General features: G+C 32.9%; 7 protein-coding genes across 8 annotated transcripts; 2 read left to right on the plus strand and 5 right to left on the minus strand.

Moving 5' to 3' along the window:
- Window positions 1-5,121: 5,121 nt before the first annotated feature.
- LOC131633460 (uncharacterized) lies at window positions 5,122-9,586 on the minus strand. Its single transcript, XM_058904176.1, has 3 exons — window positions 9,254-9,586; window positions 7,324-9,136; window positions 5,122-5,779 (listed from the first exon to the last, which is right to left on the minus strand). Exons 2-3 carry the CDS (start codon window positions 8,929-8,931, stop codon window positions 5,438-5,440), a joined length of 1,950 nt encoding a protein of 649 aa, XP_058760159.1. The 5' UTR covers window positions 8,932-9,136; window positions 9,254-9,586; the 3' UTR covers window positions 5,122-5,437.
- A 2,432-nt stretch (window positions 9,587-12,018) lies between these two features.
- On the plus strand, window positions 12,019-13,622 carry LOC131633450 (uncharacterized). The gene is made up of 4 exons (XM_058904165.1): window positions 12,019-12,047; window positions 12,459-12,959; window positions 13,049-13,424; window positions 13,479-13,622. Exons 1-4 carry the CDS (start codon window positions 12,019-12,021, stop codon window positions 13,620-13,622), a joined length of 1,050 nt encoding a protein of 349 aa, XP_058760148.1.
- Window positions 13,623-15,645: 2,023 nt separating this feature from the next.
- On the minus strand, window positions 15,646-17,405 carry LOC131633437 (peroxynitrite isomerase Rv2717c-like). The gene is made up of 4 exons (XM_058904153.1): window positions 17,202-17,405; window positions 16,912-17,052; window positions 16,082-16,150; window positions 15,646-15,937 (listed from the first exon to the last, which is right to left on the minus strand). The coding sequence occupies exons 1-4, from the start codon at window positions 17,376-17,378 to the stop codon at window positions 15,818-15,820; spliced, it is 507 nt and encodes a 168-aa protein (XP_058760136.1). The 5' UTR covers window positions 17,379-17,405; the 3' UTR covers window positions 15,646-15,817.
- Window positions 17,406-20,049: 2,644 nt separating this feature from the next.
- Window positions 20,050-28,261, minus strand: LOC131633461 (uncharacterized). The gene is made up of 13 exons (XM_058904177.1): window positions 27,863-28,261; window positions 27,545-27,694; window positions 27,222-27,392; window positions 26,943-27,086; window positions 26,356-26,461; window positions 26,089-26,237; window positions 25,801-25,926; window positions 24,792-24,935; window positions 24,179-24,266; window positions 23,109-23,482; window positions 21,561-21,881; window positions 20,431-20,661; window positions 20,050-20,275 (listed from the first exon to the last, which is right to left on the minus strand). Exons 1-13 carry the CDS (start codon window positions 28,067-28,069, stop codon window positions 20,141-20,143), a joined length of 2,346 nt encoding a protein of 781 aa, XP_058760160.1. The 5' UTR covers window positions 28,070-28,261; the 3' UTR covers window positions 20,050-20,140.
- A 631-nt stretch (window positions 28,262-28,892) lies between these two features.
- Window positions 28,893-29,492, plus strand: LOC131633451 (uncharacterized). The gene has a single exon (XM_058904166.1). The coding sequence runs from the start codon at window positions 28,893-28,895 to the stop codon at window positions 29,490-29,492; it is 600 nt and encodes a 199-aa protein (XP_058760149.1).
- Window positions 29,493-30,530: 1,038 nt separating this feature from the next.
- LOC131633441 (lachrymatory-factor synthase-like) lies at window positions 30,531-31,372 on the minus strand. Its single transcript, XM_058904156.1, has one exon. It carries the CDS (start codon window positions 31,259-31,261, stop codon window positions 30,755-30,757), a length of 507 nt encoding a protein of 168 aa, XP_058760139.1. The 5' UTR covers window positions 31,262-31,372; the 3' UTR covers window positions 30,531-30,754.
- Window positions 31,373-46,353: 14,981 nt separating this feature from the next.
- On the minus strand, window positions 46,354-48,928 carry LOC131633429 (GATA transcription factor 1-like). Of its 2 annotated transcripts, none has more exons than XM_058904142.1 (3): window positions 48,769-48,928; window positions 47,583-47,746; window positions 46,354-47,071 (listed from the first exon to the last, which is right to left on the minus strand). In XM_058904142.1, exons 2-3 carry the CDS (start codon window positions 47,742-47,744, stop codon window positions 46,517-46,519), a joined length of 717 nt encoding a protein of 238 aa, XP_058760125.1. In that variant the 5' UTR covers window positions 47,745-47,746; window positions 48,769-48,928; the 3' UTR covers window positions 46,354-46,516. The 2 variants fall into 2 exon arrangements, with proteins under 2 accessions (XP_058760125.1, XP_058760126.1); XM_058904143.1 differs by lacking the exon at window positions 48,769-48,928 and adding an exon at window positions 48,057-48,355.
- Between the last annotated feature and the right edge of the window lie 9,778 nt (window positions 48,929-58,706).

The raw sequence follows: 58,706 nt of genomic DNA on the forward strand, positions 1-58,706 counted from the left end.
ATAGAGATAGTTGGAGGCAAAAGGCTTAAAAATAGGAAAATGATTATTTTAGACAAACATATGTGTGACATTGGTTTGTCTACATTAGAGATTGAAGGGATTTTTAAGAGCCCTTTATTAGTTACTTTGTTATATTTGTAAAACTGAACTTTTAGGATTCAATAGAGAAACTATTTTGACTGTTTTTTGTTAAAACTTTTTTCTAAGAATAAAAATATGTGTTATAAAAAAATGAACTACTTTAAAAATTATTTAAAAAATACAGTAAAACTATATGTAAAATTAGGGTGGGTACAGTAGTTAACAACTTTTAAAAATGGTATGTAAAAGGGGTTAGCCTAAATTTAAAAGATGCACTTTAGCGTAAATCAATTTCATATTTCATACTGATAAGTTATTATTAGATAAAAAACTTCACACATGTAGTGCCATTTGAAGATCTTGGACGTTTTATTTACAATTTAACAATGACAAAATAAATAGAAATCCATCAATTTTAGTTGATTTAGTGGTGATTGACACTCGACTTGATTTGATAGAGAGGATTAAGGTTTGATTTCCATAACTACGGATAGAAGAGAATTGGAATTACTTAATGCCAGAAACGACACTCAAACTAGATTAGCCGCGTGTTTGGTTATGCGGTGAAAAAAATTGATTCTGAGTGAATTGATTATGTAAAATTGATTCTGGATAAAAGTGAGTTTAAAGTAAAGTGATTTATGTTTGGAGAAATTTTTGCAAAAGTGAGTTGAACAATAAATTCCAGTGTAAAAATCACGTTTGATCAAAAGCTACAAATCCTAGCTTCATGTAAAATCAATTCTGGAAAGCATAATCAATTCTGCTCAAGATCAACCAAACACGTCAAAATCAATTCTAGACGTCCATAATCAATTCTAAATGTCTCAAACATAAAACCAAATATAGAGTAGGTGGTCCAGTTTAACGAAATTTGAAAAATACTTTATAAAATACATGAGGAATTGTAAGTAAGTTTTCTCTTTTTTTTATTACATCAATCTTAATTTGATCTACCTTAATTTTTCTAGAAGAAATTATGTGTTCTAAGATAGTCTATCTCTTTACCATAAAATGACATTTTCCCCATCTTAAATTAGATTTGTCTCAATGCATCTTTTCAATACAACATCCAAATTTTCAAATAAAAATTAAAAGTCTTACCGAAAATAGAAAAATTACTCATAAATACCTCTGTTGAGTTTTCAATCATATTAGAAAGAAAAAAAAAACGTGCACCTTTGTAATTAGGGGTGGAAATAAAATTCATTAAGGGAAAATCCATCCAATCCATCCAATAATTTATCCATCCAATTCATCCATCAACCAAATAACTATTTAACGGATTGGATTCAATCCATCCATTTAACTATATGGATGGATTCAATCCATCCATCTCATTTAATAAATCCAATGGATTTTTTTTAGTTTCACTTAAAATTTTCATCTAACAATTGCATTTTTCATCAATAACTGCTGTTAATTTCTTCTCATTGTTCAAGTAAGTTACTAACTTTTAATGATAATAATAATAATTTTATTTTTTATTTCCACTATCGTGAAATTACTCTTTCTCTCTCACGTAAACAATCATGTTCATCACCAATTAAATATCACCATCAGTTTTTTCACTCACTTTTGTATATATTATGTATATACTTTTGTATATACTTTGAAAAGCACCAATTCATTTGAATTGGAAATCATATTTCAAAATAAAATTGAAAAAATCTATAATTCAACACAGTAGTTAAGTATTGAAGGAGAAATAAGAATGCAAGGGTGTCATAATTTAACAACGAAGAAATATATCATTCCAATTATTAAAGGAAATTGTAAATTCATACAAAGATAAAAAAATTAGAAACAACATTAGAAAAAAAGAGAAAAATAAAACAGAATAACACTAACAAATAATTATCAAAATTTATCTATCAAATATTATAAATTATGAATAAATATAACATAAATATATTATATCTATATATTGTAAAAATATTATTATAGAGAAATTAAAAAAAAAAAAGTTTTTGTAAAGTTTTAAAATCTAAATTATTAGAAAATTAATTAAAATATTTAAATAAATGTTTTGGATGGATGGATATCCATCCACTATAAAGATGTTAATGGATGGATTGGATTGGATTTTAACCTTAATAGATGGATTGGATTGGATTTTTTAGATGAAGATTTAATGGATTGTTAATGGACTAATGGATTGATTGGATCCATCCATTAGCAATCCAATCCATATCCATCCAATCCATCCATTTTGCCACCCCTATTTGTAATATGACATGATCATTACAAAGTCCAAACGACATCGTTATGTATGCAAAGACTCTAGGGCATTGAAATTCGGTCGGTCAATGGAGATTTTGTATGGAGACAAAGTGTTCATCACCATATATTTTACTTTTACGATCTTCGTATTTCCCCCTTTTCCAAAGGTAGTTTGAGTGGTGGCACGCCCTAGGACCTGCACTTGCTCTTTTGAGAAATCAAGCAATGAGTCTCTAAAATGTTGGAGAAGCTCGCGGTTCATCTTCAATCCTTTGAAAGCGCCCTAGTAGAGAAAGTCGGTCGAACTGCTTGGATCCACCAATACTCGTTTGACGTTTCAGTCATGAATTTGGAGGTTGATTACCATGGGATCATCCTTGGGGGACAGTTCCTTCTGCGTCTATACTGGAGAAAATTATTTCTAGCTTTGGAATGATTTTTCTAAAGGTGGTGCTCTAGCGATCTGCATCACCTGTCTGTTGAACTATTTCCTAGAGAAGTTGGATTCTCCGCCTCTTACGAAGCCTCTAGCAATTGTGTTCAAAGTGTGACGCGGTTTATCGAGCTCGTGTTCTTCCTTAATACTCCGACTTCTTTGGGGAAGGGGAGATCTTCAGTTGGCTTCTCTTTGTGGTGAGGTCCTCCTTTTTTAGTTCCAAAAATTTCCCCACATGTACCTACATAGAAAACCTACTTGAATCAACTTTCCATTCTCTCATTTTAGATGATTACAGACATCAATATGATGACCTTATATTATGTGATACTTGCACCATTTATTTAGGTCATTTCCCATGGAATCTCCATTATGAGCATGAGACACGGGAATTATTTTGGTGTGATAGACATTTTGTAGGATCCGTTACTTCCTAGTATTTTGGGGATTGAAGCGTTCAAGGGGCTTTCGGGAGGGCTTGAAAGTAACTTTCGCACGATACCAATATCACATTCTGATTTTTCCGGTGCTCGGTTGGCTCCAATAATTCACCACTTCACTTCTGCGTGTCTCTGGTTCTTTTCTTTATGTTACTTTCTTCCCCTTTGATGTAGCATTCCACCCTAGCCATGATATCTTTCATTGAGGATGCCGAATTTTATGCTAGAGACTCGTCGAAGTGTCCCACCTTTAGGCCGCTATTAAAAGCCTCCAACAACATCTCCTGGTTCGGATGAGCGACCTTGATGGTTTTTCGTTAAAACGCGCCAAATAATCTCTTAAGGACGTTGTATATCCTTAGCGAACATTAAAAATGGTGGAGACCTTCCTATGTTTTCTAGTCAATAACTGATGGATCATCTTTTTCGTTAGGTCTCGGTAACTAGTTATGGAGAACCTTTGGAGGTTCGTGTACCATCGAAGGGTTGCTTTCTTCATTGTTCTAGTCATCAGTTTGCATTTGAGAGAGTCATTCACTCAGATAATGGCCATTTGCATATTGATAGATAGGCTGTGCTCATGAAAATCACTTTTGCCACCGTACATTGCCATAGGAAGGCGTTTTGAAGTTTTGTAAGACATGTGCATCCCAAATTTCTCTCGCTAAAGGTTGAGGATCCATTAAGTCTTCCTAATATTTGACTACAGTTGCAGTTGTTGTTGTAGATCTCTTATGTTATCTTGTAGTGTCTCGTTCTAACGATGTAGTTCCTCCGTAGCAGCGAGTATCTCCACAATGGTAGTTCCGTCAATGTCAGTGGTGACTAGGGTCACCTTTAACATCAAGGGACGATAATGGGTTGACGTTTGAATATGGTTGTGTGGCCCAGGATAATTTTACCGAACCGTGCGACAGGCGTCAAATGTACTCGTTAAGTACAATAATTTGATAACTCTATCGATGCTAAATCAATCAGAATCATAATGTTTATCTGAGTGTGAATGGTACAAAAAGTGTGTGTTTTTCCTTCGTATCCTTTTTATAGTGGTCTTAGTTTGCTCCGCCTCCATAAAGCTCATTGATTGATCTTTAAGACTTGTGTTTCCTTACTCGCATGACAGCAGTTAATGAGGATCAAATCTCCTACTTCTTTATCTGAGTCGAACTAGTTAATGAGGATCAAGTCTCCTACTTTTTTATCTTAGTCGAACTATTTATGACTATTTACACTTCATAAATGCACTACATTTATGACTAATTACACTTATTAAATGCTCTACATTAATGGCTATTTATACTTCTTAAATGCGCTCTCCATTTATAACTATTTACACTTATTAAATGCTTTGTAGTGTGTAAAAGATATTAATTGAAAAAGAGATATGTTAAACTTAGACCGGTGTGATCAATGCGGACCATTAAAATTAACCCGGCTTGGTCCTACCTTGCGGATGGTTCAAAACAGAAGTGAGCTATGTTAAGTACGAATTCAGACCCGACCCAAATCATCGGAATGTCCAGAATTAAGATTGAAGCGTTAGCTAAAGAACATTATTAAACACCACAGGTCAAGAGTGAGGCGCTAAAAGCACGGACTTTTGGCTATGTATTATTTCTAAGATCTCCGTTAGAACTCGCATGTACATTAGTTAAAAACTAAAACCTTACAGCATTCAACTCCACTTTAAGATGAATAAAGTATTGAGACATAATCACAGTAATGTTAGGACAGTTGTCTTTACGGAAACATCAAATTCCACTAGAAACACCTGTTTTCTAACAACATTATCAAGAAAGTTGAAGTTAATGCTTTCTCTACTGAATGATTTTTCTAGTAACAAAGCTTCTCACATTTACCAAAAATGACAATTTAGAGTTCCAACTTCAAATGATTAGAAGGATAGAAATAAAAAGTAATAATAATAATTCAATCAAAAAATAATAATAAAACAAGTTATGATAAATTCTATTGTAAAAAAAAAAGTAAGATAAATCCCAAACCTAGAAACCAGTATCTTGAATATATTTACAACATCAATAAAATCAAGGGGAATCGTTATAATTATTGTAATAATCAAATGCACATGAATTCAAACTCTAATCATGATGATGAAAGTTGCTCAATGTGATTGCAACATTACTTGAGTTATATTGGTTTGCACATATATATAGTGAAACACAGTCAACAAATCCATGGTGTAAACTTGAAAACTCCAGCAATGTTTCATTCCTTGCATATATGCTGCAGCACAATATCATTGTTTATGACTTTTCCCTTTCTTTGATTTGTTCTTCTCTTGCATCTTTTTCTTCTTTTCTTCAGCAGTCACCCAAGTATAATCCGGAGGAATTGCAAATGGGTCTGGAGTATTTTCTATCCTACTACTGCTGGAACCTGCCGCAGATGAACTAGGGCGGTATGGAGCCTTTATCCACTGAAACCAAGACGATGCCGGCAAATTTGTTGCTGTAGGGCTCTCTTCGCCGGACACAGATGGACTTGACGGCGGCGTTGCAAACTCATCTAATGGCTGTAGTTCTTCAAATTTTGTAAAGGTGACTAATACTCTAATGGTGGGAACCACGGGAATTGCAACCTGAATGAGCAAACAGGAGCAATGAGTTTAAAATCGTTTATAAAGAAAGATATGGGAAAACATAACAGAGATAACACGTTACAAAAGAGGGTAACTCTGATGTTTTTAATCTACTTAAACGCAGCAAAAATACAACAAATAAACATAATAGAGTTTAAGAACAAACGGATTGCAGCCCCATTCTAAAGAAGCTTGACAAACATACATCACTTATATCGATTGCAAAAAATGCATACAGAGAAAAGTACAAATTAAATTATTAATCGGTTCACAGTACATCAACCCATCTAGAAACTAAATGAGAATTCTTATTGCCAAGAACCAAATAAGAATCAGGAGTCTAGAGAAATTTCTTGAATTGAAAACTTTCTTGCACCTAACTCGAAAGTCACTAAAGGGTGGCTGAAAACAAAATTCAATCACAAAGGCAAGATAAACATAATTATACATTTTCTGATAAAAACTCATACCTATACTTTTGTTCAGACAAACTCAACCCCGGTTAGGTTAGGAACATGAATCGTGACCGTGACAAACTTCCTTACTTCTTAGAAATGGTTCTAATGGACAATGAGGTTAAATTTCAATTGTTTTCTTTATTTATTTGTGGCTGTAATTACATAAAATGTATTGATAAATTATTTCAATTAGTAACAGAGCAAGAAACTATTGAACCAAGGAAAAGAAAGGTGATACTCTAGCAATATTTCAGCATTACAGCCAGGAGCAACAAATCAAAAAGATATTGCTTCTAAAACAAAGTGACACTGAAACTTTTGCAGTCCGATTCAAGATACAACAAATTTATTTGTTGCTAATGTAGTAAGCTCTTAACTTTTCGATCTATGCAAAACTTTTGGTTTTGTCAAAAGGAGATAGTTTGCGTATATTCTAAAATTAGTTCCAAAACAATACCAACATACAGCTAAGATACATGAACATTCACATTCACTGACATGGCAATTCAATTGTAAAACATTACTAAGTCTCAGAAAACAAATGTTTTTATGTTTCCAACACTCCCCTTTTGATAAGTTGAAAGAAAGGATTATATATAATCACAAGTAATAGAAAATGAGACAGGAATAATGCAAAAATAAATACAAATATCACGATTATAAGATTTATCTTTTGAATCATTTAGGATCACTTGACTATTAAATTGAAGCTAGTTAAATATTGGTATATACTGAATATTGATTATTCGTAGACTTGAATTTGAGATTGAATTGAACGTAAATATTCTATCGTCAACTCAGATCTATCCCAAGCATGATGCACCTACTCTTATATTCCGTTCCCCACAGTACTCATATCTTCTCCCTTACTCCTTTTACCCCTACATGTTCCACATCCTTAGGCCACCACATGGCATGCATGCTACAGCGTAAGTACAGTAAACAAGCAAGAATGTAGTGTATACTGTTAAGCGATATAAAAGAAAACAAAATAGGTACGGTACGAGTTTAATAACTAGAAATATTTTCAGAATATTCATATTTTAGCAACAGGTATTAAATTGAAGATGATGAGCAAGCACTGACCTTAACAGGAAAAGTTCCCATTGGAAGTTTTGTTGTAAGGAGTTCTCTTAATCGCCGAATGGCTTTAACTTTGTTTGCAACAATGTCTAGCAATGGCAAGAGTTCTTCAATTTTTAATGGAAAGTTTGGGGAAAGCCAAAGAATAGGCCTCAAACCTTTCTTATATTCATTTTCACGACTTCCATCCTTGTGACGATTTCTGCTATCAGAATTAACAGAAGAAGCTTTGGCCTCTTTTTTCCTCCGCTGCTCATCACCCCTCAAAACTACCTCAACAGAATGTCTTCCTGGCTTAATCTGACTTGTCGAAGGAGAATCTCCCAACAAATCGCTAACCTTTTCTTCTACGCAAAGAGAATTTCTTGGTGGTGCAAACTTTTTCGATGCTATTTCATGTTTAGAATCCTTTTTTCTCCATCCACCAAACCATCCTTTCTTTTCCTGCTTATTTACTCCACTAGTGCTACCGCTCGCGTCTTCAATAGGAATATCCCTAAAGCTTTGCCGATGTGAAATGACCACCTCATCACTATCATTGTTCTGTTCTGATGAATCCAACTTAAGAGCATCCTCCAACTGTCTTCTTTCGTCTTCAGTCAAAATATCATTAAGTTCTTCGCTCTCAGTTTCATTTCCATTGCAAGTCGAGAATAACTCGTCGTCTGTCATAGCTCCAGGAACTCCTCTAGATTTTATACTTACAACAACATTGTGCATATCATACACCTTAGCTTTCCAAGGTCCTACCATTTCTGTTTTCTCCTGCCGCCTCCAGGTCAACTGAGGCAAAAGAACTGCCTGAGTAACATCAATCCCGGGCCTAAATATATTTGTTTTAGACATTGCAGCCACTTCTTGCTGAACCTCTTCGTCGTTTGCCGCAAAGGCCGCATCATCTAGAGCATTCAGCACCTCTTTTTCCTTGTGTGAGATCATGCAGAGTGATCCAGGCTGGACTTTCCCATCCTCCGAACCATCACCAAGAAAAAGAACACTTTGATCTGATCTCTGAATTCTAAACCCGTCAAAACCAGCCAAAGTCATGTCAGCCCTAAGATTCGCACCCCTTTTCCAAATCTTGTAAGTATCCGAAGGTGCAATCCTCGAAATGAAAGGAATCACAGAACTTTCGAAATTGAATGTAATCTCCATATAAAAGTCTCTCATCCTTCGCATGGTCGCTACCAAACGAGGCAACCTCCTACACCATTTCGCCCAAGCCAGAGGCTGATAATGCTTAATTATAATCTTCGCAATACGCTCTTCCCGACAGCAAATAGCTTCTTGAAGAGCACTCCACCCTTGTTCATTCTGCAAACTCCAATCCGCACCAACAACCATAAGCATTTCCGCCGCCACTTCATCTCCCAATTTCACAGCCAAGTGAAGAGGGGTATCACGATTCGGCACATCACGCCTATCAATCACAGCCGATATCGCATCCGCCTTCTCCTCCTCTAAATTCGAAACAGCCTCCGAACGAATCTCCGCCACATTACACAGCTTAGGTAAACCCCCAAGTATCCTCTTAAGTTCACCATAATCCTTCAAAATTACAGCCTTATGAACAGGACTATGACCAAACTTTGCAACATCAATCCCTGCCATAACCCAATAGCACAAGGGATAGATGGATGCAATGGAATAGAAAACACCAACCCACACTAACAACCACAATCACAAATACACACTAGTACCATCAAAAATCAAAACTTTTCCCAATTGGGGCACCACAAACATGCACAAACAATCCAATCAGCACTGAAAAGTGAAAACCCTTGGACAACACAACACAACAGAATGGTCCCTATCCCTATATCCATTAGAAATAGAAAAACCCCAATTAGAATCAGAATGAAAAAAGCAAGAAAAGCATGTTTGTGGGGTCAAAGATGAAGCATTGAAAAAGATTGTATAGTAAGTTACTAACCTTGTTCCTTTGTTGGAATGATTAAAGAGAAATCGAAATAAAACCCCACCACTAACGTTAGAAGTAGGAAACAAAAAGGGATCCTTGTGATCCAATCCAGATCAGACAAGCATGGAGAGAACATGCAAATCAAAAAATTCTATAATAAAATAATCATGAGTTTATATAAAATTAACAAAATCAGAAAACACAGGACACAAGAAAGAAAGTGTAAAGAGTTTGGGAGAATAGTGAAGAAAGGAATAGAGAGAGAGAGAGATCTAAGAAAAGAGAAAAAGGGTACAAAGAAAGGAAAAGAGAGAGAAAGTTGTTTATGTTGTAAAAGGTATATCTAAAAAAGGATATAAAGAATTCAAAGGGGTAATAGGGAGTTAAAATGAAATTGAGATGAAAAGAAAAGAATATCATGGTGGAGTGAGTCAAGGTCTACAAAATCATGTCGTGTGTGTCTATAAGACCTTGTGGAAGGATTTTCTAAGTCAAATTTAATATTCTAAGCCTTCAAATTTGAAAAAGAATATTGTCTTTTTTATTTGAATTAAATTTATTTTTTAGTTATTACTATTATTTCTTGACAAAATTATTTTTTTAGTTTCGATCTTTGAAAGGAGTTTCAGGATCCTTCACACATGGCTTTCTATTGTTAAATCAACTGAGGCTCTAAGTTCTGCTTAGAGGGGTCATTCTATTTAGTATAATAAATGGCTCCTAAATAATAGAATATGTGACACAATTTTTTCGATAGATGATCAAGATACACATTTACATGTCATGAATGTATGTGATCGTATTTGATTAGATTGGATCATTAGGGCCTGTAACTATGGTCTTATGTGAACTAGGGGAGTACCTGCAAGGTACTCCGATGCTAAAGTAAGAATAAAAGTAAGGAAAGCAAGTATATAGATTAGGTATAAGCGTGAATGATGTTGAATATCTGACCCTCTAGTGAAAGAGGGTATTTATAGTCAGCGCTAGGCCAAAGTTTCCTATTTGTGCTAGATTTGTTGGAGGCCCAAGTAATAGGAAACTGTCAGGATCCTACGTGGTAGGCTGAGTCAGCAAGTGACTCACTTCCTGGATGACCAGACCGTAGGGTTCGGAGGGAGTTGACCGAATTCAACGCTAGTGGGTTTGACCATGTGCTCCGTAGGGTTCGGAGGGAGTTGACCGAATTCAACGCTAGTGGGTTTGACCATGTGCTTTTCGTGGAGCACATGGGGCTAAAGCTCCAACGACCAGCAAGGAGTGTGATTGCAACTGGGCCTGGAGTTCGACTTGGGCATGCTTTTGAATTTTGACAACATTTTCACTCATATTCCTCAAGAAATAAAAATGAAGATGATTAGTGTTTTTACTAATGAGTAATGACTACTCATATTATACTTTTATTTGGAAACCTTATGTATCGTATACTTATTCTACCAAATTAGCTTTTTTTTGTTAACTTTGGTGTCCAATCCGCCTCAAATTCAGACATTGGCTTGGTCGTGGATTTGGAACCTTAAGTAATCCAAAAATATTTGTCATTTTGTTTGGATCATCATGCATGGAAAGTTACCTATCAACTGTACGCGGGTCATTCACCACACTTCAACAGATGCCTCTTGTTATAGATGTGAAGCATCACACTCTTAGAGATTGCCCCGAGATCATGCAAATTTTGAATAGTTTTAATTTTCCATCTCACGTTCATTTTTACAAGGATGATATGTATAATGGATGAAAATTAATGTGGTTGTCAATCACGGCCCTTTGTTTCTCATTTGTTTTGGATGATCTAAAAATCTTGCATCGAAAAATCATTTGAAGACAACAGTCACTCCATTGCTTCATTTTATTATACTCCTTTCTATTGCACTTTGTTCATGTTATGATTTTCAAATATAGTATAAGTATTCTTGAATAACTTAATAAATCTTTTGAATAGATTAAATTTGAACATTATGTGCGCAACTATTGAACATTATCGAGCCGAGGAGGACCACAACGGGTGACACAGCTTTTTCCAAGATATTTTAACACTATTGTGTGTCCAAGACTGAATTCAAACCTAGAACATGTGGTAAAGTTGAAAAATATCTTTTATCATCTCTTCCAAGAGTACTTAAATTTGAATGTTAATATTATTATAATTTTTAAATTTGAAAAAATATATATTTTTATTTAAATTAAATATATTTTTTAGTTATCGTTATCTTAAATCTGATTCTTAATTAATGTAAAGATTTTTTTTCAGTTCTTCAATTATTTAAAAAAAGACATTTTTTTTAATATTTACATTTTTACTGTAATATTTCAATAAGAATTAAAGTATATAGTTTTAAAAAAAAAGTATATTTAAAATAACTAACAAGAAAACTCACATATATTAAATACGAAAAATTAAACATTATGAGTTTGAATATTGATTCATTAAAATAGTATTTGTGGGGCATGTAAGTTTATAATTTATAGCAATTAAAAATAAATACAAAAGGTTATATATATATATATATATATATATATATATATATATATATATATATATATATATATATATATATATAGTGCAAGCTAAAAATTTTAATCCTTTTAATTTTGTTTGCTTACAAAAATAATTATGAGCAATAAAATTCACCAAAAGATACTATAAATAATTTTAGATCAATAAGTTTTTATATGTAGTAACATGTTTTACCTAATTAAGGGGAGAAATGTGATGATAAGAAAGGAAAGGGATTTGTAACTTTTGGCGATGAACTTTTATGTGGGAATAAAAAGTGATGTTGGATAAGAAGAAGGCAGAGGAAAAGTGAGCAGAGAAGGAAGGGTCCATTTGATAGAAATGATGAAATGGAAAAGGGTAAGATATGCATGTGATCCACAAAAGTTGTTGCCTTCTTTACTATTTTCCTACGGTAAATAACTATGTAGGATTCAATAAATATAAGTGGAAATGTTTTTTTGTTCTACTCTTTAATAAATATATAAATCTGTATTCAACATTTTTTTTCATGAGAAAAAAAAAACATTACATTCTATTAAAGAACATCTCTATAACATCTTTGATAACAACTTTAATTGTTCATGCACCATCACAAAAAATTTCATCTGATTAGTTTCTAGCTTCACAATAATGTTACCGTTACACAAGAGTCTTTTTTTTAAGAATGTAGTGGATAGATATGTTTCAATTTTTAACTTGATATTTTCTTGGTTGTAGGTGGTGTATTGGTGACGGTAGGAACATTAAGGTTATGAACGAACCTTGGATTCGGGGAGATAGAGAGGGCTGTTTGAGGGCTCCCCAAAATCAAGGTGTGTATAATATAACTGTTAATGATCTCTTGATTCCTAATGTTAAACAATGGAATATGCGAGTTTTATGTGATCTGTTTGATAATACAGTTGTTAAAGACATTATGCAAGTTCCGTTGGCTGAGGAAGTGGTGGAAGACCGGCTGGTTTGGAAAGATGAGGCTAATGGTAATTATAGTGTACGGTCGGGTTATAGGATATGGAGGAAACATCATGATAGGGTGGACTCGGTAAAGGAAGGTATGAATTGGAATAGTTTGTGGAGAATTTTAGCTCCGGCTAGAGTTATACATCTCATATGGAGAATTTGCAGTGATTGTCTTCCGTCGAAGGTACGCCTTGTTAATCATCATGTGCAATGTTCTCCTGTTTGTCTACTTTGTGGTAATAACTATGAGGACGATTGGCATGTTCTCCTGATGTTATATTTCCCCGTGTTCAATCTTGTCGAGATACAAAGTCACTTATCCTTGATATATGTGCTAATGAGGACAGGAAAATTGCTGGGAGAGTTGCAGTTATGTTGGAAGGTTTATGGAAGAATAGAAACGACTTTGTTTGGCATAATGAAAAGGAAGAAGCTTCTAAGCTTGGTTGGCTAGCCTTTCATAAGTGGCAAGAGTGGTTCACAACTCAAAATCCTAGAGACATACAAGGTGTTAGCGGTAACTTGGTCAATTGGTCCCCTCCTCCTTTTGGATGGTTAAAATGCAATGTTGATGCCGCCTTCAATCAGCGGTTAGGGACTACAAATCGCGGTTGGTGTATTCGAAACGATCAAGGTAATTTTGTAGCTGCTGGTACTGCTTGGGACGAGTGCACTTTCTCCGTCTTAGAGGCGGAGGCCTTAGCTCTTAAAGAGGCTATCCAGGTCGTTAGTACTTTATACCATGTTCTTGTTATTTTTTAGAGTGATTCTCAACAGGTGGTAAATGCCATTGGCTCTAATTTAGGGTGTAATTCGGAGTTCTCGTTAATTATAAAGTCTGTTAAGCTGTTGTTGTTAGATATTCCAAACTTTGAGGTTAAGTTTTCAAAGCGTCAAGCGAATATGGTTGCCCATACCTAAGCAAAGGCGGCCAATTCTTGGACTCGACGTTGTATGTTTGATGATATCCCTCCTTGTATTACGCTACATTTGATTAATGAAAGTTGTTAAGTTTGTTTTTGTCAAAAAAAAAAACTTCGAATTAACTCTCTAAAAAATTAACACAATGACAAAATTTTGATGTTTCCTTATCCACCAACTAAGCACATGGATGGAGTAAAAAAATGAAATTTTTATTAATTAATCGAATTTTGTAGATACATCTTGTCTAGGCCAAGTTGGATTAATTTTCATCTTGTCAGTAGTTTGATTGGTCATTTGCTTATCATTATTGCGTTCATTTATATACGCATACTCAATTGTGTAATTCTCATTTGTAAAACCCTTTTAAACTTCCGCTCCCACACATTTTCTAAACCTTTAACTTTTTAAAACCTTTTTTGAAAATGATTATAGGAGAAGATCTATTCAAAACACACAAACCACCCATCCCCTCTAAACTATTTAACTCTCATATTTAATCCAACATTTATCTTTTTGGTGCACTGTTTTTGGGGTAATGAGTTTTGTAATTGGAGTTTTACCCCTATTGTTAGGAGTAGTGGCTTACTTTTGTCTATCTAATATAGATTGAAGGAGTCTTCTATTTTCTCTTTCTTCGGTGCAAGTTTCTTAAGATTTTTACTAGTTGAAGTGTTACTAAGTCTACTTTCTATGTGGTTTATGTCGGATTTTCTTAGAGTTTATATTGGTTGGAGTGTCACTTAGTGTGTTTGTTATACGATTCATGTTTATTCTAATTGTAGCCTAACTGAGATGAAGGTTTTGTGGGTTGATCTGGTTTAGAGTAGATTTACCCTAAAGGTGAGGTGTGACGAGTTATGGGAGACTTTATTTTAGTGTGTCCAATAGCCAAAAAGGTTGGTGTTATAGGACCTCTAGATGTGGTGAGGGATGTTGAAAGTGTTAATTCCTAAACTTTATTGCTCGGATGAAGTTGTTGGATTTTCCACTATAATGGAGGAAGTTTACATGGTTCTAACCTAATAAGAGAGTGACTAGTAGGTTGGACATATTTCTTGTTTCTAAAGGTTGGTGTGGCTAATGAGGTGTGTTCCATAACCAGAACCAGGATTGTTGGTGTAGGTTCTTGATGCAGTGGTATGAGCTATTGTAGTGCAGTTGTACTAGGTGAGCCGGTAATTTTAGTACTCCAATGTCCAAATCTATTTGTGAATGATGGGGATATTGTGAATTATGAAGTAGAAATTGTGAGAAAGTTTGAAAAATGTTGGAACAGGAGTATGCTCACAAACTTTGTTTTGTTAACTACTCTGAAATGATAAAAGGAAAGGAGAGGGAGTCTTGCCGCGAATACTTAAACAAAAGCATATGAATTTCAATCTGCGTAGAAAATTCAGACATTGAAATCCTGTTTTTTTTTAATGTATTTTTGCGTGGTTTCGATATTGGACATATGTGTGGTGTGTTGAGGCACGTCCAAATTTTAATATCTGAAATATATTAATCCAAATTCTAAAATAAATTTTTTTTGGCTTAATTGCAACTTTAGTCCCCCTATTTTTTTTTTATCTTGATCCTCTATTTTAAAAACAACTATTTTAGTCCCCATTTTAAATTTTCTGTATAATTTTCGTCCATTTTAAAATCGAAAGAAAGACAAAATAGGGGGATCAAAGTTATAATTAAGCCAAAAAAAATTTAACATTTGTTGTAGAAATATTTTGAATATTTTTGCCGGAGTGTGAGCAAGACACGAGATGTAATCAACAATCTCCAAATAGAAATAGATTTGTTGATACAATATTCAAGGTGTTCACCAGTTAGGACAACATTGTGACAGGCTAGATTGCAATGGTCATATGTATATGATTTGGTGTCACCATAATCACAAGTGCTTGGACACAAGCTTCTATCAGCATTTGAAGTAATTCGTCAAGCCACAGACACACTTGATGACTAGATCAGAGTTAGAAGTAAAGTATTTGATGTAACCAAAGTAAGTTTTAAAAGAGAAACAGACTACAAGAGTCAAGATCAATATTGGTTACAATGTAATGATAGTAAGCAATATATAAATACATTTCACTTGATCATAATATGAAATTTTTACTCATAGTATATTCAAACTAGGAAATTTTACTCAGAAGATTCAGCCTAAGAAATTTCAATTCAAGCCATGTACACCATTTGCTTTAGAGTTTCTTCAGTGTTGCTTTCAAGTGTGGCTGAAGGGTAACTGTATTGGTAGCCATCTCAACCTCATAACAAAGATTCCCTTCAACTAGTCGAAAACATCTTTGAATCCCTGTAACCTGTATCGAATGCATACAGCATTTTAAGTCTAAACAACAACAACAAAAAACTGAATAAATTATTGATTGATTCATTTCAACTACTGCTTTCTTCTTTTAGCATTGGTATTGTTGCATTTGTGAAAGACTATCATGTTAAATCACCTTGGAAGCATTCCCCACAAGCTCACTCTGAAGCTGTATCACTTTCTCCTCAATGTTATATGTCCCTTTCTGGAATTTGATAGCAAACAATACCAGAGGCGTGCGTGTCAGGAGCAAAAATTGACAGCTAGAGGAAATTACAAAATAAAAACAGAAAGTAAAAAACATTCATTTGGACCTATAAACAATCAAGTAAGCAGGAATTTTATGTCGAAACTCAAAACTAATCTGTAAGTAATCCATTAAATAACTTATACATCAATCATGATGAGTAAATACTCATATTGGTCACTGCAATTGTAGGAACTAATCAACCTAGTCCCTCACATAATCAATATTTTAAAATGATTCTTGAAATTGCAAAACATTAATTACGTTCGTCCCTCTATCTGGATCTGTTATCAAATTCATCCCTAACATTATTTAGCTAACGTCAAATTTATCCCTCAGATTATCATATCCTAATATCATTAAAGTCTTTATGGGTCTTCCTTTTTTTCGAATTGTTTGCCTTCTCACCATCTGGTCTACTCTCCTAACTACAAAATCTACCGGTCGTCTCTCTACATGTTCAAATCACCTGAGTCTATTTTCCACCATCTTCTCTATTATAGACGCTCCCCTAACACTCTTTCTAATATTTTCAATTTTATCCCGTAAAATCTTACCACACATCCACTTCAACATGTTCATCTATGCTACACTTACTTTTTCTCTTCTACCACCGCAGCATAGCATACAGAATATAGATACAAAAACAAATATGAATCAAAATAGTCAAAAGCAGTGTATCCTTGAAGCAAAACAAAACAAAAATTGAAAACAAGTACCTGAACTTCAACAAGGCCATTGCTTTGAGCAATGACAACTTCAATGGTTCCATTAGGTTTAGGACGCCAGTATCCACTCTCAGAATGCATAGGCTCTCCAGAACTGAGTTTCCATGTCTTCTGACTGTACCCTATCACAGGCTACACCCATTTCACACAATCAATACATTACAAACAGGCACAAACACAGAAAAAAAAAATTTAAGGATCAAAAGCTACCCATTAATAAAAAACAAGACTTTAAGAGACCCAAATGAGATTTACAAAGAAAGAAAGAGAGAAAGGAAAACCTTGTTAGGTGGATGATAGAAGTGAAGTTCTTCACCGTAAGAGAAGGAATTGATGGTGGGGTAGCCTCCTTCTCCTTGTCCTCTCCATGTTCCGAGAAGATAAGAGAGTGGTGCCACTGATGGGTGATATACCGGCGACGAAGATTCCGATGCCGGAGAGTCAATGTTTGTGTCCATTTTTTTTTATCTTTGTAAAAATGTGTAGTATGTGTTTCAGAGTAACGTCACAAAATAAATAAAGGGTTTAAGACTACATTATTCAACACCCTACTTTTTCACTTTTTATCTTCCGCATCATCTTCTCTCTCTTCCACCTAATAATTCAACACTTATTCAATTTTTTTTCACTACAATGGTTTTGTTTAATAAAATTCAACACCCTACCCCACATCATATTCTTATTTTCTTTTAAAGTTTTGTTTTTATGATTATATATTAATATCTATTATCAATTAAAAGTGAATTTTTTTTTATGAGTCCAAATCAAATGAACCAAGTCTCTATTTATAGAGGAAAAAAATAATGAATTTTGATAAAAATAAAAATAAATAAAAAATTTATTTACTATGAAATAATTAATTTTAAATTATTAAAAGAAAATAAAATCTAAATAATCACAACAACCGATAAAATTGTGTAAAGTGTTGCATGTGGCCCCACTTTTTTCTCATTCAACATGTTGAATCTTTTCAACACCAATTAATTCACATCACATTAAACACCTCATTCAACAAACCATTGTAGACATTCAACTATTGAATAATTTTTTCAACACCCCCATTGTAAATGGTCTAAGAGCATCTCCAATGGTGGTATCTTTCTTTGAGTTCTCCAAGCTGGACATCAATATAATAATTAAATATTGAAATAATTTGCCATGTCATAGTAGAGTTGCATTGCAATGCAACTAGTAAAAATTTGTGGTACCCAATCAAATTAATTTATGAGGTAAAGTTGTGGGACCCATTAGAGTTACACCAATAAAATAAAAATTAAAAAAATTATTTTGAGATGATATGGCTGTTGGGACCCAGAAAAAACTCAAAAATGAGTTGCACCATTGAAGATGGTCTAATGAATATGCACTGACAGTAAAACAGTTTTATACTGTCATCCAATAGGAAATAAGCAATTTGTCATGTCATTAAAAAATTTTAAAGATAAAAGTGTGAATGGAATTGGATATATGGTTGTGATTGATTGACAATGTAAAACTTACACTGTCGGTGCATCACCTTTTTTCTCATAAATAAATAAATAAATATGTAACATTTATTTCAAAAAAAATTTTCTTTTTGTATCAAAAATATTTGGTAATATAAATGTGCATAGAAAACAACAAAGTGTTCTTTGAGTTTGCCGTTGTTTCTTGTTGCATGAATATCATTTTTTTTTATTTATGAAAAAAATTAAATTTCTTCCTTGATGCTATTTTTAACTTAACAATATACAAATAGATGTTAAAACTATTTTTTTTAGATGGAGACTTGAAAGAAGAAATTTGTATAGATCAACTTGAAAGATTTGAAATTTATGGATAAAATAACAAAGGTTATAAGTTAGATAAGTGTCTCTAAAACAAAGATATGAAAAAGTTTGATAATTTTGCAATATTGAATGGGTTGTAAATGAAAATTAGAAATGTGTTTATTACAAATATGAAAATAGCATTTTCATCGTCATACATATTTGGATCAAACATTCAGTATGTGAATGTTGCGAAATAAATGTCGTGCAATAATTAATCTTACTGTGTGGAGAAGATCTAAAAAATATATGATTTACTTTGACTGAAAACCTGCTTGGACTCTAAAATGACAGCACGAGTGACTGCTAGTTAAAAAACAAATTGACTAAGATGATTGCTAGTTGAGATTTCTGTATGGAAAAACATGTGTCAATTGTATTAATCAATTGCGATAATACAATGACTAATGAAAAAATGAGAACCAAGTATAATTGTAAGAGACGTCAAATAAGAAGAAAAAAAACACAATATTATTGGAGGTGTATTTCTAAAGAAGATATAAGAGTGGATCATGTACACACTAATAAAAACTTAATAGATCCTTTGACGAAAGAACTAGCTAGAGACAAAGTTCATAATACATCCGATAAGATGGGACTATTTCCTATAGATAAGTGATTTCTTCGCGATGGTAACCCGACCTAAAAGACTAAAGATCCCAAGAATTAGGTTTAATGGTTAATAATAAGTTGTGAGCAATATGAGACGATCATGTTAACATAAAAAAGAGAAGCATGAATCCAGAAGCGATTAGAAGATAAGATAATAGAAACTCTTAATGAGATCTATAACCTATACGTGTGGAATAGAAATAATAGCATACGGTTGATATACGGTGTCAAAAAGTAGGAGAGACGGAGATAATAGCATACAGTTGATATACGGTGTCAAATACAGTGTCGAAATTTTGGTGTTCAAAATAACACAATTCAATTTTTTTTATTAGGGTCAAGGTTTCTAGTTCTTTGGGAAAAAGAATTCAATTTGAGATGCTAGTTGTGTTTGTGTCTTTTCCACACAAGTATACAATTTTGTTAACATGTTCTTACATGTGCAAAAACTGGTACCTAGAAAATGAAAATAGTGTAACCACTTGATATACTGAAAATAAGAAGACAAATCCTACACTAGATCACTGACCGAGTAACATCCAATGTTGGATGCTTTTACCTTCCTTATGTACAACAATCAATATTAAAATAAAAAAGAATTTTGTTTGAATAACATAAGGAATAATAGCTAGCATGATTGACTTGGTTTGTAAAATGAGATTCTTCCAAAAGGCACGGTTCAGAGTTTTTCCAGCAACAATGAACAAGGGTAAATTGGTTATATTTATATTATATATACTGGTATTGTGGTTTTGTCCATTCTTTCAAGTATACACAATTGTAGGTAGATAGAATTTCTTTTACAAAAATGCATCACGTATTAATCGTGCGAATACCCGAGAAGATAATCTGCTAAAAACATCAGGAAGCACTTTAGTAGAGATACCCGGCAATACTGGCAGAAGTTCTTGGATAATCTGAGGAACATTGAGTGCCTAAGGCGACCCGCAAACAAATAGATAAATAAGTATGCTGAAGATTATTAAGCTAAAGTAAATTAATAAATAAGCATGCACTTATTTGTTGCAAAAAAAATACTTAACCAAACCAAAAGTGTACACATTAATTTTTGCAGTAAAATTTTCATTACCTGACTAGTTGTGCTTGACAGAGAACTTCCTGCAGTCAAGAACTCCAGGACTCTCTGGACATTGTTTAGTATAATCTTATCCTCTTCAGTTATGGTGGGTAGAAGAGCTGCGGGCTTAAAGCGTCCAATTGTAGGTACCATATTGAAAATAGGGATTGCATTCTGAACTCCTAGTAAGGACATTATTTTTACCAGTTGTTCCCTAGTTACTGCATCAATGCCCTTAACAATCTGTTTTCCACCAGTAATAATGAGTCAAATGTTTATAACTTTCCATACATCAATATATGCCTAGCAATGAGTAACTACCATTCATTCATAATAAACTTTTAACACAACAAATCTATGGCAACAGTGCTAGCTCATTACAACGGGAAGTAATGCGCATTGACAATATAAGACTACTCCAAAAGACTATATATGTTCAATAGTGCTATCAACAACAGTTTAAGTAGACTACTGCCTCATGCCAAAAAATAACTTTTGCACAATAGGTAGAACGGCAGCAGCCATACAAAAGCCTTTTCAGATAATTTCACCAAAATAAAAGAAAAACTAATAAAAGCACACATGATAAAAGCAACATAATCCAAAAATAAGTAATCCCAGAAATAACAGGGTACCGCAAGTTTTGGCAAAAGTAATGCCTCCATGTACAATTTTACTACAAGATACATTCAAGTACAACATAAGTAATCCCAGGAGTAACAGGCTACGTAGGCAAAATTTTCTTAAATCAAATTCATGTATAAACAGCAATGCTTGTTATGAGATTTAACTAAGCTAGTATAAAATTTACAGACATTTTTAAAATATTTACACAATCAATGCATTTGCATAATCAATTTACGCATCACTTTTTCTGTGGTTAATGTATACAAACATGCTCATAGGCGAAACTTAAAAACTTCAACAGTCATGCTTTTATAGCAGCTCATGGATCCGTTAATCAAACAATAAAATGAAAAAAATCGAGGAGGGAAATTTGTGTTCTTTCATATGGAAAGAGTATAATATCTAAGTTACTTGGCGTGTAGATAGACATTCAAATTAAATAAGGTAGGGAGTTACATTTAACAATAATGACAATGAACATAATATAAAATCTTCGTAGGGTTTCTAGAAAGTACCTCGTCCAATAGAAATTCTCGGAAAAAATTTCCCTTATCAGACAGCAAAAATGCTAGGGCTGCCCTTGTTTCCACTGGCTGCTGTTGAGGTATCACAGACTGGATTCCTGGCAAGAGATATTCTGACCTGTTAGTAGCGATCCCAAGCTCCGCCATATCCCCTTTCAGATCCTCTCCACCTCCACTTTTGGCAGCCGTAATAAAATTCTCGAAGGCTTGCATGACATCGATAAATCTTTCAGCATCAAAAACTCCAGATTTCCCATATATAGTGTAACGTAGAGCACTCCTTAGCCGAGGGGATTCATCCGTCAGAAGCCTCTATCAATTAATGTGATTTGCATCAATTTAGTTATACTCAGAAGAAGAATCTAAACAGACTACATAGGTCAATTACCAGTGTGGTAATGCAAAATCACACCAGTTCAGTGTTCGAAGTTATTAATCGGACCATCAAAATGCATCATTGTGATAGTGTAAATAATTTATAACTTGTCACGGATGATGGTGAAAATTTTCCCATGAAGAATTTGGTCGACTCCACAAAAATAAAAGTACAAGACTAATTGTATCCAAATTCATAAGTTATAATTTCTCCCGTACATGCTGTCTAAAATAGTTATTTCTACCTCATATTGCTCCTCTAAACCTCGAAGGCTTCCAATTTCATCAATGTCCCCATTTTATTTTCAGATACTACAACAACAACCAAGTCTTATCCCACTAAGTGGGGCCAGTGGGGCTGGCATGGATCAAATTTTGTCATAAAGTTCTATCCAGGATAATGTTTCTATCCAACTCGTTAATCTCGAGATCTTTCTTAATAACTTCTCTTATATTTTTTTCATGTCTTCTTCTACCTCTATTTGTTTGACTCCCCTCTAACTGTTCTACTCTCCTTACCACATAACCTATAGGTCTCCTTACCACAAGTCTATTTTCCACCATCTTTAATACTATAGGTGCAACTGCAACCCCAACACTCTGTCTAATATTGTCATTTCTAATCTTATCCCGTCTAGACTTACAACACATCCAATGCAACATCCTCATCTATACTACAATTACTTTATTCTCGTGTTGATTCTTAACCGCCAAAATTTTGTCTCATATATCATTGCAGATCTTACCGCACTCGATAAAATTTTCCTTTCAACTTGAGCGGTACCTTTGTGTCACATAAATCCCCTAGACCCTCCTCCATTTCAATTACTCAGCTTGAATTGTTTACATCATCTTTTATTTCTCCATCGTTTTTGGTTACGGACCCAAGATATTTACCGATACTAACCAAAAAATTTCATTCCAATACAAATGTCTTTGGCTTCATTTTTGATGTGTGACATGGTAAACTAACTATGACAGCCCAACAAAATCTTGCTGTGTATTCCTTTCATGCAACTCGTGCTAATCAAATTCAAAACCAATTTTCCTTCAAGTACAACTTGGAGAAATCAATATGGACTTGTGCCCAAAAGTTAAAAATATAAGCCAACATCTTGACAATGACAGATGGCAAAAAATAAATTATGCAAGAGACTTTTATACCTGCGCAATATATGGATAGGCTTCGTCAACAATGGCAAAATCGGGATTTCCAACTAGAGCTATCCCTTCAAGAACCCCGATAGCTCTGATTATAAGAGCAAAGTATGGGGGTATCCTAAAAGGGTAATCAAAGGTAATTTGAGCTAAATCTGACGCTAGATCTTGAAAATTTATGTTTTTTGCCCCTCCACCTTCTAAAGCCTGGTCAAAGACTTTGGCAAGCACTGGCAAGATAGGCTCTAAATTGACTCCATCTGGAATGAAACCGAGTTTAACAAAGTCTTTCACTATAGCTGTATAATCTCGGTGGATGAGATGAGCAATTGCTTCAATCATTCCATACTTTTGATCGTCAGTCAATTTTGTAACAAGCCCTGGGTGGAAACAAAGATAGATTTCCATCATATATTACAATGATTAGGATAGTGGAGTAAAAGCACCTAAACATCAGTAACATCTCGTAAAAAGCAATAAAGTTGATAGAGACAAAAGCAACATTTTGAAGAACAATATTTAGCCATAATTGCAAGAAAAATTAAGCACTTTTTATCTTAAAGTTTAAAGAATCATTATGCAAAAGCTAAGAAAAAACATTCCAACTGTGATATGGCCTTCTATTCATATACAGGGAGAAAAAGAATAAAGTTAAAAGAAAACTGAAAATTCCCTTTACAATAAAATAAATTGTTATAGGCTAACCACAACTTGGATTAATGCTCACCATTATCTATTGAAAGCAATTTTTTTATATTGTACAGTATGTAGATAAACAATTAAAATGGTTTCAAAAAATCATAATTCATCTTTTCTAAAATAGGCCACTGTAATTATATATTGATATACGAAGAAAATAATCATATTTGTTCTAAAATAGTTCATTTTCCAACAGACATTATCAAGTTCAGGACAGTAAACCAAACACTAGAGAGCAAAGAATTTCATAATGTCATAATGAGGAAAGTAAAGCAACAAAAATGAAAAATGTATGTCCCTAATGATCACATTTGAAGCAAACAGGGAAATTTTCACTTACAAATATAAATTACAATGTTCGACTACTTAGTACCTACCAAAGTCAAGTATCGCTAGTTTTCCATCAGGAGTACGGATCATATTCCCTGGGTGTGGATCAGCATGAAAAAATCCAGTATCAAGCAGCTGAAATAAAATGAAAATAATTTTAAAATGGTCACTGAACTAAAAAAATTGTAATCGAGTCTCTGAATTTCTCAAAACGATTTATTAGATCTTTGAACTATATTTTTTAATCAATCCCTGGATTTTAAAATAATTTGTAAATAGGTCTGAGTTTATGGACCCAAATACAATTTATTTAACAGTTTAGGGACCTAAAAATGCTCTCCTTCCTATTATTACCAGTCTAATTGATGTCACTCATATACACTAGCAATTATCTCACTCCCTCTTAAGATGTGTATTTAATGAACTAAGTGTGATCTCCTTGACTTTGTATAACCTTAACTGAATCTACCAAACCATGATTTAGCTGATTGTTACAGTCCATATAATACTCAATGAAAGCATTTTGTATTTTTCAATGAAAGCATGTAATGAAAATAGATAAAAGCCCTTAACTGTATAAAACAAAATAACAGTATTTGAAGAAAAAAAACTAGCTTAAAGCTCACTGGTCCTAGTGAAAGCATTAAAATAATGAATCACCTGTTTTAGGTAGCAGATGACTCCAACATTAACCAATTCTCCGACGTTGCTTTCTTTGCTCTGTGAAAGCTTCTCTCCGTCAATCCATTCTGTCGTAAGAACCCTCCTTGATGTATACTTGCTGTAAGTCCTTGGTATTACAACCTGAAATTGATTTGTGATAAGATGCAAGCAAATTCCTCTCATAAGCATTTTTATAATTCCTATAATGGTACAGCTCTCAAAGATAATTAGCATTAAACAACAATTTAACGAGTGTTATACAGACAGATTTTAAATGAATGATTTTCTTCAACTATTATCATACATTATTTGCATATATATATAGGGACGAAAAGGTGTACCATATATACAATCATTTATAGCTAAACATCAATTAGTCGCAACTAATTTATAACTCCAATGAACGAAATTCTAGCCTAATATTCTCATAGACAGTCTCATCATATCACCAGTAAGGCACATGCAATTAGGTCCTTAGGGATTAGTACATATGAAGTTCTCATAAATAGCAATATGAATATGATCCAATTATGTAAAAACTTAACCCTGTTTCTTTTATTTTAGTTATTATTACATCAAATAAAAACATGTCAATTAAAGCGTGTGCCACGCGATCAGTGGGTATTTGTTAGTATCCAGTAACCCAACCTTCAATTTGGAAGGTTTAAAACATGGGCCAAGAAAGCAAATGGATCATCCATGTTAGTCGGGCTTTGTCAGTTGAGAGCAGGTCATGTAAGCTGTTAGAGCAATTAATTGATTAGGATGTTATAACTTATAAATACATAGAAAGAAGCTTATTCATATGTTGAGGAAAGAGACCAAGCTCTTGAATCCTAGATAGAGTATGTTATCATTCTTTCTCTCCCTAGGTACTCAGGAGGAACAGATTGTTCCAGCTCGATTCTGTCAAGAATTTCTGCTTGATGTAAATACTAAATACAGACATAAAACAGAGTGGGTTTGTTTCTTCCATTCATAAGAAATAAGAAATTTTTGCACTCACCTGTGGCAGATCTTTCTTCATCATTTCGGCGAAACGGTTTCCATTTTCACCTTCATTCACATAGTCTAACTCCTCAAAAAATCGAGCAGCCCACTCGTCAACCAACCCAACCACATCAATGGAGATCTAAAAAATTAGGTAAAAAGCAGTTGGGTTGAGAGGAGAATAAGTATGATGAGCAATTGACTTAGAATTATTAAATCACCAATATTACTACTACGAAGCCCGAATAATTAATCAAATATACATACATGACTAAAAGTCTATGCTCACAAGAATTTAACTTGCCTGAGGAAACTTTCGAAGAGCCAAACCAAGGTTCCTGATGATGAATAAATCAATGGTAACAGTCTCTAGAACAAAAGGTCTTTGTACTTTAACAGCAACCAAATCCCCATTTTCCTTGAGGCGGCCCTTATATACCTGTCCGAGAGATGCTGCATAGTTTTAACCAAAATACAAATACTTGTTGATTAGTTAACTCAAAAACCAGCAATGAGAGACTATAGATTTCTTTTCTAGTAGGAATGTAATATATATGGTATGGAGAGCTACCAGCAGCAATGGGAGAGGGTGATAATTCAGAATAGAAATTTTGCCATGGCTGACCAAGCTCCTCTTCAATTAGAGCCATAGCCACATCATCTGCAAATGAAGGAACCTTCACATTTTATGGAATCCCCCCACACCCCCAGCAAAAACAAAGGAACCTCAGCAAAAGAATGAGCTTACATTATCAGAAATGAAAATGTAATTGTTCAATTGCTAATAATTTTTCGGTGTTTACCAAAACATCATACTACAATTCTGTAAGTAGGGATCAATAGTTCTATCTAGCTAAATGAGCTTAAGAAAGAGAAGTCGCTGCAGAAAGTTGTTTCGAAAATTAGAACATAAAATATTAAATACACAGCCAGTCAACTATGTTTTACTTTTCTGATATGAAGGAAAAATATTTTGCTTCTATCTCAAATTGACTTCAAAAATAAACCAAACTTGTCCACTCAATATCAAGTTATTAACTTTTTCCTCTGCCTCACTATTTTTCTTATGTGTGACAAATATAGATTCATTTAAAAGGAAACAATGGAGTATACAGAAGAGAGCATGCAATGAATGGGTAAAAGAGCAGCAAATCTTACTTTATCACAGAGCTTCTGTAGCTCCGTCATTGCTGCAGGTGACAGTATATCAGGTCGAATGCTCAATGCTTGCCCGAGTTTGATGTATGCTGGACCCAAAGATGTCACAATTTCACGTATTTCAATAGCCCTAGCAACTTCATTCTGGTTATGCAAAGAGCACAAATGAATAACCATAATGCAATAGGTAGAAAAATATTTCTGAAGTCTTGAAACTTATAAAATTGTGTTTACAAATGCAGGCAAGCTGCTCGGTCTATCTGGACAAAGAAGAATTACCTCTTTAACCTTTTTGTTAATCACATCCCAGGCAACACGTGAAAGAAAACCTCCAGCAACAGATAATAACTGTACAATTCGAGTTGCAACGGAACGAGGACGTTTTCCCCAATATGCAGTAATGCTAGCTGGTTCATACACCAATGGTAAAAACTCACTACTCTCATCTACCTACACAGGTGAAAATTACTGAACAAAATTATAATCCTAACCAGTATCTTTTCATTTGAAATCACCAACCATAACAAATAACATATATTCGACACAAAAAAAGTAGCTCACTAGCTCGATTGTAATGAGTAATGAATGTTCTTCATGAATACCTCCACAAGACGTAGCTGAACATCATCTTCCGCAAAGAGGGAATCTGAAAGATTCTGACCTCGGAGACCTCTCATGAGACTCGCCAACTGTTCGTCTTCTTCCATTTGCGCCCTTACTCTCTTAATCTCCTTCGAAACATCACCAATTCTCTAAAAAATCCACACGAGATTACATTTCATTTCATTTCCAACAATTAAACAAAACCAATCGAATTCCATAGAGAATTCAGCTTATTAAACAAAGAAAAAAAATTGCGAAAAGTGAATTAGGCAAAATAGGAGCAGAAGAGTTAGTTAGTTAGTTAGTTAGTTAGTTACCGAGGAGACACCGTTGACAGGTTTGGTAGGTGGAGACTTTGAAGATGAACCGTTGACGGTTGTGACCGGAGCAGGTTTAGGATCGGTGGCGACAGCAGAGACACGGTTTGAACGGCGACGGAGAGAGAGGTTTTTGTGACGGCGTGAATGAGAGGAACGAAGTAAGGGATCGATTCCACGGTAGACGAGCTGCGATGCCGTATCCATGGCGGAATTCTCTCTGCTCTCTTCTTTGTCTTCTTCTTTTAGAGAGAGATTTTGTTTAGTTGTAGAGAGAGAATTGAAGGAGTGGTAGATGTAAAGAAGAGATGAAGTAGTTGTTTGTGGTCGGAACGGTGACAAGGTGAAGTACTGAAAGTGTGTAATGGTGCTTCACTTTCAGCCAGGAATAGCTACTTGTCCATGATAATTTTAATTTTACTTGTTTATATATGACTCACGTAATATCTTCTAATAAATAAATACTTTTTTTTACAATCTCTTAAATAAATACTTGCACCCTTTATAATTTTTTATTTTTTTCTTTGCAGAGGAATTTATAAAAAATATTATTAATGAAAATGAGAATTATCTTCGCACTTGATCCTCTCAAGTATTAAGTTGAAACTCTTTTCAACGCCCAAAGACTAAAGAGTGCAATAGAACACCAATATGTTTGTTAGGTGATTGTGTACCCATAATTGGCATGCCAACATGGGCACACGTTTTTTGTGTTGGTCAGTAACTCACTTTTGTTTTTTATTCTTCTTTTAATAGAACTTTTATTTCTTTTATTGTTACTATATATCATCTTGAATTCTCTAGTAACATTTACAAGTAACAACACATCAGTAAGTTTTAATGTTCGTAAAACATTTGTTCATGGAATGTGCCTATGTTAGGACTACCCTTTTTTCATCTGTCATGTGTTATAGAACTCCTTTGGACCTGGATTTTAATGACTGGCTGTTAAGCATTTTAACTTGTGGTGATATTCTGAGTTCCCAAATAATCTGCAACACTGTCTATAAGATTGGGGAGAAATCAAAAAATGTACCAAGTTAAGGATCCTTCTCCAATTAAGGTAGCAGAGGAGGCTTTGGAGAGTGTCATGGAATTTAACAAATGGAATGATGTCAAGAAAGGTGAAGAAAGGCTCAGGACAACTTCTGACACAAGCACCTTGGGTGTCCATTTCTTACATGTGGATGCTAGCTTTTCTGAAGAAGGATTCATGACCATGGGGTGTATCATCAAAGATCACAACCAGGCCTTTTCTCTAGCTGCGTGTAGAAGAGAAAATATGCAAGTGGAGGTTGCTGTGGGAGAAGCCATGGCAGTAAGGTGGGGATTATCTCTGGCCAAAGACCTGAATTTAGAGAAGATTGTGATCAAATCGGATGCTAAGGTGGTGGTGGATTGTGTAAACGGTTTCTCCAAGCTGGTGGCCCTGGAACCTGTGATCGTGGACATTAAGGAGAGCTTAAGATTTTTTAATTTTGCTTCTTTATTGTTTCATAGTCGTAGTTGTAATTTTCAGGCCCATAACTTAGCCAGATTAGCTCATTTTGTTGGTTCCAGGACATGGGTTGATGAGTATCCATCACAGGATATTTCTGCTTTTGTAACTTCTGCTAGTTTGCTTGTTTAATGAAATCTTTTTCATTTCAAAAAAAAAAATGTTCGTTCTATCAATCTATCTCTTTAGTTTTGAATAAATGGAATCTTAAGACTTTGAATTCATGCTTCTCGCTCTTGCATCTAATTTCATATGCAATTATCAACTTAGTTTTAACGAGACTAATTTTTAAATAATTAAAAACATCAATAAATCTTCATAACAACACCCCCCACACAAAATAATATAACACAGCAATCAACTAAATTCAAAGTCACCTCAAAACAAACTCAAACAACAAAAATTAACTATTCACAAGACTGCATTATAATAAAACTTTTTCACATGATAGTAGCTTGGTTCATTGGCGTTCCCTTTTATTTCTAAAGACTCTAATAAGAGGCTTTGGGATTCAATAAAAACCACCCGGACATTAAAGAGTATACTGACAAAATAATTAAGATTATGCATAAACCAATCCTGATTAAACCAATTCAACATGCATAAACCAATCCTCTCTCTATTATTTCACTTTTTGCGGAAACAAAAGTTACATAAAGATAAAGATATATATATGAAAAAATTAATCTCACACAAAAATAAGATTAGAGAAAAGTGAAATAAAACATGAAATAGTAGCATAAAACAATATTAAAAATATTATAATAAAAAAATATATGAGAATAAAGATTAGAGAAGATGAAAAAGAAAGAGTAAAAGAGATGAGAGATTAGAGAAAAATAGGTGCATTAAAAACGTAAATGTAAGGCTAAATCATAATAGGTTTGAGTTTGAGTTGAAAATGAGTTAGATGAAATTTGAATTGTAACATAATGCGGTTCGGTTCAATTTAGATTGGTTTGTAAAATACAAACCGTAAATCAAACGAAACAATATGATTTTGTTAAAAAATGACTCAAAGATATCCGAATAAAATGTGATTTGATTTGATTAGCAATTTTCTATTAGGCCGATTCGATTTTGGACACCTATAATTTACTATGTCTAAACCAAATTGTTCACCTTACCAATTTCTAGTCAAACGAGTTCCACCACAAGACCCCATCTAATTTTCAAAAACAAATTATATGAAATATAAGTATCATCTAGTAGTACTAACAAAAAGATATTCTATATTAAAACTCTATTCATAACTTAAAATATCCATACTTAATAATTTCAACATCTTCAGATCAACTAGACTTTCCATAATAACAACTTTATTACACGTTAAAACAATAGAAAATAATAATATAATTATAAAACTTCTGCAATCTAAAGCTACATTCCATTCCTCATTTCCTCTGCACAGAAGTTGCGATCTCTTCCTCCATTTTCCGAGCCATAACCTGAAGACCAACACGGTACTTTCCCACCAAATCCTCCAACCCCAAACCCTCAATAGGATCAACGGCGAAGAACCATTCAATCACACACCCACCGTCACCATCACCGTCAGCATCACCGATGATCCTCATCGTTGACTCATACGACTCAAACCCAATATTACAATCAACGATCTCATACGTAAGACACCGCTCAACATCATCAACGGCCACCAATCTCTCCTTCGACCAGCTCACTTCCTGAGAGCCGTCCGATGGGAGGGAGAATCCCGCACAGTAACGGATGCATCCGGGCTCGCCGTTGGATCCGTGGATGCCGTAACACGTGGCGAGGTTAGGGAAACGTTTGTGGAGGTTGAAAAAGTCTTTGATGAGTGGCCATGCTTGGTGTTCGGTGGTGTTTTTGAGTTTGGTAGAAACTTTGCCTTTCCATCTTTGAACCAACTCTTGCTCCATTTCTGCGCGTGCAAAACAATTAGATTCATTCTCATCGACCACCCTTAGTCTAGTTGATCTGAAAATGTTTAAATGATTATAAAATATAAGTGCTATGCTACGTAACAGCTATCAAAAACCGATATTATTAAAATGGATATCATTATCAAATCATAATATTTACATTTGATATATCATTCTTGATTTCAATTCTTTTGTTGTTTGGTATGGTATTTCTATATTATTTTTGCATCAAATTTAAATTTACTTATTTCGATAAATTTATATAATTTAAATTTGTGTATATTATTATTATTATTACATATTATTATATTATTAATAATAAAGATCATTCAATATTATGTTTTTATTATTAGTAGTATTTTTATAATAGTAATTATTATTATTATTATTATTATTATTATTATTATTATGTATTAATATAGTGTTAATTTAATATTTAATAAAATAAAGGTGGCAGAAATCAGGGCCGCCCAAGGGCCAAGCTACTCAAGATAGAGCTTTAGGCCTCAAAAGTTTGGACTTTTGAAAGGTCTCAAATTTTTTTCATTTAGTTATAAAAATATATAATCACACTTGAGTTACATATATTACTGTAGTTTATAGTTGATAAAATACAGGCCTCATTTCTTTTTGGTCTTGAATTCAACTCTTAGCAACCACAAAAATAATATTTTAAAATACATTTTAAAGACCTCACTTTAAAATTTGCTTTAAGCCTCTAAATAAGTTAGGCCTTTAAAATTTGCTTTAGGCCTCTATTTTAGCAAACTTTAACTACAAAAAAGTTAAATGCACCGTAACGTGCATGTTGCTAAAATAGTTGCTAAAATAGACCTTTATAAAAATAAGTGGGTGTATTGAGTTTGTTATAGTACACCCACTTATTTTTATGAAGGTGTGTTTTAATAAGTTTTAACAAAAAAAAATACTTGAATACACCATAAGGTGTTTATTGCTAAAATAGACCTTCATAAAAACAAGTGGGTCTATTGTAGCAAACCCCAAAATATATATATATATATATATATATATATATATATATATATATATATATATATATATATATATATATATATATATATATATATATATATATATATATATATATATATCAAATGAGAGCATTTTATAATGAGAGATGGGAGGAAGAAATATCAATCATTGGATTTCTATAATATTTCTTCCTCTCATCTCTCATTATAAAATGCTCTCACCTGATATGCTCCCTATATATATATATATATATATATATATATATATAATTAGGGGACGTATCAAATGAGAACTTTGGCTATAATGAGAATGAGAACTTTTAATAATAACCGTATGATTTAAAATCAATGCTCAGATTTGCTTTAATGTGATTTGTATTTAAATCAGAATCTATCTATTAATTACTGTCTCTTAAAATTTAAGTAAAATCTAAGCCATTGATTTTAAATCGTACGGTTATTATTAAAAGTTCTCAGTTCTCATTATAGCCAAAGTTCTCATTTGATACGTCCCCAATATAATTATATAGTGTTAATAATAATATCGTTATTGTCCATTTTTAAACATTACAATTTTAAATCAATTAATTGGAATAATAAAAGACAAATTTGACGATTTTGAGAAGTTAAAACAATTGGAACAATAATCCAATTTACTGAATTGAAAATAAAGGACAATAAATTGCAACAGCATGTTTGCAAGGCAATCACAATCATTATTAAAATATAAATATTACTTATATTAGAAATTAATATAATTTATCATAATAATAGTATTATCGTTACATATGAAATTTAAATAATGCATAACAAAATAACATATTTAAATATTGTTAGAATCATTTGTAACATAATTGAAGATCTCCAATATATTATTGTTAGAGACAGATACTTATATGATTTTCACATGATTCTCATGTATTAAGAATGTAAAAGTAGTAACAAAATAATTCTTCTTTCTTCTTTACATCCGCAAAAAATAGTAGAGAAAACTACATCACAAAATCCTATAAAAAAATTATTACAAAACTGTATAGTTAAAATATTTAGATAATTGATATAATAGAATAAATTAAATCATAAGTCTGCCATATAAATTGAAGAATAGTTAACACATAGTCAAAAATAAGAAAATGAAATAAAAATATCGATATGAAATTAAAAAAAAAAAAAAAAAAAGTACCTTGTCTTTGTTTGGGTAGAAGAGGATGAAGATATACATACAACAATAAAAAATAGTGGAAATATATATAATTACTACAATAGAATAAGTTGAGGTACTTGTCATATAAATTAAATAATAGTTAAAACATATGAAAAGAAAGGAAAATATCAATACAAAATAGAAAATGAAGTACTGTCTCAACTTTATTTGAAGGGAATGATGAAGACTTACAAGGCTACAACAAAATATATAGTACAGATATGTAAAACTCATCTTCCAGCTATGTATTTATATACATAAGAATGATTATTAAAAAGACAATAACTCTTATTTTGTAACTCATATGTTACCAAAAAAAAAGTTGTAACTCACCTTTTTACCAATTAAAATCTATTATTAATTAATACTAATTAAATATTTGTATTCTAATTAAACATATTTACTTTTATTTTTATTATAATAATCATAATATTGCAAATGACAAATATTTATAGAATATATTTTAGGCAAGTAAAAAAAAAATCCAGAATTATGGAATTTGTTTTTTTTTCATGTAGAAGTTTATATCTATAAAATGAATAATAATAATCAATAAAAATATTGATTAATTATTTTTAATAAAATCTTGCCCTAATAAAAAAAAAATTCTCGTATTAGTCCTAGTTGGTTAAGTAATTATTTTTAATAAAATATAAGTAAACAAACTAAGTTTTTAGAGCTAATAATATAAATTTTACATATTAAAGTATTGACTTCAAATGTTTTAATATCAAATATTATTTTTTTTGGTACTGAGACAGTTTATTAAAAATTATTTATTTATTATAATAAAATTAGGATATTAGATTGGATAAATGTAATGATTTAGTGTGAAGAACAATAAAGTGATAAAAATTCAAAATTTTAATAGGTTTATAATATGATGTCACATTAGATTAAGGTTTCTAATAAGATGTCACGTTGGATTTCGGGTCAGGTTGTGTCCAAGGTTGTCATCATGACAACCTTGGATTTATATTAAGTAGATGACCAATACTAAGCACACAAATGAGCTAATTAATGGAAGAAAGTAAAAGTTAGCTTTTTACATAAGAATTGATTCTAATAAAATCAATTGTGGATCTACATGGTTACAAAACGAGGAGGTTAAGAATCCATGGTACAATTTTAGGTGAGGATTTTAAAAGCCTAGACTTCTTTTCTTATTATTATGGCGTGTTTCATATCTCTGAAAAATTAAAAAAAGTTGTGTTTTTGAAGATGTATTTCCGAACGAATTTTAAATGATCATTCTTTATAAATCAAGCAGTCGTCTCATTTTTGCCGAAAATTGGTCCGGAGAAGCATCTTCGGACGCATCTTAAATCACCACATTTTTCGTAAATCAAGCAGCCACCTCACTTTTGCCAGAATTTGGTTCGGAGATGCATCTACAAAAATTTATGGGGAGAATTCATAAATGCATCCCCGAAAATGCCTATTTCAGATATGCATCTCCGAAAACTTATATGTATCTTAGGCAGAAATATTTTTCTTAGTTTGTATTTTTTTGAATCCAGAGTCATTTTATTCCGGCTACTAGCATCATAATTTGATTCAAACATTAATAAACGCGAACATCATAGAACAAGGTAATGCATTAATTAAAAAAATCTCTTAATATTACAAACATTGTTCTCAAAGTATGGAAAATAATACTAAAGCATTCCAAAATACAAAACTAAAAACATAACATACTGTGTATGCATAATCCTAACTCCCTGACTCCTCCTCTGCCACCAATAACCCAAGGCATTCCCTAACTCGGTAAGAATGACATGTGCGAGAGCAACCACATCACCATCACCTCTCTCAAACTATCCAAACTTTATGCCCTAACACGTAATCCACATAATATTTTATTAGATCGACAACACATCAATGGCATAATCATTGTAACATCCCATTTAAATATTTAGTCTTTTGTGTTGAAATACTTATAATTTAGATTTGTGGTAGTTGAATTAAGGGTATTAGTGGAAGGGTATGTCTAAATTAATGGTTAGTTAATTATTGGAATTATAGTAAGAATAATATAATGGGATATTGGAAAAATATATGATCCCCTTACCATTAGAGCGAGTTTTGGTTTTCTCCCCTGAAGTATTTTTTTGTGATTCCCCCTTATAAAATAAAGATTTTGTTTGCAGTAGCCCATTTTCCTTGTTTGGCTGACTGGGCGATTGGAATATAACTAGGTGGCATGGCTTGAGTTGCTAACATGGATTAATGTTGATTTTCCCTTAAAAAACCAACCAAATTTCTTTGCAACATCCGGGATTTCAACCCAAGAACACACAAATAGGAACCAAACGCCCAACCACTGGGCCAACTCCTTTTATTTGTAATAATTTTGCTCCATAAAGTATAATAAGAACAAAAATTAGAAATAGAACAAATCCTTAATCTTCCTTCGATCTTCTTCTCCAAATTGAAACACGTTTCTCTAATCCTCCATTGTGACACTAAAATCCTCCATCTCTGAAATCAATTCAGCTGTAATTACACTACGACTACAAAATCAATTCCGCCGTAATTTAAAACGAAAACCCCCAATTTGAAAATCCTAAACCTCAGTATATTATATTGTTATGAAATGAATGTTAATCTGGATTTTAAGATTCATGAACAAGATCAGTTTATTATATTGAAGGATAATCAATCATTTCCCACTAGAACGATAAAATTTATGTGTGATCTTGTAGTAGAGCTAATGTCACCACCGGGAATCGCTACAATGAAAATTTAAAAACCCCATTTTTTGAGATAAAAATTGAATCTTTTTCTTGTAGGTGTGAGGGATTCGAATTGATATGGGGTTTGAGAAAATTGTGAAAAGATTGTTGAAAAGCTGAAAAAAAATTGTTATAATTTACCACTTATAATCTAATGGAAGAAAAACTACAGAAAATTGTTCTCTTCTTGTTGTTGTTACGGTACAAAAGCAATTATGAAAGAGATGAAGCAGATTTGACTGGTCCTTCAAATAAGAGAACTGCTACTGCTTGGTGTTTGCTTGGTCTGACTGTTGTGAAGGAGATGAAGCAGATTCCGTTTTGGATTCTTGGTGTTTGCTTGATCATAGCTATTCCAGAAGAAAACTTGTGAGAGAGGTGAAGCATTAACAAAAAAGAGTAGTTAGTGTGGTGGTTGGGTGCTTGGCATTTCATTCCAAGTTTTTGGGTTCGATTCCTCCTAGAATTAAATTTTTAAGATATATTTCTTATGTTTTCATATGAAGCTAATACTGTAATACACAGTCAGCAAAATTAATGTCACGTAGGAAGATTTCAAACGCCCGGTCAGCTAAACAAGGGATAGGGGCTGCAGAAAACAAAATCTTTATTTTATAAAGGGGGAATAAAAAAATACTTCAGGGGGAAAACCAAAACTTGTCCTAATGGCAGGGGGTCGTATATTTAACCCTATAAATTATTATTATTATTATTGACAATTTTATTATTATTGACAATTTTATTATTATTCATATTATTATTTTAATTATTAATATTCTTGGGATAATTAATTAAAAGTTGGAATAATAAGGAATTAGGGAATATAGGGGGTAAGAGAGAGTTAGAGAAAACACTTTTCATGTAAAAAGAGAAAAGAGAGAGCTAGGACAAACAAAGGGAATCAACAAATTTCACCATTGTCAAAGATAATCAAAGCTTGGAATTTAGTTAGGGGAATGGGTTCATCTAATGGTGATTAAACATGAGAGGGTAGTGAGGGTTCCTTTCCCTCTTGGGTTTATGTGTATTTTCTATGTTTGCCTTGAATTTGAATATGTTTGTGCATAGGTTGTAATTGAAATTCGTAATTGAGTTTATGTGTACGATTATGGTGATGATAAACTCATGAATATGTTGGATTGTTGCTGCAAAAAATTTGTTTTGACGAGTTCTTAGTGAACAATGCATGGGTGATGAAATATGAGATTCTGGGCATGGTAATTGATGTAAAAATCGTTGTTTATTGATAGATAGATGATGTAGAATGATTATAGGTTGATAGAAATTATGATGGAGACTGTTTGGATCGATTTGGGAGCTTAGAAGTGCTCCAATGGTGGAAAAATTGCATTGATGCAAAACTAATACATATATAGAAAATTCTGGTACACACTGCCCATACGCTTATGAGGGAGGCCATAAGCGTATGAGGGGACATCCCTGGGGATGTACGCGTATCATACGTGCCTTGTCCCCATGGCATGAAAAACACTTCTGGTGATAGGCGTATGGTACGCGTACGAGGGTTGCCTGATACGTATATAGGAGGGGTCATACATGTATGCTATTTTGTAAGAAGATTGAAGGGAAATCCTTCCCTGGAAATGCGCATATGATACACGTATGGGGTATGGGAAGCCAAGGTCATACACGTATGGGTAGTACTATACGCGTATGAGCCTACTTGTGCAGTAATGTCATATTTTTCCGATTTCCTTCCCGATTTCGCATGCAACATAAACTCCAATGACACTAGAGGATAAAAATAACTTAAATGATTAGAGAGTGATTTAGATCTGTGTCGAATAAGTAAAATAGGTGGGGTTTAAAGTCATGACTATTTACTCTATAACCACACCAATGGTCCTCCAGGGTCATGTGGAAAATTAAAACTATGCAAGAGTTGCCAATTTAGGATCATCTAAAGTATTCCATGACTTGGTTGATTATCACTAGGAACTCTCCGAGTCTATGTTTAGAACATACTTAGCTCTACGACGCTAATGGTTCGGGTTCCCATTGGGGATCTCCGACTTCTCCAGTTCTAAAACTCATCAAGTTCTACGATGACCGGGGGTTCAGATACATTAAGAGAGCTCTGATTATAATATTACTCCCGGTCGAATTGAGTAACCTATCTGTTATGTGACACCCGGTATTTAATTAATTATTTAATTAAATATTTTAAAACTATTTAGAATTTAATTGTTGAATTTACGGAGTGTTGAGAATTGTTGACATGGGTTGTTATGATTAATTAGTCGATTAATTAATTGATTAAGTTGTAGAAATAGTATTGAAGAAATACTTGATTTATTATATGGACTTAATTAAGTGATGGTGGTAGTAAAAGGTGGGGCGAGAATGTTAGGCAATAGGTTTAATGAAATTAGGTTAAGATAGGGATTAGGTTAGTTATAAGGGAAAAAGTCTTTGGGAATTGGTCATGGGAAGTTGCAGAGAAGAGAGAAAATAGGATAGAAACTCATTCTCGTTTTTTTTTTGCAGAAGTCTCACTAAATCGAAGATCCCCGATTCGTTAACCGTTGGATCGTGGCCAAATTTTAAGGGTAGGTTCGCAACACCTATATCTAACCTTTGACCGTTCGGATCTTCAAAATAAGGTCTGAGTTGCGAGGTATCATCATAGCACTGTAGTTGCATATTTGGGAAAATTTTCAGCTTTTGATTCTGATTAAAAGAGACAAAGGTTAGAAGCTAAGGCTAGAAGGCTTCGATCGGTAGAACTATAGAGTAATCTCCAATCTAAGGTAAAGGTGGGGTTTTGGCTCTATAATGGGATTTATGATGAATTGTACGTGGGATTGGGTTTGTATAATCACCTCTGTTTGTGGTTGTGTAAAATTGTTGTGGTGTGTGATTGTTTCTGAAATTGCTGAAATTATTCTATTGTCAATGAATCTATTGTTGAAAATTGTTCTATGTTGATGTTGGTATAGTTGTTATGTTGTTATAATAATACGTTGTTGATATTGTGATGTTGGTGATATGATTAAGATTATAGTATCGTTATGATAATGTTGTTGATACGATGATGATGATGTTGTAGGCCTATGGCCAGTGTTGTAGTGACGATATAGGCTTATGCATTTTGTGATGATGACTACCTCTAATAATTGGTAATAACAGTGATATAGGCGTATGCCTCGTGATGAGATTTTTGTTGTGTTGTATGTGATTGTTGCATTCATTGAGTCGTATTCATTCCATAATAAATGCTTGGAAATTAGGGCAAACACGACAGCCTAAAAATTATGGCAAATACGACGACCTGAAAATTATGGCAAACACGACGGCCTGAAAATGGCAAATGTTTAAGTTGGCCTAAAAATGGCAAATGTTTAAGTTGGCCTGAAAATGGAAAAAGTGACGATGGCCTGAATGGCAAATGTTTAAGTTGGGAGTTATACTCCAAATGGTACCAAATGCATATGCATTATTATGAGTCGCATTTCGAGTTGATTAATTGTTGTTGATGATGTTCTTGTGATGATGGATAAATGTTGTATTAAGTTGATGATTTGTTGTAATACATTGTTGATGACTTAGTGTGAAATTATGCTAACGATTTGTTATGACAGGTATTGTTGGAAAGATATGTAATGGTTCTTATAACTATTATTATAATTGTTGTTGCTAATTGCTATTATAGCTATTGTTATAATTGTCGTTGCTATTTGTTATTATATTTGTTGTTATAATTGTTGTTTGAAAGTTGTGAAGTGGTAAATTATACGATATGATTTCTATTATATTATTTATCATGCATTGTATTATATTGTTAGATATCTCACCCCTTCTGCTGATGTTTCCCCCACCATGGAAAATGGGCAGGTACCCAAGTATAACTGTGGAATTTTGAAGTTAATTTATGAAGTCTTCATGTTGCTCTATGATAAGTCAAGAGGGTCTTGCTCTGATACGTAACACTCGGGGGATGGACGATTGTTGTTATGTTTAAATGTTGTTATTGCCTTAAGTTGAATTATGCATTATCATGTTGATTTTGAAGTTGTTTAGTCGAATAAATATGTTAAGTGAATTGAAGTTGAATAATATCAATAGTTTCGAAGTGTTTTCAGTGAATAAAAGATGTGATGTTGTTACCGTTGAGAAATTATGATTCCGATGTTTAGTTGATTAATTGAATTGAAATATGTTGCTATAAGTTCATCCAAGTTCTAAGTGTTATGTATATGCATAATTATGATTAATGTATGTTGCTTATGCGAAGTAAATGTGACATCCCTTGTATGATTAAATTTTCCGCACTTTGATTTTATTAATATTCGTTGGATAGAATTGGGGTGTTACAGGTTACGCTAAAACGATGTGATCGAGTTAAACAAATGCTTTCAACCGGTCAGGAAAATACGCCTTTATGACAAACTTAACATAGGTGATCGAGTTAAGCATCCACTACATATGCATTTCGGACATATAATAAGCTATTAATATACATCTGGGTCTAACCATAAATAGCCAGAAGTAGCATGGGCTAAAAATATTCACTCGGGGCTTATCAAACAATTGCCGCGGTCAGTTGAAAAAACAAATTAATAAAACAATAAAATTCGTTAAGACATATGAGATGTTATTGGTCTTGGTGATGTTAGACGCTTACTTGACGATTATCATTGTTCATAATTCAACAAATAGGCTAATCAAACTATTGGAAAATATATATTATCGGTTGGTATTAATCATACCTCCGATTTAAACTAAATCTTGATTGGATATAATTTCGACATGATTCGTTACCCATACTTACAATATAATACGGGATCCCACTAGGGCTTTCTGACCTCTCCATGTCTAGAACCTATCGGGTTCTACAATGCCATCAAGACAGGAGTCCACTGGGACTTCTCCAAATCCCCTATGATGAAAACTCTTGGGTCTTCCTACCCTATCCATGTAGAGAACTCGCCGAGTTCTACAAATGTCCACAGGTTGAAGACCTACTAGGGTTCTCCGATTTATCCATTTAAGAAATGTCTATTTCTTTGACTTCATTAAAATCTTAGTTTCATTCTACTCTATGAAAGTCACAAATTATCACAATGTGTGACCCAATGAATTTAACAAAATATTATTAAAAAAAGTTTATATGATCTCGGATAGAACTAAAAATCTATGGATCATGTCCGTATTTATATATCAAACTCGGGTTGGTATAGGTCTCAGATTCGAGATGTTACGATGCTTAAGGTCGGTTATAGAGGTTACAGTTATTATGAATGACAGTTACAAATGTTGTGGTGATTTCTCAATTTCTTAGGGACGGTTACAAGCGTTACAAAGTTGCTTAATGGTCATTGGATCAAGGATCACATTGTAAATATGGGCTCCTACTTGAGGGATAAGGAAGATAATCTTCTTGAGCAGACACGTACAATCATCGTGTAGCTCGAATCCCTTAAGCGTTGTGATCCTTCCATTCTCTCATTGACTAAAGATGAATCGATGAATAACATAAAAATGAGTGATAACCTTGGAGGTCACCAACAATGGTGGTCCTTCGGCATTCTCCTAAAATCCCCCAAAACACATAGCAGTTGCAGCCTCACCGGATTAACTTACGAGAGGTTATCCAAATATGTTCTGTCGGTACATTAACGTAACGTGATAAACTTAAAGACAAGTTAGTTAGGAAGGGTGCGTTAAATGCTTCCATATGAAAGAAAATTGTTGAGGAACTTTCGTTCTTTGATTACATGTAATAATCCTCTCTCATCATACTAGTATTTCCTATTAGTTTTTACAGTATTTTCAATAAAACTTTGATTAACATTGCACAAATTTGAATTGAACATTCCTTACGTAAGAGTTAAGACTTATGTTTATAGTAACAACAAGAGACGAAGGACACTCTTACTTAAATCTAAGAGGTGTTCTTTGTAAGGTCCTTAAAGAAAATCCAAAAACATCCTTAATCAACACACGAAATAAGAAAAATCTTAAGAAAAATGATAAGAGAGAATGACATATTTCCTTCAATCAAACCCTAGAAACATTTTTTTAAAATAATAATAATAATAATGTTAGTATTATTAGGTCAAAGTAGGGGTTACAGGATTGTTTATTAAGCCTTTATCGTTTAACAGTGGATAGGTCGCTACTCTATTTTCTTTTTCAATCTCAGAATTTGGGTTGAACCTAACTCATCTCTACAAAACAAGCTTGTAGGGTGAGGATTTCCCCCACTTATAAACACAACACGTGTCATATCTCTAATTAATATGTGACTAAATCCACCCCTTCAAATCCAACATAATGAAGGTGTTAAGGGCTACAATGAGGCAAGCCAAATTGCTGCAATTAAGGCGACTAGGGGAAAATAATTAAGGAAGAAATTCCAACACATTCCTCACGCTTGGGCCAAATGAGCCCGAAGCGTGGACAATGCGGGAAGCCCAACAATGGATCTAAGGCAGGCTCTGATACTATCTCATAATTTAGGTTGAGCCTAACACATCTCTACAGAATCAGGTTGTAAGGTGAGGATTGTTCCCACTTATAAACACAACACATGTCAGATTTCTAAGAAATGTAGGACTAAATCCACCCCTTCAAAACACACACACACAATGAAGGTGGTAGGGGCAACAATGAGGCAAGACAAAGTGTCGCAATTAAGGCGACTAGGAGGGGACCGCAACTAAGGCGGAAAGTCCAACAGTACTCATATTAAAAAAATCGTACATAAAACATAATATATTTATTATTATTGGAAATTTAATGATATAATTAATAACAAATTATCACATTTAATAAATTCACAATACATTATGAAGTATAAAGGTAGTAAATGGGCATACTCGCCCTATTGTGCCTTGTTTTTAAGATAAGCGGAGTAAGGAAGATTTAACCTGCCATCCAAATGACACAAATGCCCTTGCTATAATTTACGCTAAAAAAATTTACAAACCGTAAAAAAAAATCATTATGGACATGTTATAAAAACAAAATTTTCGATATCCAAATTCGAGTTCTTAGCGGAAATTGTGTGAAAATTACGAAATTTCCGGAGACGATTTACCATAATTTTTGAAAATTGTATTGTTGTGCTAAAAAACCAAAAAAAAAGCATACCAAAAATTTCTAAAATTTTTTATTAATAACAAAATATTTTGGAAATTTGAAATTTTCGGTATATTGGAAATTTTGTTTATACTTGAAATTTATGGTAGTTCTGCAGAAAAATGTTTATTTGTGTGGGCCAAAACTAACAACTTCTTCTAAGAATTTCTATATAGATTTTACAGAGTTCTTCACCGCTGATGATGTATTTTTTCTATGTACTAAATGAAAATTGTAATGGTTTTCTCGTCTATATGATATTGATAGTTTACTCTTTATATTTGTAATTGACAGATATTTAAGCCGCAATCTAAAGTTTTAGCATGGGCACAAGCTACTGGTAAATATAGAAACTGAGTTTGTCAAACTTTTCAAGTACTTTGAGACTGTTTGTGCTTATATTTCTTTATTTGTTAAATATGTGAATGAAGCATGGTTGACACCTTATAAAGTTAGGTTTGTTGTTGTTGGGACTAATAACGTCACTCATTTAGGGAACACAACAACAAACAGGTACACGGAACATGATAGTTTGATGTTATTACATAACTAATCGTAATTTAACATATATTTCTATTTATGGTTTATAGGGTGGAGTCTGCTCATTGGAGACTATAAACATGTTGACTACAAGTCGGGGAGATTTATGCCAAAGTTGTGATGCTGTGAGCACCATGTTGAAGTTGCAGCTGGGTTCAATCCGAGTGTCGTTTCAAAAAAGTATTGTCATCATTAAGATCGGTATAACACTCCATTATATGTCAACTTGCGCGATTTTATCTCAAGATAATGTATACAACTCATTGGAAAGGAACTAGAAATGGTAAAATTTGTTGGTTCAAACCAACAAAGACATGGTTGCTCCATTAGAACAACACATGGATTATCATGTGTGTGTCAGCTCGTCGGTTTTCAAATACTAGGCAATCTTATTCCTTTAGACTTAATTCATGTATTTTGGATGAAATTGCACATTGCAAAGCATGAGGTCAATCATGATGAGAGTTGTACACCGTGGGATTTAGCAACAGAGTGTGGAGAGTTTAAGACATATTTCATTACTTTGGATATTGTAGGCCAAGGGGTATTAAAGAAAAAGATTTGGGAACTAACACATTCATCCACAACTTCTAGGTGTCCACCGTTAGTGAAATACAAGCCAAAAAAAGGGAGTTAATATTAGTCAAAAAGTCAAGAGAGTTATTTGCATCGTGATCCTAGTCAGTGGGAGTAAGTCGATGGCTCGCATGGGAGTCAGACTATGAAATAATCATGCACAAAACCAACTAAAAGTCAACCGCCAAGTATGTCGATTGGTAGTCAACCATCCACCGAATCTTCAAGACATGTTTACTTGTCACAGTTTCCTGCTTTCTTACATCCATATATCTGGGACATTATTGATACTAGTGACAATGAAAATTATGGTTTTCATGCTATTGCAGCTTTACTTGGATGGGACGAAGAGTCATAGCCTTTGATACATACGCATACAAATGCCCAAGTTCATCAACACACTCAATTGTTTTTCAAGTTGTTTTATGACATAGTTTATGCAGTTAGGAATGCTTTACGAGTATACCACTTGGGAGTGCAGGATATGGATAAATGAATGACGTTTCTTGATATGGATTACCCTATTGCTTCTAGATACAATGTTGCATTTGTCTCCCTCCAAAAGACTTAACATCACATTTTTTTCTCTTGCCTTAACTCCACCGATGTATACGAGCCGACATAAAATCATTGTTGTTGATTTAGTTAACAATAATCATTGGGTTTAGATAAAGTTGAAATTTGATTGCATATTGTCTCCCGTCACTGACCGCTGGGGACAGAATTGTATTAATGATGCAAAAAGCATGAAAATTGGCATATGCGGGTCGCTTTAGTCACTAGAAAGACAAAGTTAAGAAGTCATCCATGTTTGTTTTGTATTCTTGTATGTATGACAGTTATTATATGTATATATTTAGTCCGATAGCATTTTTATTGATTAAGTAATTCGAGAAAAAGTAAGGGGGAAAAGGCTTACTGGTGCTATACTAAAAATTTCATATTTCTGAATTTTTTAGGCAAGTCTCAAAAATTTCAAATTTCCAATAATTTCTATCTTTTAACCGAAAATTTGAAATTTTTGGTGAACTCCCGCATGTTACGGTAAAAAAATGTAACTTTTTTAAAAAATTCGATATTCTTTCAAAATTTCCAATAGCGGCCTGCACTTTTTAAAATTTATAGTATTTATATGAGGGTATTAACATAAAAACACTAAAAAAATAAAATGTTGGTTCGAAATCTTGGCTCAATCCAACAAAAATGTCTTATTAACATGGGGGATCCAACCTATTTTAGCACTCCTAGTTAGCATTAGTGATTCCAAGGCAATATGGTCAAAGGCAGAAAACAACCCCAAAGGCAAAAAACAACCCCAATCCCTCATCAATACAAATAACTCAAACTCAATACATATTATGATTAAACTCCTTATGATGGAGCCTTGCATAAACATATAGTATCACCACACTAGACACCATAAATAACCCTGAACATTAACATCTGTAATTTTATCATGCAGAAAATCTAGCTAGCTCTGTATGAAGCACATAGAACCTGTCCACATGAAAGAATTGGCAGAGGTGAAAGGGGATAGAAGGGAAATTGGAAAGAAAGTGTTTAAGAATAAGGATGATAATGAGAGGAAAGGGCTTGAAAGGAGTGCCTTGAAATCACATAGAAGAGGAGATGGAATAGTATCAATGAAGAAAAACTCAAGGTCAATAGATCATAAGGTGCAATGGAGTAGATTAAGAGAAAGGAAAATAAGCTTTGCGGAGATGGTCAATAGTCGGTATCGACGAACACGGAAACCAAAAGTGAAGTATAGAGATCAAGATGAGAACATATAAAATCATAAGAGTTTCTACCTGACGATAAATCCCAACAGTTCATCTTCTCCCTGATCACTATCAAAGTACATGTTACCAGAATAAAAACAATCAAATCAAAAAAATAAAAAACCCAAATTTTATGAAAAGGATTTAATGACTCTAATTTCAATTTTAATAAAAAAATTTCACTGCCAATCTAAATCATCCCATAGCAAAAATGGACTAAAAATTAATCAGAATAAAATGAAAAACAAAATCCTAACTTTTAGCAATGCTAAATGCTAAAAGCAATGTTTCACTACCATTTTTCATTTTATCCATGACTATCAACCCATTCCCTTATGCTTCCTCATCTCCAATACTTTCCTGTGGGAATTAGAATGCACGTCACTGCGAAAAGTTGGGCTATTTGCAGGGCGGTATTCAGGCACAAGTCGGCCAGACTTATACCTAACCCCACATGCATTACAAAGTGTTTTTGGACCATTTGGACCTGCCCGCCATTGTGGAGTACTCTCGGCTCCACAGTGAGTACATTTCCTCCCAATGGCCAAGGTTTGTACTCGTTCTTTTGAAACTTTGTTACTCGGTAGTCTCCACGAGAATAGCTGGTTAGAGGTGTCAGCAAGGCCAATGCGAGGCTTACTGCGAGACTTGCTCCGTGCACGGACAGGGAACTTTATGTGATTGTAGCCACTTAGCAGGGTAATGCTGTTGCTACTGTTATTGCTGTTGCTACTGCTTGTGCTGTTCTCGAGCATCGGGGTTGTCCTTTGATACTTCAAAATATCTGGTTGAATACAGGCTAAGTCAACAAATGTTTCCACAGCCGGAAACGCATCTTTGTTGGATAACCATTCAAGCTCTTCTTCTGCACACTCCTGGAACAAGAAAATAATAACTCATAAGTATAGAAAAAGAGGTTTCACAAGTCAACTAAGGAATCGGACTGATGCAACTAGTCAATGATGCAGTGAACTTTGAATCAATAAATTAATCCACAACGAGAGAGATGTGGCTTGGACCCGGCAACATGGAAAGCTTGAAACAGTGATCACAAGTATATGAAAACATTGATGTAAAGATAGGAAATATTGTTGGCACCGAAGACACTAACTAACAATCTAGGATTTCAAATACAATGATACTAAAAGGAAAAACAAGTAAAAAACTGCGAGCACCTATAATTATTCTACTTTGGACAAGGACAATATAACATATCACAATTCTAAATTTCTAATTGACTCCAATCGAATCATAATTCACGCATGCTTTTCTCTTCCATGACCACGTTTCAATAAGTCAAAACTCGATCAAAAACTAATATACTCAATGATTTTCTCATGACCTTGCATACATTTTGGAAAGGTTGAAATAGACCATAAAACTTACAGAAAATGAATTTGGATCGGCCAGGTCCAATGTATCAAGCGACAGTGGATCACCGCATTTTGGTTTAAGTGAAGGAAAGGCTTTCTTAGTGTTGTCATCGTCATCCTCGCCTATGTCAGATGAGAAATCCAAAAGGTCATCCACAGAACCAAGGGCTTCCATCCCTGAAAACAAATAAATGTACGTTGAAGTTCAACAGTAGGTCTTATAGAGATAACAAATGGCGGTATCACTAGTGCCGTGCAAACATAAAATACAAAACAGCGAAGAGCATGCCATAAAAGTAAGCAGTGGAAGAAAATACAAATTTTCGAAGTCTAAATATACGACAACCCTCTTAAGCAATTAACATTATTTCACATATAGCGCTGACCAGTGTTGTCTATGGGGGATGGCGGTCCATGGCGGAGAGCCAAAATCCCGCCATAACAGCAGTTTTGTGGCGCAGTCATAGCGGATTATGGTGGAAAAAACCTGCAATATCGACCGATATTTTCCATTGCGGCGAGCCCAAAAACCACCACAGATATCCGCCATGGCACTGCCATTGCAGATATTCGATAACACTGGTGCAGAGTCTACAGACAACTTGCAATTGCCATTTGCACAATTCATGACCACAACTTAAAACTATTCCATGACAAAAAAGCAACAAGTTTCAGAAACACAATAAAAATTTATTATGAAAACAACAAGCTTTATCAAAAACAAAGTAAAACAACAACAAGACATATTCAGTTAAATAAAGATGATTACCGATTAAGCGAACCGATAAAAAGACAGCAATTGAACAAAATAAATAACAGGTAAAAGAAATGATTGACAATAAACAATTGAAGAATTGTAAAAATGCAAAGACACCACATTTTACAAATGAAAAAACAAATTAAAAAATTCAATAAAACATAAAAATGAGGAACAAGAAACAAAAGCAATGCAGTAACATACTAACATTAAACTAAAAAAACAAGAAAAGGGAAAAACCAACCACCCATGAAATGTTTCAACCAAAACCACCCACAGCAAATTCTCAAATTAATTATAAAAAAAACAAATTTACACCTTAATGAGTAAAACACATAGTCAAATTAGACATGGTGGAATGGTATCATTAAAAAAACAAGAAACAGTGAAAGAAAAAAAAAAACATGAGAACAGAGATTAAGGTTTAAAAAACAGAAGCTACCAGCTTTTGACGTTTGTGTACTTGTTGAGAGACAAGAGAGCGAGTGAGAAGCAATGGAGAGAGAGAAGAAACCCCAAAAGAAAACTGAGAGACTGATAGAGCGAACGAGAGATGGTGAGGCACGTGTTGGGGATTAGGGAAACTCCATTTTTTGTATTTTTATTTTTGTTTCAGTATTTATCTTAATATTCTTATTATCCTCTTTTGTCTTTTCATTTTTTTATGGAAGTTTCTAAGATTCTGATTTTATATTTTTTGACTCAGTTGTTTTTTATTTTTCTTAAAATTTAAGTTAAATGAATTTTTTTCATTTTTTATAATTTTTTAATAGACTTAATATTTTGAGATTTTGGAATTTTTTTATTTAATTTTAAAATACAATGCATTATTGTGGTCAAATATATTAAAATCGTAAATGATAATTATTATTAAAAATATTAAAATATATCTTAAGTCGTATTTTAATAACATTTTAATTTATTATAAAAAATAGGTTAAATTATCGATTCGATCCTTCTATTTAATTTATTCATTGATTCTATTTTTCTAATTGGAATTTTAAAAGTTTTAATATTTGTTTTACATATCTATACTTAAAATTTGTGTTTTTTTCATTTTTTTTTTAATGATGTGTTTGAAATGTGACATGTCATTATATATAAGAATTCTTGAGGAACTTAATATATCATAAGTGATACATTAAAAAATAAATATTTTATCAATTTTAAATGCAAAAATATGAACGAGACTATAATTATTTGTATTTAAAATAAGGTGGTTAATTTTATTGATGGTCAGAATCAAAAGATTAAAAGTGTAATTAAACCTTAAAAATATTAAAAACAAAATGAATAAATTATATAAGATCATATTTTAAATTTCTTTGTTAAATCTTTTGAGAAAAAACGATATACACTGACAGTGTAAAATAATTTTACACTGTCAACCAATCACGGTCATGTTAAATGTTAAATCACACTATTATTTTTCAAAAAGTTAATATTACACTGTCAACCAATCACGGTCATGTTAAATGATAAATCACACTATTATTTTTTAAAAAGTTATGTGATATGGCTGATTGATGAATTCAATTGAATGACAGTGTAAAGATATTTTCCACTGTCAATGCTATCTTTAACCTCAAATTTTTTTTATGACAAAATTTTTATTAAGAAATTTTTTTAAACGATAATATCTTCTTTGAACTTGGTTGCATTTTTGAATTAATTGCTTTTACTTATATGGAATTATTTTAGATATAATTTTGATTTTCCAAAGGAGACTTTTCACGCGATTTTATTTTGATTTGTTAAGAAATTATTTTATTTCATAATTAAGAGATTCTTTGTTTAATATGGTCAATATTTAAATATAGAGATTTCTTTCAATAAATAGTTTTTTATTTTAAAAATAACTTAAAATCATGTATTTAAAGAATTTTATCTCAATCCATTGGCATAATCCATTTGCATTGAAAATTTGGTTATAAAAAAAGTATATCATAATCTTGTATATATTTGTGTTCTAGTCTGGGGCAAGGCCCAAACCACTTGGTTCTTATAGCATATAAGATCTGACGACACATATGTTAAATAGGCCTTTGGGTTCATCCAATGGTCCTTGGATGACAATTAAGAAAGACTATATTCAATAATTGTTGGATCAGAAAGACGAATAAATGAATTGACGTCAAAACATAAAAGGAAGAAAATAATGAAAAATGTTCTAGAACTTCGTAGTTTTAAGATAAGCATGCATTATAAGTATATTTGACCAAAGCTGATTGTATCACCTGGACCGTCAAATTTTATGGATCCTATGACATTTGTCTTTGAAAATAGTTGTAGCAAATGAAATATGTTAGGTCCTCATAAACCCTAAATTTTTCCAATAAAATGCAAACATTGAATCAGTCTCAAGTCTACACATTGAATGCCTAAAAATGCATACTTAGGGTTGTCTATGACTTGTGTGTCATAGTGTTTACAGCTACACCCTCCATTACATATTGAAGCACAAGATCATAGAAGAGTTTATTGTTAGATCCTCGTTCACGTCAGTACGTGAATCAGATGGTCTTTGTTAGATAGGGATGACAATGGGCAAAGTTTAGGCAAGTATTATAATATTTGTCCCCGTACTAATAATTTGAAAAAACATCATGTACCTTAGCTCATACCTAGACGGGGACCAATGTTTTTACTCATACTTGTAACTTGTGGGTTCCTAAGCACACATATTTGTACTTGTTCAGTTTGCGAAAAATAAATGGATGCTCAAGCTCTGCGAAGGAACCAGAAATTAACAGAGGTTGATAATTGTTTATCTTAAACAGTGACTCTGATCTCGTTTGCGACAACACGATGGGGCCTGCATGGTTAGCACTTCAACACTCATGTCAGTTCAAGGTTCAAGATGAGTAAAGTGAAAGTGAAGATTAGAGACTATGTACCTTATCATCGCATGTGAATTATTTTATATTTGGGTCGAATAGAGTGGACCTGAGACGGATTGGGCCTTGGCCAATTAGGCCTTTGGCCGATCTAGAACATTTGCCACTGAGGCTTGGTCAAGCACTGAAAGAGTCAGGGTAAGCCTTAAATATCATTGACCTGCCTCTGTGTCAGTCGGGTGGGAAGTATAATTGAATCAGTTGGGATCAATTTTTATAAGCAATTGGGGACAAGTGCATTTAATGCAGTTTTATCATTGAGATGTTTCGTCACGCATTCCTAGCATGTGGATGACGTGACCAACTAAGATGTGGAACAATTTATAAAGTGCTTAAGTGCATTCCAGATTAGCGTGTTCCATAAGTGGAATTCATATTGTTGATCTTGTGATCCTTGTTCATAGTTGGTCTTGATCCTCGACCCTTCAGCAATCGTAGATTATAAATAGGGTGAGTTGAATATTTGGAAGTTTTTCACAACCTTTTAGCTTTCAATATTTAAGTTACATTTCCATAGAGATATTTTCGTTAATTTTTCTTCAGAATTTTGCTCGGAGTGGTTCATAGCTTTGCTTAAAGCATTCGTCTTTTTCATTCCTTCTACTTCATCAATCACTTTTAACCAAGTACCCTTATAACACTAGCTTTTTCTCCACTATTTTCTGCTTTTAATTAGGATGAGTAATACCAACATCCATTTATTGAGTGTTTTTGAGGTGGAAACTTCGTATGAGCGTCCTATGATTTTCATCATCCCATAATAGTAATTGTGTAAGACCATAAATTATATCCAGATCTGATGATTATGGGTCAGAAGGGATGTCTAAAGCTTATTTGGAGGAAGAAACTTCTTCTTCTAGGTCATTAGAAGCCCTTATAGCAAATGTAGACAAGGAATAAATTATACCGAGGTTCCAATTCCCCCTCTCGTTCTCTCAAAAGAGGAGGTATAAACCAATTTCTAAGGAGGGAACACGCTAAACATTTTATTCAAGTTCTTCTTAGGACTGAAGGTTGCGAGCCTAACGACACATTAGTGTTATAACACTTGGATCTTCGGTCGCGACGGCCAAGTGATGCGATGTATGATTGGGTGGATGTAAAAGTGGCAGGAACTTCTTCAACTTTGAGCACTGAGGCCGCCCTGCGTGATACTGACATTATGGTCGATGATTATTCAGAGTAGTCGATCCTTCTAGTGCTATGTGGTAAGAGGATATATAGTTTTTTTAATGAATGCATGGTCTAGTTCTATGACTGTTTGCTTACAAAAATAAAACTTCATCTTCCCTTTTCTAAATTGGAGCTAGATGTCCTTAAACATTTAAAATTTTCCCATTACGAGCTTCATATGAAGTGTTGGGCATATATATAAGGGTTTTCCGATTGTTTTTCAATCACAAGTCTTGGGAGACTTCAATTAACTTATTTTTATATCTCTTTCGTCATAGGAACACATCCCTGGACAACTTTCGTAACTAGGGGCCTCTTCAACTTCACCTAGTCCTTTATTAGTTAGACCCTTTTATTTCAGGGATTAGGGTGTTTTTATGAGACATTTTCTCTTGGTGAAGCCTCTCACTCTTACAACTCACTATGTGTTCGGTTATCTTCCTGGTTAGCCTTTTTACCCCTGTTTGGGTTGGTATCCAAAGTATTGGTCCAAGCTTCATTTTAACTGGGAAATTGGCTCCTATTGTACAAAGTGAGACTCTCTTTCTCCAGACGAGGTGACAATGAAGGAGGAAATGCCATCTTGGTTTCAATGACTTAGTTTTGTGGAAGGGTTCGACCCAGGTGAGGTGCCTCCGACTAAGGTGAGTAAAAGGCAAATATACACTCATGTTATCTTGAGTGCAATTAATCTTGAGGAGAGAAGGAATATTTTTTATGATATTGGAGTCTTCATGTTATTTTTTTACATGTGTGACTGCATTTTACAAATAGCATGTGTCATACCCTAGTTTTGCCCCAGGCATTTACCCATCAAAGTATTTAAATCATCGTCAAGTCATACATGCACCGGTTCAATAAAAATTGACATTTTATCATCTTTTAGTTCATTTTAAATTCAAAAATCGAGTGAATGGCATTACATGCATTTTACCTCCTATGAGTGAAAAATTAGTATGTGTGTGATAAATGATACTTCTCATGGCTTACTTTGTCTATTTTTGATGTTGTCAAAGGGAGAGAAGCATATGCAATACGAAGTTGGGATGCACATATTCAAGGGGTGCATTCATGAAGATGAGAAATGCTTATCGTCACAAGTTATGCCATCATTAAAAAGGGGGAGTATGTAAGTACACTTGCCCATTAGATGTTTTGCATGATGTCAAAACCTAGGAATACCTTAGCATTTATGTATATTGAACGGTATCTCCGAGTCATTATGTGTACCTTTGCATTAGGAATCTTAGAATACACCTATAACATATTTGGAAAAGATATCATGCATAAAAAATGAATTACATGGCATTAAAAATCACTTGCCAGCTTTAAAAATCAATTTTTGCTCAAAACACAAGTGTATGTGTCGACACATGCAGTCTATGTCAACACATGTACTACAATAATAATGTTTGTAGCTTATGTTTGAATGTGTCGACAAAAGCAACTTTTTAGTTCGACACATACTGAGAAAATTACTTCTATGTGCCGACACATAAGATTTTCAGGTCGACACATGTGTTGTAGTTTTAAATCCTGTAACTTCTATTTGAATGTGTCAACACATGACCTGATACAGGTTAACACATGCATTTATATGTGTCAACACATGACTTATATGTGTCGACACATGTTGTTGTTTTTTTGAAATATTGCATTCTTTCTCAAATATCTAGGTTTTCGTTTTGCCTCCAACTTGCACTACTATAAATACTTCGTACATGCTTCATTTCAAACTTGATGAATTTAAAAACACATATAAATATTTCACTTCATCTTCAACCTTCCATCTACGCATACACGCAATAAAACTACACATTATCATTTTTTGCTTGGGTGTCATATAGACTAGGTTGATAACGTCAAATTTAGGTTGGTGTAACTGGTGTATTGGGTTGAGAATCTTTGAGGGTTTCATCGGAAAAATTGTGAGGGTTTTTTCTCGAAGATCAAGGTGTTGATTTGGGGGTTTCCACAAGAGTTACGCAATTGGATTTAATCGAGTGAAAGCTTTGAAGAATGGTAGGTTCTTGCAAAGGAGTTGTGTGAGATGGTGAATCAATTGGTAATCTTAGGCGACAATAACTCACATTTTGGATTTGACAGAGTGAAAGCTTAGAAGAACGATGGTTTCTTGTAAAGGAGTAACACAAGACGGTGAATCAATTGGCTTTGCGGGGTGTTTTGATCAAACTCATATTAAGGGAAGAGAAATGCAAGGATCAACACACAACATAAGGCTTGTAGGGCTGGATCGCAACATTTCTCTTGTAAACAATTTTTTGCATAGTAGGATTGATATCTCAATTCCACATTAGAATAGGGGGCAGGCGTAGCTGTAGTGAGGACGATCTGTAAACTGCTTAAACAACTCCTCGTGTCCTCTCTCTCATTTACTTTTCATAATCAAATTTTTAAATACATTGGTAAAGTAATCAATTCATGGAGAATTTTTCTTGATTGTTTGAAAGCTAAATTGATTTGTTGATTGGCTTACAATCTAATTGATTATAATAGGTTTTTGATATAAACAAACTCAAAAGGAAAATAAAAAAAATTGAGTACACGCCAAGTGTTCAATAATTTATAAATATATGTTTTTCTTAATATTTTTATTGGAGATAGACTATCATAGTAAACCTATTGAAATGATTAATTGAGAATTGTATGTATAAACTCGCTTATCATTGTTATCCATTTCTTATAAGTGTGCGCATATCCAAATTTCTAATAATTGGTTTGGTTTAGACGACTTAATTGATATAGGCTAAGCCTTCCGCTTACCATAGCTTTTATAGTTTTAATTTTTTTTTTTAAAAGGTCACTTTTTAATAAGGGAATCTATTCACCCCCTTTTAGATAAGTTGTCATCGTGTGACACTATCTTTAGAGCTTCGTGTCGATCTTTACTTTATCATCATCGTTGTTCAAGATTGTGATAGCTTCGTGTGCAACATATTTGATTGTAATAATATGACACATATGCCTCTGGAGTTTTCTCTGTTATTTTGCGTTTCGATGCATGGAATGATATCAGCTACCATTTTTTGTTGCTATATTTGCTCGCTGTCTTTAGAATTTTTTTATAATAATGTATTTCTTTTAATATACATATATCGTTGTTGGCGATTTGTTTGTGCTTCCATGAAATGCTCGTGATCAGCAAAGTTAAGGTCATTTAATCGTGCTTTGAGTTGTGTTATGCATCACAGAGGATTGTCCACGACCAATGGTAGTATACTTGTCTCTGCCCTCGAGGCATGGCTCGGATTGAGGTGGACATCTCCAGGCTCCACCACCCATACCAGGGTTGGGCTATATTCGATGGGGGTGAGCCAGCTAAGCAGAAATGCGTTTAATATGCCTTAGAAGTGAGGTGTGCATTTGATCCAGATCAGAATTGGAGAATTACGATAAGTATGTATTAGATATGCAATATGGAACATGACATATTCAAGCCATATCAAAATAACATAAATGCATTAAGTGCGTATCAAATACAAAATTAGAAATAAAGTGTGTTTTAAGCCGTCTCAAAATCTCAAAAATGTGCTAAGTCCATATCGGATACACAATGAGCTCTAAATATGCTTAAGTTATATCAGAATTGTTGAAGTGTGTTAAGTCCGTATCAGAGATGTATTCGTATAATTTATCTTTGTTCTCATGTTCCAAACTTTCTAGCAGAAAGATTGACTAAGATATATATATATATATATATATATATATATATATATATATATATATATATATACACACACACACACACACACACACACACACACACACACATATACACGATATATGAGTCTTAATGCAAATATCAGTAGAATGATTTTATAAAATTCAGAAATCATGTGATTGATGAAAAACAAAAAAGTGGAAAATGAAACGATATAAATCATAATACAAATATCAGTAGAATAATTTTATAAAATTCAGAAATCATGTGATTGATGAAAAACGGAAAAGTGAAAGATGAAAGAAGAAATATACCCTACGAAGGAAGAACCAAGAATGAAACGTGCGTGAATATTTTCAAGGAATGGAATAAATAGTGAGTATTTAAAAATGGTATAATTGCTAAGTAATGATTATACATTTGTAATGACATTTATGTGTATGAAAAATCATCTATAAATTGATTTAGTTAGGACATCTAGATAATTTTGGTAGTATATTACTTTATTATATTAATAATAGATTAATAGATTCTCCGTTAAAAATGAATAATTTCTATTAATTAAATTGTACCGTTAAAGCAACTCAATTATAATTGTGAAAAAAAAAATATTTTTTTAAATGAAGAAAGGAATATTAAAATAAGAAAGGATTAGAACAAAACACAAGAGGGGGACCTAGTCAAAACCTCTTAAGCACAAAACCTAAGCCTAGGGTTTCATTCTTGTCTAATAAGTAATCTTAGAGATATCCTTATGCACATAACTAAATCAGGAAAAAGATTTGCTCTTATAGCCGATATTAGCCATAAAATCCGCACAAAAATTGGCTTCACGGAAAATATGAGAGGTCCTAAAATCAATGATAAGAGTGTAAGTCCAATACATAAGCCAACGAAAATGGATTTTCCAAGGCACCAAGTTAACATTAGCGAAAGCCTTCACCACCGTTTTACAGTCTGTTTCTATCCGCAACTTGTTCACTTCATAAGTAGGAGTGGAATAGACCAGACTATTATTTTTTATTAAAAAAAGTTTTTTTTCTAATATTAGTCAAAATATCATTTTTTTTCTATCAATTTTTCGTGATTTATCTCCTTACTAGATTATTGGCCCGTGCGATGCACGGGTATTTTAAGATTGAAAACTATAATATTTATTAAAAGTTAATATTTTATTATTATTATTATTATTATTATTATTATTATATTAAGTAGGTTATTATAATAATAATAATAATAATAATAATTAGATTACTATATCATGATATTTTTTATTAATATTATTTTATTTTTATTTTATTTTTATTTTCATTTTTTATTACAATAGTTTTGTTTTAATGACTTATTATTATCACTAAAATATTTATTATCAAATTAAAATTGTCACTTAAAAATCAATACATTCTCATATGTTTTCAGTATCTCTTAAAATGACGTAATCATTATTTAAATAAATAATCTAAATAAAAGAAAATATATTATTAATGGTATACATAATTTTGCAAATTTTGAGGTATTGAGATGTTATTGTCATTAAAAATATTTAGTATCGGATGACAAATATTAAAAATTCAATAAAAATACATGGAAAAATGGGTGATTAGACACATATTTTTAAACAAAACTTTTATAAATTGACCTATAAATCTAAAATATGTATATTTTGTTCTCCTGCACAAAAAATTAAAAAAAAATGAACAATTATGATGACACATGTCAAATGAGAAATATAGAATATATAAAAATAATAGAGATTTATATTTTGGGTGTGGGTAATGATATACCTATTAGAGAAAAATATGTATATTTTGTTTTCCTACACAAAAAATAAAAAAATAAAATCAACAATTATGATGACACATGTCAAATGAAAAATAAAGAATATATAAAAATAATAAAGATTTATATTTTGGGTGTGGGTAATGATATACTTATTAGAGAAAATGAACACAAATAAAAAAGGATAGTAGAAATATATGTAAATTAAGAGGGAGAAAAATATCATATCACAAAAATAATAATACATCATATCTGTAATTGAAAGATGAGTAATATAATGTTAAACTATTTAAAGGAAGAAATAGTTTGAAAAAAATTTAAATTATAATGTAAGTAAATTCTTTTCGCTTAGTTATGTTCCCAATGATCCGTGAGATTATTATATTTTTATGATTTGCTATTTTGATCTCAATGATTTGTAAGATCATTGGGAAAAAGATATGACTCTAATCATTTGATTTAAGATCTTACTCGTCCAATATTGTGCAAATTTTAAAGGAATATAGATTTGTGAAATAAATTGTCAAAGTAAACCGATTTTGATTGATATTCTAAAACTGATTTTAATTAATTGAGGGGTTAAAAAATTTAATCAAAATTAAATATTTGTTTCAATGAAACCAAATTTAATTCTTTGTATAAATGCTTATTTTACAGATTTTAATTGATTGATATTTTAAAACTGAATTTAATTGATTGATATTTTAAAACTGACTTTAATAATTTGAGCGGTTAAAAAATTCAATCGAACTTAATTATTTATTTCAATGCCGTAGAATATAATTGTTGATTTCAATTATTTTGTTGTTTAGTATGGTATCCCTATTTTATTCTTTGCATCAAATTTAT

The sequence above is a fragment of the Vicia villosa genome, unplaced genomic scaffold (genome assembly GCF_029867415.1).
Source record: "Vicia villosa cultivar HV-30 ecotype Madison, WI unplaced genomic scaffold, Vvil1.0 ctg.001125F_1_1, whole genome shotgun sequence".
Taxonomy (NCBI): Eukaryota; Viridiplantae; Streptophyta; class Magnoliopsida; order Fabales; family Fabaceae; genus Vicia; species Vicia villosa.

Coding starts and splice junctions, on each gene's coding strand:
- LOC131633460 (XM_058904176.1), bottom strand. CDS start 8,931: ATGGCAGGGATTGATGTTGCAAAGTTTGGTCATAGTCCTGTTCATAAG. Junction 5,780..7,323: donor TGGGAACTTTTCCTGTTAAG/GTCAGTGCTTGC, acceptor TTGCTCATTCAG/GTTGCAATTCCCGTGGTTCC.
- LOC131633450 (XM_058904165.1), top strand. CDS start 12,019: ATGTTGGATAAGAAGAAGGCAGAGGAAAA. Junction 12,960..13,048: donor AATAACTATGAGGACGATTG/GCATGTTCTCCT, acceptor TAATGAGGACAG/GAAAATTGCTGGGAGAGTTG. Junction 13,425..13,478: donor CTCTTAAAGAGGCTATCCAG/GTCGTTAGTACT, acceptor GATTCTCAACAG/GTGGTAAATGCCATTGGCTC.
- LOC131633437 (XM_058904153.1), bottom strand. CDS start 17,378: ATGGACACAAACATTGACTCTCCGGCATCGGAATCTTCGTCGCCGGTA. Junction 17,053..17,201: donor TCTATCATCCACCTAACAAG/GTTTTCCTTTCT, acceptor AAATGGGTGTAG/CCTGTGATAGGGTACAGTCA. Junction 16,151..16,911: donor ATGGCCTTGTTGAAGTTCAG/GTACTTGTTTTC, acceptor ATCAAATTCCAG/AAAGGGACATATAACATTGA.
- LOC131633461 (XM_058904177.1), bottom strand. CDS start 28,069: ATGGATACGGCATCGCAGCTCGTCTACCGTGGAATCGATCCCTTACTT. Junction 27,393..27,544: donor TTCAGCTACGTCTTGTGGAG/GTATTCATGAAG, acceptor TCACCTGTGTAG/GTAGATGAGAGTAGTGAGTT. Junction 23,483..24,178: donor ACTAGCGATACTTGACTTTG/GTAGGTACTAAG, acceptor GTTTCCACCCAG/GGCTTGTTACAAAATTGACT.
- LOC131633451 (XM_058904166.1), top strand. CDS start 28,893: ATGTACCAAGTTAAGGATCCTTCTCCAATTAAGGTAGCAGAGGAGGCT.
- LOC131633441 (XM_058904156.1), bottom strand. CDS start 31,261: ATGGAGCAAGAGTTGGTTCAAAGATGGAAAGGCAAAGTTTCTACCAAA.
- LOC131633429 (XM_058904142.1), bottom strand. CDS start 47,744: ATGGAAGCCCTTGGTTCTGTGGATGACCTTTTGGATTTCTCATCTGAC. Junction 47,072..47,582: donor CCGATCCAAATTCATTTTCT/GTAAGTTTTATG, acceptor TTCTTGTTCCAG/GAGTGTGCAGAAGAAGAGCT.